Source organism: Eucyclogobius newberryi, unplaced genomic scaffold (genome assembly GCF_026437365.1).
Source record: "Eucyclogobius newberryi isolate DKJ021-1_F unplaced genomic scaffold, fEucNew1.0.hap1 SCAF_5, whole genome shotgun sequence".
NCBI classification, from domain to species: Eukaryota; Metazoa; Chordata; class Actinopteri; order Gobiiformes; family Gobiidae; genus Eucyclogobius; species Eucyclogobius newberryi.
In genome coordinates this window covers 26,788,086-26,860,174 of record NW_027316167.1, presented here as the reverse complement: position 1 = coordinate 26,860,174, position 72,089 = coordinate 26,788,086, and the positions used below count along the sequence as shown (strand labels likewise).

Genomic DNA, 72,089 nt, shown 5'->3' with positions numbered 1-72,089 from the left:
ACACTCCTTTGGTTAGGAATTTTAATATGGAAATTAAATCGTAGTTCCAACTTATACAGAAGCTTGTTTCACAGAATGTTAATTACAATGCCATCTGAATCATGTTGGCAAGGTGGCAGAGTGGGTCGTACTCTCACCTTACAGAGCAAAGGTTTGGGGGCCTCTCTTGTGTTTTTTCCATTAAAAGGTCTGGACCAGGTTGAATGTGATTCTTCTTGTGTTAGGTCAGATATTTCAGTGATTTCTCGGAGAAACTTTGTCATAATTTGGGCACTGGCTTCTGACAATTGTTATGGAATCTATTTGTGGGCATGTCGCTGTGTTTCTGATGGTGCCTTTTTCTGCTTTCAGTGACAATGACAAATGACAGGGGTGTGGTGTCCATGCAACATCCAAATGATCCGTATAAAAGACAAAAAGTGTGGATCAACAACAGAGGGTGTATCAGTGCCATTCCACTACTTTGTCATCAATCTGACAGATGGCATGAGTCGGTCTGAGGCCCTGGCAGTGAGGAGTGCACTGGCTTCAAAGGCCCTCTGTAATCTGCACAAACATCACAGGCAGGGGAAAGTGACTGTCTCTTCAACACCTGTCCTGCTAAGAGGCGCTAATGAAAGACAGATAAAGAGACCAAAAAACATCAGGTACGCCTCTTTTACTTTGCTCTCCATTTGAAATAATCTACAGGTAAATGCAGGTACCTGTTGCTTTGTGTTCCCTAAAAACACCAACACACACACACAGATCTTTTGAAAGCCGCCGTTGCCTGTGCTATATGGTCAGCAGTATGCGTGCAGTCAGTGAAGATGAGGAAAGGATGAAGATTGCACTCTCGCTTCTGTTTTAGGAAGCTTTGATGTGTCCGACAGGCCATCACATGTCACATGTCTGTCCAACGTCATCGTCCCACCTCACCTCTTTCCTTTACTGCTCCTGCCTCACTTTGGCTGATACTTTCTCACAGTGCACAATGTCTCGTCATAGTTCAGGCGACATAAACTAGTTCTCAAGTCCTTTCCAGTGAATAAATCATTTTAAATTAAAGGTACATTGTGTGTTATTTTAAGATTTTACTAAAGATTATGCCATTTTGACAATTTGGATGAAGTTCACAACGTTACTTCCTGGTTGGGCATGTGCCGCAGGGGTGTGTTCTCAGCCCCTCCCTTTAATCCCTATTATCATAGAACTTGCGTCATTGCACTTCTGGTTAGATGCTAAACTGCATTTTGTTGCACTGTTCTTGTACAAATGTAATGACAATACAGATGGCTCTAATCTAATCTATACAAACTTTATTATAAACAAGCGCCAAAACCAGATATGTATTACACAATAGTTAAGCTTTAACAAATAGTATACCTGATAACACCTTTCTTTGTTTAATCATTGTTAAACTATCAGAAAATTGTGTTTGCTGTACTTAACTTGTCTCTGCAGCTCTACTTCCAATACATTTCAATATTTATTTGTAAATCTTGTGTAAAACATGCATTTATTTAATTACAGGTCTCTAATGCTACAAAAATACATTTAAAACATGTATAATTACTGTGAGTAATCTTCACAGAGCTGACCTTTTTAACTTACCTTTGTTGAGTTACCTTCTTGTCTCCATGGCGATAGAGACAATGCCACACTGACGAATATTCCAGGAAAAGCAATAACATCTCAAAGATGACAAGCATCCGGCAGACCATCCACCAGTGATTAACTACGCATTGCACATTTAACTTGATTATTATTTATTTCTGGACTCTGTTGATAACCAGCATTTACTTACAGAATTGAAATGAATAAATCAAAGAGACACAACAGGTGACAGACTGCTAGAAGAGGTTTAGTTATTTGTTATGGAAAAAGATCTTTCCGGACTATAGAATGGGGAGGAGATCGAGGTGGTTGTGGTGGAAAAGGTGTGAAGATGGTTGAAATGGCGAGATGAAGGGACTGAAGGATTAATGCTGGTAATGTAGGCTGATATTCGCAGACGGACACCAAACGTCTACTGCTTCAACGTAATTTGTTACATTCTCGTTGTGCTTTTACAGCCTTTGTTACTCCACGTACAAAATGAGAGAAAGTGGCCTCAACATTAATGACATAAAGTGTAAAAGTCTTCTCTCAAGCTGTTCAAGTCTGACATGTGCGAGCAAATGTGGACAGTCAGTTGGACCCTGTGGAGGTTCTGTGCAGATGCCGTGGACAGGTTCAGTGGAGCTGGCACGGATCAGACACAGTTTATGGACCCTTTACTCTACTGTAGTGCAGGGGGATTTGTTAATGCTGTCGAGGGGAACCAGGCTCGTTTTATTCCAACACATCTTCTGGTTCGTTCCTGACAGCCCAGTGAGCTGTGGAGAGCTGGAAAAGACCCTTATTTTCAGAGTGAGGAACACCAGCCGAGTCTGTCTGAAATGGGAATGTATGAGGAGACATTCAATTATGACTTAAATAGTGTATGTTTTCCTTCATTATCCTTTTATTGCTTTAATCAATAGGTAAAAAATAACCTGTTGATGTCATGAATACACTGTAATGTGACTTCCACACGGCACATTTTGCCATGCTGTGCAGCTCCAGCCTTGATGAGATGTGCTAACACTAAACTGGAGGCCAATCTAAAACCAGACAAACAAAAAGCCCTTTTAATCAAAGGCGCTTGTAAAATGTAAAAGGTCAAATTAAATGCTCAAAAATTCAACATTACTGACGTTATACACAAGGCATCCGTTTTGAAGACGTTTAAGGGAGTAATAAAAGGGAGTCTTGGATTAAATAACAAACAAACCGTAAATCAAATAGTCACATAGCCCTATAAGCTATGATTAAAGTTAATTTCATGCATCTACTTTCAAAAGCAAAGTGATAACATTTGAAGTGAAATTAAAAATGTACCTAATTTTTTTTTGTCAAGAATCCCTCAAGTTATTTACAGCGGTGGGAATGTGAACCACCCAGACTTTAAATGAACGCCACTATAGGGTGGGTGAGTGTCAAAACCCACAGGACAGCTTAAAATAACAACATATTTTAGAAGTTTAACACACATCCTGTTGAAAAAAGGGTGGAATTATGTACCGTAACCTCCAATTGAATCGCTTTAGGAGATCACGACTTTTAACAATGATAAAAACATGATGAGCATCTGTGCCTTGGGCGATCTCATTCTCTGCCTGGGCTTTGATGAAGCTACAATTCTTCAACCGCTTAAGCAGATGTAGCTCTGCTGAAAAACTGAGAGGAACTATTGCTATGGAGACATTCAGTTCCAGTTTGGAGATTTCTTTGATTAACCGTTTCTGCCTGGAGTGTTCAATAAAAGCATAAAACGGAGTGCGCTTTTTAAATTTACTGGTGTCTAAAAGTTATTACTGTAAATAGAATTGGTCTTGTTGAAGGATAATATACTACTCTTCCCTCAGCTACTTTCTAGTTTGACATTATTTCATGAAGCTATTTTACACAATCATATCCAAATGTCTTATCCAAGAGAATGTAGTAAACTGGAAACAGACATAAGAACCTGAAAATACTAAAAAGTTTGGAATGTTTAAAGATGCACAGAACAATATTAGGTGAACAAATTTAACAAACAATTACGACACTACTGGCGTTTTTATTGCTCAAAAATAGTTTTAAACTCAAAACATGGAAATGTATTGACTTTATTTCCTTTAATTAAGTGCAGCGTAGACTTGAACCTTCCCTACGCAGAAGCTGGCATGACCTTGTTTCCTTGGGAGTAAAAGAGAGAGAGAGAAAGCTGGAGGGGCTGAGCATGGACCAGGCGGGTGGAGTGTGGTGGGGGCACAGTATAAGAGGTGGGGTAACTTCAAAACCCACATCAAAAGGAATAAATAATTGTTTCTGCTGGTTTTGTTGTTGTGATACGAATGGGCGAAGCAGCAAGTGGTGTGCAGGAAGCTTTGATTTGAGGTTGCTTCCTGGAGAGGGCTCCTTCTGTCAGCAGGTCCCAGTGATTATGGTCCTGTTCAATTTAATCTCCCTTTAAGGCCCAAGGGACATTCAGTTATGGGCTGTGAAGGGGGCCGTCAACCATTAAAGCATGCAGGACTGTGAGTGATAGTAATTGCCAGGTTTGTCCTAATGTCTAAAATGCATCTAATATAAGTATCCAATTTTCTTGCCTTAAATATGTACTTTGGAAGTTAAGTGAACTGTCCCGGTCTATTTAAGCAATCCATAGTGGGCTGCTAGTTGTCTGGCTTATGCTTTCCGCTCCCAGAATGCTTTAGCGTGGGCTGATTGGACAAGAGAGACTCAATTGAAAGCAACACAGCATTTGAAACTGTTTTACGGCGTTTCATTCAGTGGTGGTGCATTTCATGTTGAAGAGCTAGTGTCTACGGTAGTTTCTAAAATGTGTGTATTAAGCTGTGATGTTTTTTTCTGCAAGTTTTGTTGTAGGAGCTTATCGACATAAACGAGGGAAAGATCAGGAGGCAGGATTTGTCACTGACAGTAAATAGCAGCTCCGTCCACGGCCTCGTCAACGCTACAGACAGCTCTCGTTAGCAGCTGACATCAAAGCCTTATGGAGACGGATGATTTAAATATTGACTCGACTGGCGGCGGCATGCAGACGTAGCAAAACTGCATAGTGCTGACACTGAAACAGATGTATATTTTACCAGCCCTTTTCTAAAAAAAACGTCTAAATGGCCGTGGGCATGAGGCAGAAGAAAGTGGCATTTTTTTATGTGCTGGAGGCTAGTCTACTGTATGTAACACTGACCCCATACACCCTCCACGCAGCCTGATCTGGGCCCACTGCCTTGCCTTTTACATGTGCCTTTGCTCTCAGGCGGATCAGAGAGGATCCCCCCGATTTGAGGCCCCTTTCTAGGCCCCAGGCAGCAAGGACACTAACAAGCTCTAATGATTTCCAGCCAGGCCTGTCTCCCTGCTCTTCCTCTGTTCACTCACACCACAGCATCCTCTCTGAACCCTCAGCTCAGTACAGGACGTCCAGTCTTTTGTCTTTTTAAACTGAATTTGAAATATCTGACATTGCATAATTGAAATGTGCATATGATGCTCATCTTTTAGAAGAAGAATAAAATCACCAACTATGATATCAATAATCATATTTATTTGTGATATTTTTGGACATGCTTACCAAACAATAACAAAACAGTTAAAGAAATGTCATCAAACAAACTGGACAGAAAAGATCAAACTTTAACGATGAAAAACTTTAACCTGACAACAAAAACAGCTCTGAATCTCTATTTCAGGTTCTAAATTATTATTACTATATCACATAAATCCTTTCAACTTCAGCTATAAAACAACTGCAATTATACATTTACATGCCAGGTTATAGCAATATTTTAGTAAGAATTGTTGTATATTTTCATGTTTTGTCTTTGTCTCACAGATGTGAGAGAATACGTTACAGAAAAGTTTGGTTTATGAAGCAGTGCAGTACACAAAGGATGGCATCTGACTGCTTGGTATAAAACACCCACAAAGGTCTTTTATGGGTTCTGGCCTGGTGTTGGTATGTCTGTCCTCCAAAGGCAGACCATATGCGAAGCATTGAAGAGACAGGATAATTGCAAACATATTTTCGCCTGCTTCTTATCTCCACTGATCTGAGCTGAAAAATGTCAGACCAGTAGAATAGAGAACGCTGGTTCTCCACATTACAGAGGCTGAAACACATTGAGCCTTTCAGCTGAACCTTGAACTGTATTAAAGTATTGTCATATTTTCATTTTTGCAACTCCACATAATGACAGTTCAAGTTAAATAATGAACAACCAAAACAACCAATGTTTAAAATCCTCAAAATTGTAATACTAGATGGCCACAGATTACTGCGGCACACTGTTTCTTAATGTAAGTGCTGTTGTGTCTTTCCACTGTGGAATTCAACTTATTTTTATTATTATATTATATTAAATCATATTTGTGAATTAGACGTTCAGCAGTTGGACTGTTTGCTGAAGAGGGACAGGGAGGACTTTCAGGTGGACACATGAATGAAGTCATGTTTTCCTCTGGGGCACTTCTGTGTGATGGAGTAAAGACACTGAGTGATGGTGTAAGAGTGATAAGAGTGACGTCACCATGTCATGTATACAATAACAGATGATAAACTTAAAACAACTTTGGAGCCTTGTAGTATAATCATTTAAAGAAATCATATATCCCTTTTGGGGGTTTTAGTAATAACTATTTCATTCATTGTAAACTGCAATAATGTTCTTAAATGGCTTGATAATAAAAACAGTATGGTGGGCAGTCCACATACTATTCCCAAAGGGCACAATTTAGGGGATCACATAATTTTTAATGTCAAACAAGTGAAAAAGTAGTGCACTGAAAATGTCCCGCAATGCACCTTGTCCAGCAAAGGTCACTAGACTGTTGGTCAATATAGACCACAATGCTTTGCGAAAGTTGTAAAAACAACAGTGGATGTCTTCAAATGTAAAGGGATTGAAAAAACAAAAAACAGTTTATTTTATTTATGTATTTATTTATTTATTAGATCCATCTTGACCAAAATCTGCTTTATCTGGGGCTGGGTCAAAGGTCTTAGCAATTATTCCCCAGCTTTCCTTTCCACACACACTTCCTCGAGCTCATCCGGGGGAATCCAAAGGCCTTCTCAGATCACAGTGAGGCATAAGGCTACTTGAACTAGTTTGCTTTGGAGCGGTTTGGTGATGTGTCTCCACTAACGTGAACTGTACCGTCCCATACAAGAGATCCAAAGCGGAAGTGCTGCCAGCAATGCAAACACAGCTCCTGTGCCAGTGATACTGGGGCCAGAGAGCCCTTGGCAAAGGCACCTCCCAGAAAACACCACGAGGGACACGGTCGAGCGCCTTCTCCACAAAGCACATGGGGACTGGTTGGGCAAACTCTTAAGAACCCGATGAAGAGTATAGAGCTGGTCCAGTGGTCCACGACTGGAGGAAAGCCACACTGCTCCTCCTGAATTGAGCCTGACGAGTGTGTCGGAACACATCCTCGGTTTCCCCCTCTCACACAGAGGGACCACCGACCCGGTCTGCCATTCCAGAGTGACTGTGCCCAACCGCCACACGATGCTGTCAGCCAAGACAGTTCCACAACATCCAGATACTTTAGATCCTCAGGACAGAGCTCATCCATACCCTACCACTGTGACTTCAGCTTGGGTGATGGGTGAAGAACTGTTACCCCCTCCTGAGGTGGATGATTTGCCACAATTTCTTCAAGGTTGACCGAATCAGTTTTTGCCTCTGTGACCACACATGTACTACCAGTACCTGCAGATGCCTCAGGAATAAGAAAGCCCACACCAGTCCGCTGCCTGGCCAGGCCTGAGGACACCATAGAAGGAGACATAACTGTCCATAAGTGTTTGCACACTCTAATGTATAAGTATATGATGAATGGTTCTTAGTCTGACCTGTGACCTAGGACCTGTTTACCATGAGAGACCCTAAAACTGACTCTTCCTATAACTGACTCTGTCCAAAACTATTTCTCCCATTGTTTCTTTAACCTTTTGTTAGTTAAATCAGCAACTCTTCCGAGCACTCAAGCTTCAAATGCAGTAAAATGCAGAATTAACTCAAAATGCTTTGAGTGATGAGGGAACCTAATTTTTTTTACATCATATTATTATTAATATAATTTTTTGTTCAGAATTCCTGTAGCTGTGTTTGTTTGCAGTACTGGTACTTCTAAAAGCTGTGCATAGGGTCCACTTTGAATTAGATCAGTAATAGACCAACTCTCACTCAGACAGGAGCAGATATAAATTTCACATCGGATAGTAGCAGAAATGAATATGAATTTCCACATTTTGATCTTAGCATTGAGTGGGGATAAAAGGCACGTCTGAAGTGAGGAGCTTACTTTTTCTATAATGTTAAACTTAGCTCAGCCTTTGATCTTCTAATCCTGTTCTTATAAGGTTGTGAGATAAGCAGCCATGACTAACATCTCTTTCTAAGAGACAAGGAAGAGCCGAGCACTCATAATCAGTCCTTTTGCCCCTTTTGAAGTCAAATTGGTCTGAAATATAATATTTAATAGCCCCATTTCAATAGAAGTCTGTTTAAAGTGGAGATAGCTAATGTATGGTAGTTAAGTCCTGTCTGCCTGTGTGGTTTTTCTCATGTCTTACAGTTTTCTATTGTTAAACTATTGGGAAAGTGCCACACTCATTTCCATCAGTAGTGCAGAGTGAGTAAGCAATCTATTTATTCATTCTATTACAGAGTCCAGAACAATATCACCACGTGAAGGCAAGACAAGGCAAGATAAGTTTATTCATGGAGCACAATTTGGAAACAAAGTTATTCAAAGTACTTCACAAAACAGAAAATGATGCCTAAAAAACACAATACGAACAAATAAAAACATAAATAATAATGTATATATAATACAATTTACTGTAAAAGAGATGAGTGCAGATAAGATCCTGTCACATGCACTACTAAACAGACCTGTTTTTAGCTTAGATTTGAACATTGTCAGAGCAGAAGCCTGTCTCACATCTTCAGGAAGACTGTTCCAGATTTTAGCTGCATAAAACTGAAACACAGATTCCCCATGTTTAGTCCTGACTCTGGCACCAGCAGGAGGCCGGTCCATGTTTAGTCCTGACTCTGGGCACCAGCAGGAGGCCGGTCCATGTTTAGTCCTGACTCTGGCACCAGCAGGAGGCCGGTCCATGTTTAGTCCTGACTCTGGCACCAGCAGGAGGCCGGTCCATGTTTAGTCCTGACTCTGGCACCAGCAGGAGGCCGGTCCATGTTTAGTCCTGACTCTGGCACCAGCAGGAGGCCGGTCCATGTTTAGTCCTGACTCTGGGCACCAGCAGGAGGCCGGTCCATGTTTAGTCCTGACTCTGGGCACCAGCAGGAGGCCGGTCCATGTTTAGTCCTGACTCTGGCACCAGCAGGAGGCCGGTCCATGTTTAGTCCTGACTCTGGCACCAGCAGGAGGCCGGTCCATGTTTAGTCCTGACTCTGGCACCAGCAGGAGGCCGGTCCATGTTTAGTCCTGACACTGGCACCAGCAGGAGGCCGGTCCATGTTTAGTCCTGACTCTGGCACCAGCAGGAGGCCGGTCCATGTTTAGTCCTGACTCTCGGCACCAGCAGGAGGCCGGTCCATGTTTAGTCCTGACTCTGGCACCAGCAGGAGGCCGGTCCATGTTTAGTCCTGACTCTGGCACCAGCAGGAGGCCGGTCCATGTTTAGTCTTGACTCTGGCACCAGCAGGAGGACGGTCCATGTTTAGTCCTGACACTGGCACCAGCAGGAGGCCGGTCCATGTTTAGTCCTGACTCTGGCACCAGCAGGAGGCCGGTCCATGTTTAGTCCTGACTCTGGCACCAGCAGGAGGCCGGTCCATGTTTAGTCCTGACTCTGGCACCAGCAGGAGGCTGGTCCATGTTTAGTCTTGACTCTGGCACCAGCAGGAGGCCGGTCCATGTTTAGTCCTAACTCTGGGCACCAGCAGGAGGCCGGTCCATGTTTAGTCCTGACTCTGGCACCAGCAGGAGGCCGGTCCATGTTTAGTCCTGACTCTGGAACCAGCAGGAGGCCGGTCCATGTTTAGTCCTGACTCTGGAACCAGCAGGAGGCCGTCCATGTTTAGTCCTGACTCTGGCACCAGCAGGAGGCCGGTCCATGTTTAGTCCTGACTCTGGCACCAGCAGGAGGCCGGTCCATGTTTAGTCCTGACTCTGGGCACCAGCAGGAGGCCGGTCCATGCTTAGTCCTGACTCTGGCACCAGCAGGAGGCCGGTCCATGTTTAGTCCTGACTCTGGGCACCAGCAGGAGGCCGGTCCATGCTTAGTCCTGACTCTGGCACCAGCAGGAGGCCGGTCCATGTTTCTAGTCAGGACCCGAGCAGCAGCGTTCTGGATGAACTGCAGCTGTTTTACAGCTCGTTTGGAGAGGCCAGTGAGCAGGTCGTTACAGTCTAATCTACTGGAGACAAACACATGGATAAGTCTCTCAAAGTCTGGTTTAGACACTAGACTTTTGACACAAATAAAATCTGGCACAGACACCCTTCTTGCCATTTTGAACAAAATAGCCAAAGAGAGCAAGCTGCAAGCATGTTACCATGGCACCCTGACAAATATTGCCATAGGTTTACCTGTGTTTTGGTTAGCAAGCATTTTGAATGGGATGTAAAAATGCACATTGTCATAAACAGTTGGCAAAACAGATTTAGTTTATTTTCCACATCACACTGAAAATAAAAGCCAATGGGGACTCTATCTCAAACTGTGCGGTCGTGAAAATGTTGAATGAAGTACTGTAAAGTCAGTACTGTTTGTCGGGGAGGGGGAATGTTGGCAGTGGGATTAGAGGTGTGTTCTTCGCGGTGGCTCGTACCCCGCGGTCGCATGGGGGGTGAGGGCCTTTATCACCTATAATTAAAAGCTTATTTATTTATTTACTGAGCAATGGTGTGATCCTTTTTCACTTTACTTTATCTTTGTGATGGATAGCCTTAAAATAGCACCTTTACATTTCTTTTAATTAAAAGGTCTTTCTTTAGAGAAATTCTTTACAATTCTAAAACTACCATTGTGCTAGTGTCCAAGCGCAGCCCCATGGCAGGTGTCTGGGGAGAGGGTTATAAAACACCCTGTTTAGATTGTCGTTCGGCACTAAGGCCACTGCAAAGTCCAGGAAGAGCCTGGTGCACCTACCCACTGATCAAGAGCCAGTTTTAACACTAGACGCTTTGGTTGAGTTTTGTCTGGGACAATTAGTTTAGTGAAAGCTAAATCTAGGGAGAGGGCAAACGAGACTGGGTCCGTCGTTAAAGATTCAAAAGCGCAGCACATAAGGTGGAGGCGTTGACGAGAGAGTCGTTGTAAAAGCTACATACGCTCAGCACAGTCGTGTGCAGAGACAGATAGTGTGTTGAAGTCTAGGGACGGTTAAACATGGGAACGAATCAATGTAAAAGCGATGTGCCCATCCCGGAGACACCTGTCTGTCTCGAGTGTCTGCCAGTGTGGTCCAATAGATTTGATTTGTCCATCTGGCAGATCACTAGGCACGGGCAAAATGTATGATTCATATCAGTAAAACTGTTAAATTGAATGAATAGAAACAAAGGTTTTGTGATTTCTGTCATGTCTTTGTGTTTTTATTGTAGTTTTCTCCTGTTGTGTGAAGCACTTTGAATTGCCTTGTGTATGAATTGTGCTCTACAAATAAACTTGCCTTGTCTTGAGTTTAAGCATTGATTCACCTGAAAAAACATTCAGTTTTTCATCCTTTTTCTGTGGCTCAAATACCTGACCTTAAATTTTCATGATTATCTTCATTAAGTTGACTATTTTGTCGAGTTTTATGTAATCGATGAGTACATAGAAAACGCAATTTCAACCACTTTGAACGTGTTAGTTTTTTGTCTTTACAGCAGATGTTTAGCTCTGCCACCATTGCAGCCGCCAACTAAACGTTACTGCACTTACTGCTGATTTAGCAACGGTGGGTGGCAAAAATTTAACAAGACCAATTTGTTTTGGATGTGTTCATTATTTGGTCCTAAATTGAGCCAATTTTAATCCTGACGTGGTGGTTGGTTTTATCCTGATCTAGTCCAGGTTTAGTTTTGGTTTTAGTCCTGTTGTGTTCCAATTTCTGTGTGGTGAATGTGCAAGTGTGAACCTACCATAAGCCTGGCTCAAGTTAGCATTGTCCTCCTGCATAATGTGTTCATCTCCACGAGTCGTTTTGATGCTGGTTAAAGCAAAATGTCAGGCGCACATGGCAAAGCTCACACAGTTTAACACAGCCTTGTCTCTCTTCCAGTCCAGCTTTGTGTGTCTTTATCCATGTGTCTTATGAAAGTGCCATCTGCTCTGGCTCCACATCTGTGGATATCCTGTCAACAAAGCCCTGACAGCAGTGTCGAGTGCAGCCGGTCTCAGGCACCTGTCAGGGCTTAAATCACATTACTTTCTCCAAAAATCCATTAATGCTGTCCACCTCCAAACATTGCTTGTTGTAAAGCGCTTTGCTCGAGAAGCGTTTATAGCCCCAAGCTGAGAAACACATTCTGGAGACTAACAGAGCAGTGAGAGCATTTACAACACTGTCAGAAACACTGATTACACAGTCAAACCATCGCAACACACTGTGTGCAGCAAGTGGAACAAATCTCGCCCATCTGGACATGATTCTCTGAGAAAACAATTATTTTTAGATTTTACAATTATTAATTAGTCTTTACAATTGCCAAGAAACACATCATAAATACAAAATATCACATTTTCCAATCACTTGCCATTTTTAGAGTCTGCATTAGAATATTCTGGAATACAATACTCAAAATACGTATTCTGAATATGTATCTTTGGTTCCTGTATTTAGTTACTTCACTGGGGAATGTTGGAAAAGTAGACACTGCTGTTTTCTATAGGAATAGAAAATACATTTGTCATTTATGCCGTATGCAGCACAATGTACCACCAGATGTCTTTTAGTGAAGCAGAGGTTTGATGGAGCAGAACTGAGATGTTGACAGCCTCCAGAACACTTAGCTGCTGGTCAATCATCCCGAACTGACGAGTGACTTACAGCACCCGAGTACTTGTCAAAACAAAATCACCAAGTGTGTCGAGTACAGCAGAGAAGGTTTTAACTGATTTTCAACTCCTGACTGTTGGATGTGCCGTTACAACATTTGTTGAACATTTTGTCTTGAAGTCCAATTTAATCACTTTTTAATTATATAAAACAAATCTACTTAAACTAATGATGTGAACTTTGACAATCTTAAACATTGGATTACACTTTTCAGTAAAACAAAGGAAATATGATTATATATTTAAGATTTTACCAAACATTTTGCTCCAATTTAGCAATTTTGGTGATGTTTATAATGCTACTTGATGTGAAATGGCCAGCAAACCAGACTTAGGCAGAGGTAATTCCACAACAGTTTTACAACCAGATAGTAAACAAGAACCAAATTCCATGTAAATCATACAATAGTTATGATTTGACAAATAATTACACCTGACAACATGTTTATTTTCTTAAAGGGTTGTTGAAACTGTCAAAAAAGGTGTAAGTTACGTGCAAATTGTCTCTGAATTTTGGATGGAAAGGCACATATTGATGACATCACAGAGGGATTCTGTTGTAGAACTCATCACTACTTATTGTAATTTTCAACTTTTAAGTGTGAAATGTTTTCAAAAGGTGCGACTTGACTGATAAAATCTATGATAATTATTTACCAACATAACATAATTATTAGGAAAAACATGAGAACTCTTTCACTCTCAGCACTATTTTCACAAACCTAAAGAAATGTCCAGGTCTCCACTGACGGCATCGATATAACTCCACTGTGTTCCAGCTGAAGGTCTGGGGTGATTCTACCCATTCCTGAGCTGAGGTGTACTTTATTAACGTTTCAAATACTGGTCCCTAAAGTTCTCATCAAACAGATTGACAATTTTCTGTGATTTAGGTATGGTGACCTTAAAACACAACAACAAATATAAATGTACTGACATAATTAACCTGTCTAATAATACCCAATTGATTTTCCATATATTATAAGACACAGGCTAACTGAACCCAAAAATACTATCAAAATCCCTTAAAATAGGAAATAATACCGGTTTTCTACAAAATGTCCTGGCTCTTAAACAATACACAAAGTTTTACTGCACAAAAGACAACTCAGAAGGCACGCAGATTCAGAACCCTGTGCATCTTCATCTTAAAGCCACGGTGTGGTGAAGATTCTAAGTAGGAGAAGAGATGGTTTGAAAGAGGAGTTAAAAAGGCAATTTTTGTTTAAAAAAATAGAGAATCCCTCTTTAAACAGAAATTCAGGTTTAAGGTTAATTTTACTGATAGCGTATAACAGCAGTTTGAGGCCATGGGGCGGGATCATCAATCACAAAACAGCCTTGCTTTCTTGTAAGTTTTGTACTTTTTTAATGTTTGGAGGCCAACTGTAAGTATTTTATTGAAAACACATTTAAGCCAACGTTTACCCTTTTTAGAATGTAGGTGTTCAGTTGACAAACCGGATTGGCCTATACAAATAAATATAGTGCAATGCTTTGAACGTGGCAGTCCATTAAATTAGTGCTGAAAAAACATTTGTACGCATTTTGGAGCTGCAGAATTTCCATGGACTTGCATCTTCATCAAACGGTCCATTGGGGAGGACCTGTGATCAGAGTGGATTGTGTAATCTTTGATAGTGCTGCTTCCAAAGTTGGTGGGTTCACTAAACCCTTTCATATGTGTCATTATTATCCTCATGAAATGTGAATTGTCAATAGTATTTTGAAGATGAGGCAACGTGCAATTTAAATGAACTGAATTTGAAGCAAGCCTCGTGCTCCACTACAGAGGCAGCAGCTCTTGTGATGTGCAGGCATGAACACAAGCAAGTGATTAAATATTGTTTCATATTATTGTTTACCCGGCTCTTTCTCTGTTAATTCAGAAAGTCTTCCACAGTGGATCACTTTGAGGATCTGAGACACTGAAATCAGATGGTTTTCTCATGGAATGTTATTAGAGAGATTTATTTCAAACACTTGTCAAACTGTTCTAACGCGCTGGAATTTTGAAAATGTTTGATTCTCTCCAGAGCCGTTGTCAAACCAGACTCAAGTCAGACTTTCCACAACATGTGTTCAGTCGCACGCATGTTCATTTCTCCGAATCCATCTGAGCAGCGGACAGATCCCAGCTGTTGCTGTAGTTGCGTGATTGGAACTCTGCACTGAAAAACGGATGTGACCATGATCTTTTTTATATTTTCTACAAATAATCCACAAATTTACAATATTGAGATGTCTGAAGTCTCACTGAGAAACAAGTAATACCAGTGTCCAATCCACATGGTGTCTGCACGGTCCGACAAGCAGAATATTGTCAGAACCTAATTTATTTGCGCTAAAAAAATAAAGTAATTATATACTACTCACCAAAAAGACCTCAGATTTAATCACTGGTTTGATGCCAGTTACTCAGTAAGACACTCTCTATTTCTATTCAGCAATAATCCTCTAGCCAGCCAAAGTAATTAACAAATAACATTGTACAAAACCGTCAGTAGCTCAGTAGCTTTGAGCTGGATCACCACAGCTAAGGAAAGAGTGACAGAGGACTGCAAGATAAAAAACAACAACAAACTTTTTGGATTACTTCAACTTGATTTGGCTGAGAGTGAATCAAAGTGAGCGAACAATCTTTCCTTTCATGTGCCCTGCCAGTCCAGTGAACTTGTGCTGCTTAAGACTATAAAGGCCACGCATTTTCACGGTTGTCCTTTGAGAGTATTTTTTTCCTGTCTTCAACCTTTTGATCTAAATCGTCTTAACGTTAAATGAAGTACAGCAGTCCCTTGAAAATTCAGTGCTTTCATGTCACAGTTTGTCTTGCTATGTAAATCCGCTTCAGATGTGGGGACTGGGACATGCTGACCTAATACTCTGGATAGAGCTTTAACTTGGATCAACTTATTTTGTCAGCTTTTGGTAAACATAAATGATTAAATGATACATTGACAACACAATCTGTAATGTAAAGTCATATTGGTTCAATTATTCTGAGATTGAATCTGTAGTTTTAGGTGAATGTGTATTTTAAAATGTATAAAAATGATAACATTATAAAAATAACAGAGAGAGAGAGAGCAGAGGACAACAATTAAAACAAGCAGTGAAAAAAGTTCTTTCTGAAAACAATGTTAGAAGTTGGTCTGGAGGGCAATGGCTCTATACACTTATTTAGTCTGTCTCTGCTTGGCCCAAGTGTTTTCCACTTCTAAAGTGAAGTTGTTCTAAGACGATACACATGCAGCTAAATGACATTAAATGAAAGCATGGTAGACACGAGGCAGAGTGTGAATATGCTGAGTGTGGCTTGATCACATACAGGTGATCTCTGACGCTTTGCTCCAGCACATGGCTGACATTCCTGTGTCCACGGCCTGCTCTATTGCTCCTGTCTCTGGAGCCCGTGGAGTCCCTGGTCCTGTGTGCTTAGTGCTGCTAAACAGCCTTTTGTATGTGCTGTACACAATGGTGCATGGCTGGCACTGTGGACAGCGCGAGGACCCTGCTGCCAGGGCAGCTCCTCGCTGTTGTCCTTTTATCTGAGTTAAGCCACTTGGCTCACAGCAGAGTGGACATGGAGAAGAATGGCTGTGAGTGAGGCTTGTGGGAGATGGCAGGAGTTCTTCTCAATACCCTCTGGGACACTATTCCCCTGCACTTTATCCTTGCACTCTTGGTCTGATTCACCGTGAATTCTTTGGAACACTTTGGTACCGCTTAATTTCCATGTATGCCAACAGGCTTTTAATGTATTTAAAACTTGGATGATGTTCAAAGGAGGCTATAATTCCTCTGAAATGGGCCTTTTGAAGGCTTTATCTTCTGTTCTTTCTCTTCTGGCTAATCTTGAAGCCCCTCAGTATGCCAGAGCAATTTTTGTAATGCCAATTAAGCCTGACATTAGCATAAAAAGCCCTTTAACATTTTTGAAGAAAGCAAGATGTTGAAGGAAGACTTGTTTACACTTCTGCCATCTGTTTTCAACTCAAATAACTAATAAAGGACAATACTTATTGTCTTTGCAGATGGGAATATTAAAACGTATTTTTCTTTACAAAACAGAATTTAACAAAGCAAATATATCACATGTGTTCTATGGGTTCAAATGAGGCTATTGTTTAATTAGCCGGCATGCTGACTAATTGCCTTAGAGTGCTAGGAAACAATGAATTACCATTTGGACTCTGTTCCAGTGCACAGACCAACATAGAGATTGCAAATGTTTTTTCATTAGCTGCAAATGTGAAAATATGGCCCAGAGGAGATACATTCTTTGCAGATTTCTTGAATTTTTGAGTGCGAGTTAAAAGGCCTTTGCTCCACATGGACGGCTGGAATACATTCCTCCCTCAGCCTGGGAAAGTTAAGATCCCATGCGGAGCTTGGTGACAGAGCTGCTGTCCTTGGGGCTGCGGTTTGTGAAAGCTCTGGGTAAACATGCCCCATCTTATAATGATTTCAAAACATTTATCTTTACTTGAATAAACTCAACTTAAAAGAATTCCTCATGGCACTTGTTTGGTTGTCCATTTGAAAAAACATTTAAGAAAGTTCCTAAAATAATAGAAAGCACTGCAACAACCCACAATCCAATACACTGTTTGGCCTGATGTGTATCATGTATGAAGAGTGTTTTCAGTTCTTTTATAAGGAGAATGTGGCTGTAAAGGTTTAGTCTCTCTCAAGCACAAATAGTGTGTGATTTTCTCGAACCTTGACAAAGTGCTGTTAACACACTTCCAGAAAAGTTGGCGTTGTCTTGACAGTGAACAGATCTGTGCGTAAAAGGCTTTGAGCTGACATCACAGTGCAGCTCTCTGGTGTTTCTGTCTCGTTATCGCCTTCTTTAATCACATCTGTGTTCCTTTGTGTTTGGCGGCTGTCACCTCACAGCTATTCTGTGTGGTACTGTTCCCAGTCTCACTGCCAAGCAACAATCACAGAATCATTCAGACTTTAAAAGGCGAGACGCACAAAAAGTACTGTCACTTTGTCCAATCAAAAGCCAGAAGAATACCACAGCATACAAGATTATTTGTAGACTTCCTGAATATTTTTCTTGAACAACAGCATAAAAAGAAACTGCACTATTTCAAAACTATATTCTATGCCATCTTATTCAAAAAGAGTCAAGCCATTACCGAATCGTTTGCACTGATCAGCGGCATTTGACAGCGCTTTCAACATACACATTGTCAGCAGAGTGGAGAATTGGTATCTTGGTCAGCAATGGCAGAATCAGAGCAAACGACAGAATGGGTGAAAATAGGAATATCTTCGGGATCAAAGTGGTCTAAGTGGGTCAGAATTACCTTGATGATCAGAGTATCATCGCATTCGGATTATGAGCTTCAAGGTAGATCAGAAAAAAGTCTAAAAAGATTCATTGTTACCCGCCCAAATCCGGTATACTGTAACTTGAGATAGACGTATCAGTAATACACATTAATGTAACTCAACTCCATGTGCTATGTGCCCACTTCTGAGAAAATAGCCTGTGAGCAGACCTAGAAATTAGTAGCATTGAAATAAATATTATAAAATATGTTGTGCATGTTCAGTTTTGTGTTTTTTTCATAGTGTTCTATACACCAAAGTATGAAAACCAGAATAAATACAGTGAAACATTTTTGGGGAACCAGCTACAACGAGGTGTGACAGTTATTCAATGGAAGCTCTGTGTGAACAAATGGGCAAGAGGAGAGGAGCCATAACCGATTAGAATCTGCTCTAAACCTGTATTGACGGATCACCCAGCATGTTGTTTAATCTCTGCCTCGGCCAAACAGTCCTGTCTGCTCTTCTCACAACATGCTTTCCATTTGTGTTATGAACTCAGACAATCGTATCCACATAAAGCTCAAGTCTAGCGCTATACACACAGTTGGGGATCGGGGACACATTTTTCTGTGTTCTTGTTTAAAATCTATTATAAAGAATATAATAATTGAATTACTATCGATCCTTTCAAGATACCCAAAGTGCTTCACATGATCTTATTCATTCCATATTTGGTGGTGACAAACTTTTATTGTTTTCTTTGTTGTTTTTTTATATTGATCCATTCTGTGCTTTATATTTCAGTTGATGAATTTGCATGGACATTGAGAATATTCACATCATTAGCAGCAGTGATTTTTGTTTCAGCCCGATCCATGCTAATTCCAGCTTGGCCTTTAGTGCATGTAAAGCAGTCCTTTAAAGACGACCTCTTTTGAAGCCTGCTGGTCGAGCCGTTCAAAGCTGCAGCTGTTTTTGGTGCCGTTTGACAGCTTTAATTGATGTTTATTTTGGCATCAAGTTTCATTCCTTTCATGCAAATGTCCTGCACGCAGAGAAATGGGTCAGGGTAAATTGCGTGTTTGATTGTCATGATCTTGCTACAATCTAGAAGCCAGTGCAGAGGATTAGGCTATAAAAATGAAACTTTTTCTCCAACAATAAAATTAGTAAGTCAAAATGTGCTTTATGTGGTATGGATTGACAGAAGATTCCTAATTGTATGTATAGAATTTAGAAGTAATGCCACATGCTTCTCGGCACAAATGAAAAATGGTCTGTAAAATATATAAAAAGGTAGGCTATTAACTTTTACTAATAGTATGTTGAATTTTATAAGAGGAAAAAGGATCTCCAAAGCTGCATTTGCATTGCCAAATGTTCACACTCTAATATGTTTTCTCCACACCTTAATGTTTTGTGTAATGGCGGTTGTGCCATTCCTAATGCAGTATATGTTTATATCAACGACCATAATTAGAAATGAATCACTAACGTTTCGCTACAATCGATATGATATTTATTCATTGTATTGTATTGGAATCCTTTGGACCACCTGTACCTCTCTCATTCATCCCACTGTATACAGGCCCTCTCGACCTGCCATGCTGCTTGCTCTGTCAGGCTGACATCACTTTGGAGGCATGCAGGGGCCTCCTCATCTGCTCCCAATTATGGCCTCAGAAACTGCAGAAAAAAAACATCAAACTGCTTTGGCCCACGGAGGAACAATCTGAGCTTCCAAAAGCAAACTCATGGTGGGACATAAAGGGACAGGACAAGAACATGTGTCCAAAAGCATTTTTCCGAGTCTTGGATCATTGTGAATTTTACCTGTGTCCTGATCCAAGAGGTGTGAAATCTCTGAAATGCTTTTCGTTGATGTTGCTTTTGATTCAGTGTCAACAGCATTTCACTGTGCTTCATCCAGATTGGCTTTTCAGCATTTTAAAAGCATTTCTACTTTGATAGATAAGATGAGATGATATTTGTACAGACTACAGTTTGAAGGTCATGGATTGAATATCAGCCATATGTCAAAGCTTCTGAAACAGCACAGTGGAGACAACCCAGAAAATGTAGACATAAACATAGGACACAGGGCCAGAAAGCTTCAACTTTTACACAAAGGGCCAGAAACGTAGTTTTAATTTTTTTATTTTATTTTTTTTACTTCAGCCACACGACCACAGGTCACATTCCCTTCTTCTGACATGTGGTTTATGTACACATGTAAGTGCATGAGTGGTTTGGATCAGACAATTACAGGTATAATTGGACCACATTTTTAAATGAATTTATGAATTTAACAAGAATTTATGTTTTAAAAAAGTGGGGTTCAGATATATATTTGGTGTGCATCTTATGCAAAGAAAAAAGGATTACAAAGTACGTAGTAATTATAAAATTATGAAAAAGTGGTGCCATTCTCTGTGTGGAGAGGGCTCCGGTTTCTCACCAACTATAACCCCAGAGTCCCCCATGCTGCAACGACCGAAAACTGTCTGAGGGAGTCAACACCTTCTACTCCAGGTTCAAGGCTGGAGGCGCACGATTCTCTGATCAAGTTTGCAGACGACACCACCCTCATCGGGCTTATCTCGGATGGGGTTGAGTCTATCTACAAGAGGGAGGTGGACCGGCTGGTGTCCTAGTGCAGCGGTAACAACCTGGAGTTCAACGCCCTGAAGACAGTGGAAATGATCGTGGACTTCAGGAAAGTCACAGCCCCCCAGCCCCGCCTCACTATGACAGACTCCCCCATCACCACCGTAGACTCCTTCCGCTTTCTCAGCACCACCATCACCCAGAACTTCAAGTGGGAGCTCACCATCAGCTCCCTCATCAAGAAGGCCCAGCAGAGGATGTACTTCCTGTGACTGCTGAGGAAAGCCAAGCTGCCAGCGCAGATGATGGTGCAGTTCTACACGGCCATCGTTGAGTCCATCCTCACCTCCTCCATCACCATGTGGTACGCTGGAGCCACAGCCAGGGACAAACAGAGACTACAGCGCATTGTGTGCTCTGCTGAGAAGGTGATCGGCTTCAGACTTCCATCTCTGCAGGACCTGTACGTCTCCAGGGCTCTGGGACGTGCAGGTCGGATCACAGCCGACCCTTCTCACCCTGGACACGGACTATTTGAGCCACTCCCCTCAAGCAGGAGGCCACTCCCCTCAGGAGGCTACGGTCCATCAGGACCAGAATCTCCCACCACAAGACCAGTTTCTTTCCCTCTGCTGTTGGACTCATGAACACTTCTTAACACCTGCGACTTCACTACAATTTAATCAACAACTCCTCATTGCACTGTTCACTCTGCACTACTTTTACTACTGTAAATTTAACTGTACATTTATGTACATACTAAGTCTATTTTTTATCTTATTAGTAAATTTAAATGTTTTTTCTTTAATGCGGGCCTGATTTGATACATTTTGCCTCATTATTGTTCCTTGTTGTATGTCGCAACCATGGATCTATTATGGTTGCAACAAATCACCAAAGCAAGTTCCTAATCTGTGAATTTTGTTCATTGAAGATGGCAATAAACCTTTTCTAATTCTGATTCTCAATAACTTAAACAAATTGATATTAATATGTAATGAGTACACAAAATAATATGAATTGGATTTGTCTGAAAACACTGACAATAGGACTGTGACACTCCCATTGTTCTCCTTTATTGAACAATGCCCACATCCTCCACTCTGATGACATCACCTCACCTCACACAGCACAGCCCCCACCCCCTTGTGCCTCCCCCTTCTCCTGAGCCTGTCGCCAGCCATCTGAGCGCTCAGCCTTTCTCTTCCTGAGAACACCACTTCATTATGTAGATGAATTGTCTTATTGTAAGGGCCAAACTGGCTCTTACTGCAGGAGCAGGCAGGGCCTCCCTGGACATTGGGGCTTAGCACCATGACCTGGCTAGGGGTCACTTCACTCACTGTTTGAATAGCATCTCATGTAACAGCTCAGTGGACCACTGCCCCTCTGCCCTTTCCAGAGTTTGACCGGGCACGATTGGCCACAAAATACTTTTTCAGTTGGATACAGAAACACACAAACCACTTAAAGGAAGGGGTTATCATTTAAGGTCTTAAAGGTGCCATTTCAGTTCTGCAACAATTGCCAATGTATATTTCTAATTGTAAACGTATTATCATTGTAAAGGTGCACGGCTATTTTATCAGATTATTTTACAGTTATCAAGCTTGACTTACTGGCAGAGCGTGGCGGTGGTGGCTATGAGTCTGAGAGGCTTTGCTGTTATGAAAATTGTATTTTAAGTAGTTGCTTTACAACGCTGCTTGAGGCATGCCTGATTCTGCTGACAGCACGCCTAAGCTTTAGTCTGTCTTACAAAGCTTTCAAAAGTCACATAAGTCACACTAAAAGAACAATGTCAAAACACTGAAATGTTCGGTGGAGAAAAATTATGTTGCATGTAATATTTTTTTTTAAATTTTACTTTACCTTTGAAGAAACAGAAGTGCTCTATACAATGAACTTGGCTTGTTCTACATTAAATGTAGAATGTTTGTGTCTCTAGAGTGACGTGATCTGCAGCTATTAAAGAAATACATACATTTTTTCTGACATTCGGATTACAGTTGATTTGCAGTTGATAAATTGTCTGCAAAGTCTTTTTTTCCATAAAGAAATAAATATCTGGGAAATATGCCTTGCTTTGCCATTATTCTGATATTAACTGAATATTGTTGTTGTATCGATGTAGACCCCAAATTCTAAATGACGCAAAACTATGGGGACTTACAAAGGAGTAGAGAGTGCAGTTTCAAAGCCATTCAAAACACTGACAACAGCTCAATGTAATGAATTCCATGGCAGAACAAACCTGTATGAGTGGGAGACTGTAAGCTTAGCTAAATAAACCCTGTCTGGCTGACTTGACTGGCCCCTCTGGTGCACCCAAACCGACCCTGAGCTCAACAGTCAGCCATTGGGAGTGTCCAGCATGTTACATCTCTGCTCTGCAACCCAGGCTCCATGCAGCACACATGACAAACTTATTCCCTTCACCGGACTTGTTCTGGTCCAGGCTGATAGCACATATCCCCTCTGTTGCCTGTGGTGGCAGTGACAGCGTCTGATTTTTGATCCTTCTATCCTTATTAGCTATTCATGTTTTCACCTTATGTGCAGATCAGCATTGCCACTCGACATGAGTCCAACAGTTCAAAGGAAGTGTTGCTTGGAAGTATGCACACCTCCCTGGGAGTGGCCGGGCACGGGACACCTACCGCGCGCTGGGTGCTGTGAGCGCAGCCGTGTTTGGATCAGGGACTGAATTTTCCTCTGAAGATGGGAAAAGGTTTATGGCACACTCCCATGAGAATGGCTCCTGCTCTTTGAAGCTGCTGTCTTGGTAGCTGCTCTTATCTCAAGAAAGGATTATTTTATCTCCATCTTTTCCATTCTTTCTTCTGGTCTCTCTTCTCGTCTTGCTCTGGTTTGCACACACTGATATCTTACCGTTTCTCTTTAAGTTAAGTTTAAGTTAGTCATGTTCATTTCTAATTTTCCCCTTAAGAGTGCCCCGAGTGCCCCCAACTTTATACCACTGCGTATTCAATGCTCTCATTTTCTTTGCCTCCAACATATGAGACACTGTGTGATTAATGAGTATCATAAACCTCTCTTTCTATTAGCTACCCATTAGTAAACCTGGCCAGCCTGTCATTTTGGACAAAAACACACAGCTCCTTCATTTGATCCCCAGATCAAAGGAGGAACCCCACTGTTTTGGGCTGAATACACTAATTGTGGATAGGTCTACCCCCACTCTGCTTCAAAAAAGCCTGTGCTGACAGAAGATAGTAAAAAGAAGTACAGAAGCAGAAAGTATTGATTATATGCATTTGGATAGTGTCTGATGTGAAGTTATGTAGCATTCAAGTGTTTTAGCATGTGAATAATTCCCACTCAGTAACACACTCAGGAGACGTCATAAACTTGTTAGTGCTTGCCATTTTGTTGGTCTTATTGCTAATATTTGTTGTTTACCAGGTTCAATTACACTATATTTTCATCGTAAAACACAGGCATACAACATATTTTAAAAGATGTATAGTATCTCTGGACCTCTGGATAAAGGCTGCATCACAAAACATCTTGCTGTGATTGGTCAGGCCAGAATGCATCTCAGGAAATCAAACCACTACAATACAGACAAATACAATATACAATACAATAGCAAATAATTCAATACAATACAATTCCAAATCAATTTTGTGTGCCTACCCCATAGTGTGAGTGCCCTCCACACTGACCTGTGGTTTGACACATTGCATGCTGGGTCACCACAATGGACTGAACCGCTAATGCGGCAGGAATCAACGACACTGTACTTCACTCATGATTGTCTTTAGTCTTTACAGCTTTCCCAGGCCTTTGTTCTTTAAGATAAAGGAAACAGTCACATAAAGCTCTGAGCGCCTGGCAGCTGCTCCTCTCTGTCATATGTGCTCCACATCCCCCTCTCCTCCTCCATGACTACAACCTCTGGAGGGATCTCCTGGCATTATCCCCAAACAATATTACAAGGACATAAACATAGAACTAGTGCAGTGGGTTTGGTAGCTATTGCTTTCCTTGCTTTTCCTTATTTATTTATATTTTTTGTAAGTTAGTCAAGTTTAGGTTTTCCACCAAAGGGTATCCAGTGAAAGCAGCACTTTGTGACAAAAAAATGTGACTGCTGTGCGCTGTTTGCATCTAATAATAAAAACATAATAAGAACTGAAAGCAGAGCTCTGACTGAATAAGAAAAGTTATAGAACATTCACAAGGGCACAATAAAATGAATACAAATAATAGTAAAGTATAGCCTATGCTAAATAAGATAAAAAACAAGAGCACGCTAAATAAAATATGCGTGTGGATATGAGGAATAGGTATATTATATACATGAATGATAATTTTTTTCAAAAGCCCGTAGGCTTCACTAGACAGGACAGCTAGCCCAAAATAGGGAGGAGAGAGGGAAGGACATTGTAGCAAATTGTCAAGAGTCTGATTCAACTCATGATGCTGGCACTTGCTCACATGGAGTGCACGTGGGTGTGCCATCGACTCGACCACGGAGCGGCACTATTTACATCAATTATTAAATTAACAAGTCACCAAGTGACAAAGAGAAAGTAAAGCTGAGCACGAGCCCGAAAATGAATGCTTGTGAATATGATTTTGAATTGAATTTGAAGTGTCAAAGAGTTTGTGAAAGCCAAGGACAGATTACACAGATAAAAAAAAAAAAAAACTGCTTATGTTGTGTGAAATTCGGGTGCCCCAGCTTTGAGGTGACACAATCATTCATTATTGTGACTGCTTTGATTTTCAAATCTGAAGCTACGTAATATAACAAACAGGCAATACTACAACTTTGATTAAATTATTTGTTGGGGTGTTTACCTATTCACATGGGACGTATATGTGTTGGGAGTTTGTGTCCATGAGAGGGTCAGACTTTAAACCCTCCAACCTTCACAGGCTTCAAAGGCAGGGATGGGAAATAAGGCCTGCAAAGCCATCTCTCTGTTGGCCTCTTCAAAGGACAGGAAGTGTGTCACAGGGACAGTCCCTCTTTCCCAGCAAATTCTTGTGAGTTGCTATAATAACAAGCTCATCAGTGTGTCTGTGGCAAACTAGTTCAAAGGGACCCTGATTCCTCTATAATATGTGATGAGAGAGTCAGGATGCACAAACTGCTGTTTAGGATAAATGCCTTTTAATGCTGCAAAAGGCATGCATTAAAGGCATATGTCCAATCGATATCAGGACACCACCAACATCATCTTCATCAATATTTTGGGAATATTTGTAAAGATAACATTAGTATATACATTTTGGGAACCATTGCTCATAGCAGTCATTCCCAACTTTGAGGTCGGGACCCAAATTTGAGTCCCCAAAGACTCTCAGGGGGTCCCCAAGGGTTTTTAGAAAAAAGGTTCAAACTAGGTGTGAATTAAAATGTTATAATCAATACAGCTTTGTTACATATTTATCAACCGAAATTTTAATATACAAGACAGTAGCATCTCAGGTTAGAGAAGGATGTTGGGTTGTCAGAATCAGAATCAGAAAAAGCTTATTGCCAATTTCATTGAACACATTGAACTTATTGCTGTTGAGGTGCAACATAAAACAATTAATAATAAAAAAATAATATTAGCAATGTCTATCAAATCAAATATGGCAAGCATAAATCAAGAATGTACTAATAAAATAAGGTAGAACTATGTGTAAAATAAATCTCTTATCCAAAAACGTATCTATATAAATGCAAATGTACATAGACCTATATCAAAAATAATAATAATTGTGTTCATTGGATCGTTTTCCACATCATTCTTACATTAACCACATTAGCTTTTATTTTTAGTCTCCAAATGTTTTACTTTGAAAGACGTACTCGGAAGTCGCTCCCGTGCTGCGCCTCGTGAGCAGCGGTGCTCCAGGCTCCGCTCTGGATCAAAGCGTGGAGCGGCCACAGCGCGGTGCTGCGCGCAGTCTGCTCTTGTCTCCACGGACGCGCCGCTGTCTGGATACCTCGGCTACTCGCTTTACTTGGACTTATATTTTACTCTGATGCTTTTACACTTCACCTCGATGCAGAGAAATGGGTAAACTGCATTCGAAACATGGTAAGGCTTTTTCTTAGGAAATCGCCGCTTTTTGTTGTTCTGTTAGTGTCGCGCTACTTTCTAGTAACTGTCTTATTGTCTCTCTGTCAAGCTGCTATTTGTAAACCTCGGGAGAGTCCAGAAGGTAAGCACACCTTTCCTACTCACTTACCACTATTTCAGCACAATTTCCCAGCCTATTAGTCTATTGGAATATGAGTTTTAAAGTAACCGCTGAAGCGAACACCACTGAGGATAATAAAAGCAGCATCTTCAGAGCGGCCACTCGCTTCAGATGTTCGCGTCTTTGTTTCAGGCGACAGTTTCGTAGTTAATGCCTGTTTGGCAAAGAAGGGAATTGACGACTGGCTGGCAAAGCAGAAGTATTACCAGCAGCAGGACTATCCACACAAGAACAACTGCGCTCTGGCCGCACGGGTGAGTACGCTCCATGCGCACCGCACTCGCACTAAAAGTCCTAAACGTTTTGGAGAGTTACTCACCAACTATTGTTATGCAATGGTTGTTTGTATGAAAATGGACAATTCTTTGATATTCAAAATGCATATCATTTTTATTTTGTGCAAAAATGATTCCCACATACCGTGGCATGCAAAGGCGCACAGGGTAAACTGCTGCCACATGTGATTTTAAAGGTAACATTGATGGAGTGGAACGTAAATGAGGTCTTTCTTAAAGGGTTTTATTGGCTTTGTCACAAATACCACATCATTGTTGTCAGTTGGAAATCCCTCGATGACTTCACAGTTGCTTTAATCTCAGTTTGGTGAGCTAAAGCCTATCAAAGTATAAGGGAGAGCAGTCTGTGACCCACAAAACGCAATGCAATAAATTTATAGAATCAGTGTTGCTTGCATGTCTGTTCAAAAAAGAACTCTTCCTGAATATGTTGTAAGTGTTTTCATTCAGATAGATGAATTGTACCTAAGGAAGTGTTTTCATGGTTTTGTACTGGATGTGTCTGATGTGGCAGTAGAAGTCCACATTTTAAAAGCAAACAGAATCAGAAAAGGTTTAATTGCCATTGCCAGTGAACAAAATTCACAAACATAGGAACTTTTATCGGCATTTACAACAATAAATAATAGTAATAATAGCAAAGTATATAAATAAAAAAAAGGCATGCATAAATTGAGAATGTACTTAAATAAAGATAAACTTGGTCTGAGTTTGTACACAACATTTACAGATGGTCGGAAATAGTGCAAAAAGTGAACAGTGCAATGAATAGTTATTTGTTTGAATAGTTCTTAAAGTGGCAGGTGTTGAGATCACTAGCATCTGTGAATACTGCAGACTTCAAAAATCCCAAATTAATAATCAAGCATTACTGTACATCCCTGCGTGTTATCTCAGTATATTCTCAGGAAGGATCAGCTTGAGATGAAACTGAGCTGCACAGTATGGATGTTTACCGCTTTTGGAGAAAACAAATCAAACCCATTTATTTTTTTCCCCTGGAGCGTTCTTAAATACGTATAAATACATTTCCTGTTGTGTGAAGCACTTTGAATTGCCTTGTGTAGGAATTATGCTCTACAAATAAACTTGCCTTGCCTGTAACGCCCGACACATCTGAAAATGGCTGCAGATCGGCTGATATGTAGCCATAGCATCAACTATTGTATAGTTAAAACTTTATGTTGTTACTTCTTAATACACCTCCAGATGTTAAGGATCTAGACTACAAGAGAGTTTGGGTCCAGTGGACAAAGCTGTCTCCTTAAGAACCTGTTCCTTAGATATCTGGCTTGTGTCTTTACAAACTTGAGCAGAGGAGGACAGACGTGTGACACTAGTGGATCATAGGCCAAATGACAAAGCCAAGCAGCGTGCATCCATTCATGGGCATTTCAGTTGCACATGGCATGTGGCTTGGAGATTTATTTCTCTCAGACATTGAATTGTGTGTGCAGGATGTGTCTTTACTATTCATTTATTTGGTCGGGACATTGCATGTTAAGGAACATACACGATGCACATGTTTTAAACATGACAAATTGTAGCCATGGGCGAATTTCCGTCCAGCATTCAGTAACACACTTTTGTTCATACACCAGCACACATGGACACTGAAGAAAAGGTGGGTGAAGTGTTGCCCAAAGACACAACAACAGTATGCACTACCGCCCCCCTGACCAATTCCAGTGGTCTTAATAGTATTAGTATTAACAAGGCCCATCCCTGCTTACCTTCTGAGATCCAATGAGATCCAACAAGATCGGGCTTTGAAAGTCATGTGAGCCTTGGCCATAGTGACTGCACCTAACCCTAACCTTGATATGTTTCTCTAACCCCAGAATGATGTCACTGACACATCCATGGGATGGATTATTTTGACTGGTTTAGTCTAGTATGCACCAATCTGATCTCCACCTATCAAGGATGCAAAACACTGTCTTACAAATACTGCAACTGCAGAGGTGAATATCAAAAATATTTCAACTTGTTTTTTTATTTCACCATAGCTTAAAATTAAATAAAAAATATTTATAACTACTAAAACCCTTTTGTCAAACAAATCAAAACTATAAAGGGATGAATGGAGACGAGATCCAAGCTATCTTTATTCCCTTCTATAAAAGTTCCCCATACCATAAGTGTGTGGCAGGACAGACAATACCATCTGTGGAACAAGCCTTTGTGCATTCAGGACCATGGCAGCCCAATACAGGCCCATTTATTTAGGTTCAAATCAAATTCAGTAATAATAAGTCATAGTATAATTAGTCATAATATAACTAAAAAACTAAAAATATAAAAATAGAATAAACGCTGGTATATGTTTGCCACCCTCCCCCTCCAGAAGCTCTACTTCCCTCCCAAACCCCTTCTATGTCTCGTACGTAGCCCATGGTCCTGTGCTGCTATTGGCTGAGCATTTGAAGTGGGCTACACAGGGAGGTGTTTGTGTGACATTTATGGCTCCTCCCCCTGCACTGTGTCTGTGTCCCGCCTTGTTTGGAGCAACCCCCCCACCACACATACGACTCCCACTCCCCACCATTCTCCTGATCTGTCACTTGGTTCCCAGGTATTTGAATATTTTAAGTACAATAATGTTTTGTTTGAATTTGCCCTGAAGCGTTCAAAGCATTTCCTCAGCCTATTCTCCAATAAAGGACACGTTGGTATTCACTCTCTTTATTTTGCTTTTTCTTCTCACCTTTTATTTTGTACCGACTGGCCTTTTTTTCGCATTTGTTGTGACGTATGGCATTCCCATTCTGGGTTCTCTGCTCAAAGGGGCTCTTTGAAGAGAAAAGTTGAGATCCAGATTCAAAAGAAAAGAAAAGACCGTAGCCTTTGGGAAAGAGGGCGAGCACCTGCCCATAGAGGGGCCCTGCACGTTTTACTTTCAATTTTCCCACGAGAATACAGTATGGAGGGCTTATGTTGAAGTCTGCAAGTAGCTGCAGGACAGGGAGGTGTGCAAGTAGGTTTTTGTCATCTCATGTCTCATTACTAAACAGTGTGACAACGTTAACAAAACATTCAGGATAACTGTCCTTTTTGTGAATGTCGGGCCTCCTGGCGAACAATGGGAAGCATGAAGAGGGCGAAGTGCCACTGGCATGTTGACATTTGAGAGATCACATGTGTAGCCGCTTTTAAGTGTCGTGGTCGGAAGCAGTTCACCACCATCCCATTTAGGAAGATTACAATTATATTATTATTCTCTACATTTTCAGGAAGTGGATGGTAGTGTCAAGCACTTAATGAACTAACAACGCATTTGCATCAACAAATCTTTACAATACAGTCATTGTTAACATGCTACGGCTCTGACCCGAGTGCGGCAGGTGTACAGATGCACTTCACAGATCAAAAGCTGCAGGCGGAATGTGCCCTGGATCTCAGGGGATTAGCAATTGAGATGGTGCTTTGTTTCTTCAAATACAACTTCAGTTTGGTGTTGATCAAAGAATATTTTGCCCCCTTCTCACTATCTTGCACACTGAGGGCTATGTTGCAAAAAATCCATAAATTGTATCTTAAAATCAATTTAAAATATTGCGACATAATTGGGTCTATTACATTTAAGGAATTTAAATTTAAGGAATTGTGTAAAACTGGAATACTCTCTAATGAAGACTTGAATACACTCACCAAAGACTAACTTCATGAAACAATACACTTTTACCAAGACTGATTAATGTGTAATAGTCATTGTTTACATGCTGCAGCTGACGGTTCAGTTGTGGAGAGCCTCCAGGGGTCGGGATGTGCCCGTTGCATTTATGGAACTTGGCTATAACTGCTGTGAGAGTGTGAGTAAGTACTTAAAGTGGTCCTTAAATAGGAAACGATCAACATCCCTTTAAAACTGTTTGTAAATTCTGCTGGAGCTAGTGCACTTGTATCTGTTGACTTGACTATCTGGATCTGCTCATCAGTGAACCCACTGGAGACTCCCTGTGCTTGTTTTTCTTTTATACGCTTACAGGGTATGGAGGAAGTGGGTTTGGGTAAACAGTGGGAGAGGCATTGTGCCTCATGTGGACAGTGGATCCAGGACTCCTCTGCTCTTCCTGTGACTCGGAGCTGGAGGTGGTCTGGATTGTGTGTAAGGGGATGTATCGAAGGGAAGCCAAACAGAAGAATAACCCTGCTGAAAGGAAGGCTGTCCCTCCCTGCTGTGTTTATGCTCCACAGGAGGACCTCAGCAGAGGACACTAACTCTTAGCTCACTAGGGTTACGCTTTCTTTTTTGAGATTCAAATTCAATCTCTGGATTTGAAGCTGAAGTCACTATTCTATAAGGAACATCAAAATTAATGCAAAGTTGCATTTTGCACTGGTCGATATTGTTTGTATAGATTGATACAATATTTTAGCACAATTCTACTGCTTAGTTTATATTTCTTATTTATTACAATTACAGGTCCATTCTTGTGTTCATCACAGCCAGTTCTGACAAAACCCTTAATACTAACTGCTGTAAAAGTTTTACAGGTAGTCCAAAGAACATAGATGAAAAGGCAGTAGACAGTCCTGATGCATCAAGCAGAAGTAGCTTGAATACAGTTGAATACTATTTGTACAGTTTAACCCGATAAACATTAGTTAAGGGTGATTTCTCTGACACAGGCTAAGAATAGCAGCACGCCTTTTCCCCATTGCACTTGTGTATAGTTGCTCAAGTGTCTATTTCTGCTTCTATGTTTACTTGCTTAGTTGAAATACTCTGTAATTACAGTAATGAATGGTTCATAGTTAAAAGGTCGGATGTGAGCGATGTTTAGAGGAGGTGGCTTGTGGCTGCTGGTGTCTGCTGCGCTCTGTGCATGTCGGTGACTCTATGAGTGAAGTGAACACATGGACAGAGTGATGCTGGTGACGTCTGGTACTATGCACGTGTCAAAGCTTTTGGAAACTGCCCCCCACTGCCAATGCACCGAGAACAGTTTAGGAAGTTACAGGAGTGACTGTTTTGAATAGATACTGTAGAACAAGAAGTCATATGTGATCAGGCATTATGTTTATCCAACTTATTGCATAGTTCTGATGGCTTTAACACAAAATGACTAACATTTAATACACAAGTTGAATCCAAATGAAATTTTAGTCGTCATTCATAAAAAAATGCAACATAATTGGCGCATCAAACAAATAGGACTCCAGAACCATTCTTTTGGTAGTCATGCAACAAATATGTAATTCTTGTGCCAAGTCATCTTCATTCCAAATTGTGCTTACCGTACATAAATTCTTACATACCAGAAGTTTTATCCAAATCCCTGCAGTTTAAAAGGGGTGAAACTGTTCTTTCTCAGAATTGCATATCCACTGTCCTCAGTCCAAGACAAATTAGCTTTTTCAGACCGTGCAGCCTTTTGAAATGTTACAACACCAGCGAGCGTACAGAAATATGACGGATCAAGTGACTCACTATAAAAGCACACTGCACTCGTTTCTGAGGTGTTTCCTGTGCACTCAAGAGCTGTGGCACACGTTTAAAAGACCTGTCAACTTTCTGCTGCCCCTGAGGTAGACTGTCTGACTAAAGCCTATTTCTGCCCTGGATTAGCTCTTGAGTGTGGCGTCTGAAGGCACACAGACGCCTTAAGGGCTGTCTCTCCTCAAAAGAAAGTCTCGACTAATTACTAAGGCCCCCGAGACACAGCGGAGCTAACTTTACCAGAGTAGACACTTGAACCACCAAGACAGGCATTTTGTCAACAATTACCATTCTTGGTCTATCTCCATTTGATTGACACATATCACATCATTACAAAAGGAAGGAAAACACTGTGGGGTGAAATCATGTCAAAAGAAATTCCTTTTGTCAAACCACATGGCAGCAAAGGTGTGCAGTTTGTGCAGATTTTCACATGTTCATGGTGGAGCCTGTAGCTCTACTGAAAACTTACTGCTGTGACTTGTTGCTCTTGGCGCTATAGACCACCTGTAAATCAAAGTAAAGTGAACAGCTGTCTGTATTCTCCTCTAAAGCTGAACCTCCTCGTAGGATTGCAGAGCTCCCAACTTCTTTTTATTGCTTAGGAGAATGGGTTTTAAGGATAACCCGCCAGCTTCAATTCCCTGTCAACTTCCAAACTCCCAGAGAAACATAAGAACGAAAACAGAGAAGCAGCTGCTGTCTTGACAAAGCCGTTAACTTCTACCACACACATAGCACCTTTTTATTAACATATTTTCATGAGAACATGTTGTAGTTCCACAGAGTAAACCAGAAGCACGCGGTGAGCACAACGCTGTCCAACGACGACGAATAAGCAGCGACTGAGCTCATTTTAGGTATCAGACTGGCTGGTTTTTGAACAGCGCTTTGAAACTTTGGGGCCATAAATCCAATCTCGAATTAAAAAAAACGACCATTGTTGTTGTTGAAAAAGAACTTTTGCTTTCTCCACTTGTGTAAACTGGATTAATGATTATGTTTTTAGACCAGCTCTTTTCGTCCCCGTCTCTGGTAAGATAAAGGTTTGATAAACAGCGTGATAAATGTTAATTGCCTCTGCAGTTAAACATTTTCTGTTTGGTTCTGTGAGTAATGACTGAAGTTTAGCTCCTGCAGGGTTCACCGGGCCATAAAGGTTTATCTTTGCAGGTGTAAAAGTTTGGTAAATGGGTAATTAAAGTGTTGGCTAACTTCATGCAGAAAACACATAAAAAGAGAGGGGCGGCGATAACTCCCTATCAGCATGTTTCTGAAGCTCCAAGCAGGGCTGTAAATCTCTGCTAATATTCCACTGAGCCTTTGAGGAGGATGCCTTTGATGTGGGTGAGGTAATGTGACCATCATTGTTTGCAATGTTAATCTGACATGTGGAAATGTCTGGCGCAGCACTGGCAGCATCCTGAACCTATAGTCAGGCCTGTCTCTACAACGACTATATCCACTTACCGTCCAACATATGAAAGATGAGCAATACATGCATGTAAACACACCAGATTGTAGCAGCAATGGGTTCATTTCCATCAGCTGCCCAGCACCATTACAGTGACACAGTGTCTTTCCCAAATGTATTGAGCGGGCTTCGAACTGCCAGCCTTTGGTTCGGTGGATGAGCCTCTAATCACTCAAAAACTAAATCAAATCTGATGTCAACATTTCAAACTTTGTGTCTAAATTCAACGTGAACAAGTGCGTTTCTGAACATGTGCAAAGGCATCTCATGATTCCACAATTTGGTGCTGCCACTGTAAATGTTTCCGGCTGCACACTCAAGAGGAGCCAAACATTTATCGGAGTATTTTCATTTTCTCTTTAGTTACTTAGTCCTTACTGCTTTGTTATAACAAGAGTGCTGATAAGTCACAGTATTATGGTAGGTTAGGTTAGGTTAGGTTAGGTAGGTTATAGTCATGTCGTTATAATGTCACGGACAGCCCTATTATTGTTTTATCAAAATAGTTCTTGCATCAGACTATCTCTGTTCGAAACAGGCCTATCCATAGTTACCTTTTCTTGAGCTGAACTGCACTTGTAACAGCATGTCCTCTGTTGTATTCTGTCTGCAGCCTCACTGTCGCTGACCATGCTCGCTTTAATCTTAGAGCCGCTTCCTTCAAATCTGCCTGGTGATGGATCCCATCTCCGTGACTATAATTTACTTCCTGGGGTGCAGCAGGAAGCGCAGTGGCTGTGAATGTGGGTTGAGAATGAGGGGCGTCAGGCGCGGGGCCACTGAGTCTGCCCGCAAAGAAGGTGTGTGCCTTTGATGTGCCACTGAAATGTCATCTTACACTTAAGCCATCTTGTATGACCGGTGCCCAGTCGGTTCAGTCACTCTGAATTATGTGGATGTTGTTTAGAGCATGCTGCAACCACTCTGCGTAAAAGAGCAAGTGCTAGTCACCATTTTGACAAATCATTCATGATACAAATGTTTCAATTAAAATGTGCTGATTAACTAGTACCATCTCCATATTCTAATCATAATTTAAACAATATAATGTCCTCTTTGATACATAATAGTCACATTAAGTTGAATATGTGCTCTTATTACTTCAGTTCATTGTATTGGCGCCTGCTCAAATGAGTCTTTATTTGAGATTTAATTCTAGTTTAATTCTAGTGAAGATGTAAAGTTTCACATCAAAGACGCTTGTGACCCCTTGAAGAGTACGTTGGGTTATTATCAAAGTTGTAAAATTCTTTTATAATACCCAGCAGATATAATTTGCTTTTGCTACTCTTGACAGCTTTTAAGTTTGGTAAAGTGCATTTTTTATTGTCTTTGATATTGTCAATAAGAAACAGGTTAAGATGGAAGAATTACATCACACGGACAGAATGCGCCAACGCTTGGTGCAGGCACATTTACCTTGTTTGGCTGTAATGAACGACACGTTTCATTGGCCTTGGCTTTGTGTTTACAGGCGCTGTTGGCAAATTGGCCAACTATCTCTGTGCCTGCCGTAAATGGGACTGCTTCCAGTCAGCTTTGTTATGCATTATGATTATCTGCGATCTTTATTTCAAGTGTGAAAGCCGATCCCGTTTGAAGTCACACTTTTGGGAGCGCTCTGCTTCACTACCTCACATCAACAGCAACCTTCCCCTTGAATCCAGGTCGGCCTGTTACATTTGACTGCTGCATGTTGCAAGTACTGGAAAGCAAACCTCAATAGGCTGGTTATTTCAAACCTTACAAAAAAATAATTATGTTGTTATGGTAAAAGCTTGTTAACTGTCATGGAGGTTAAGGTTATTTGGTAGATTGATAATCGTGATTAAGATATAAAACATAATTGCAAGAACTAAACAAAAAATAATTATGAGAATCGTCTGAAGCAAATATAAGTAATCTAATTTTTATGTATGCACCAAAAAAGTACATGCAAAGTGCTTTTTAGCCAGCGATTTATGTCATAAGATCATTTCTTTTTCATTAAGAAAGTTTGATTTGTTAAGGCTAGTAACGTAATTGAGGAATCATTGAGGAATTCATTTGAAGATGTGAATGAAAGAGAATCAAGGATTTCATTGTTTAAGAATTGTGACATTTTTATATTTCCTCACACAATAATTGTAACACTAACATTTAATATTTTGACATTCCTGGAACTGACAAAACCCAAACTAATTTGTTTGTAAAATGGCTGTAGGTTTAAAATCATTCCTGCTTCAAATATATACTCCCCTTACACTTATGCTGGTTTAATCTGTCCAGTTTGGAAGCTCAACCTTTATAATAAAATCCATGGGAAATACAAGCGTCCCTGGCATTGTCTGGCTCTGCGTGCGGTTCTATTAACGTGCTTCCATATTCACCTTGGAGGATGGGTCATGCTCCAGATTTGTGTTTTGTGTTTTGCTTGGCCTTTTGAAACTGCCTCCTGTGTATCTCAGTTTACTCTTTGGGGTGGTTGAGGGGAAGGGTATTTCCTCTCCAGGGACATTCTGCCAGTAACATTACACCTCTAAGCTAATTTGCAGCTCTCCAACTTTGAGAAGATTTTCTTGCTCTGCTTATTGGGTCTAAGCTTATGTTTTGTGCGTTTGGTGCTCGACATATTTCATGCAGCGTGAAAGGGAGTGATTAGCCAAGTTAAAAAAGAAAAAATAGAATTGGGTATTTTGAACAAAGCAGTATACTGTAATATTATGTATCCAGTTTCCTTTTTGTTCATAGGAATCCAAAACCTTTTTTATGTTTTAATTGTATGGAAACAATAGGAGTCAGCTATATTCACTAAAACAATTTGGACAATTTTATGTTAATTTATATAAAATTTGCAAAAACGTGCCATTAAATGTCTTGATTCAGGTTCAAATATTGCACAAAATGTATGTACTATAAATTCAACCACTAAAGTGCACTTGTTTTTAATTTAATCATTAATTCGATTAGTTTATACTCAATATTCTGAACCCATTTTTCAAGGTACCTTTAGAAACTACATTTTAAGTTCAAGCCATAGCACATATTTCTCTACAACATGTTTTTGGACCAACCTAGGCCCTATTTTCATTTCCCTCCTTTCCTCTCTGCTGCCAGTCTGCTCGGCTCACCCACTTGACTAAATGGGCCTTTATGTGCCCAGCTCCTCATTCATGTCAGCGCCACTGTTCCTCTGGATGTCACCATGCTTTGGGTGTTTTCTCGCACCAGGGCAACAGACTGAACAGGAGGCATCCAGCCACAGTCGTAATTAGATTTTTCCCTTGGTTTTGATGAAGTGCCAGTGGTGCTGCTATTGCCCCGGAGGCTGGCCCCACCCTGGCACGCAATGAAGGGGAGCTGTCGTCGGCTGCATAAATTGTCAGCTTGCACGGTGGGTCATAATGTCACAACCTCTTTCAAATCCTCCTCCAAAGAGTCCTTGTAGAACTCCTCCTGTCACACTTTGTCCTGGCCTGCTGCATGTGGTCAGAGAATGTCCCCAAGAGGTGTCTTCTGTTATATTTGGACTGTCTGAGGTGGTCTGTCCAAAAGCAGGGGCCCCGCACATGCTTGTCTCCGTGGAGATGTTATTGCTTTGCCTAGAATGATCCACTGCATGGCATAAAATCTATCAATCTTCAGACAAGCAAGTGACACCACCAGGGGCCTCATATTTAAAGCCTCTGTATGAGCAAAACCAGACCTGAAATGTACATACGCAACTTTCTGCGCCAAATTTGGTATTTATAAAAAACAAACTGAGCGTGAAACATTGTGCACCTCCCTGCAAACTCTAGGGCCCAAAAGCAAGGAGAGGAAGAATTTGCACAGAGGAAGAGAGAGGAAGTAATGCTTGATGACATTTGAAACTGTTAATAACTATTTAATTTAGTAATTAAATAATTCAACTGTGTTTAGTCACCAGCGTGTGTGAAACATACGCAAATTATCGTTGTATCATGCGCGGTGTGTTTGAAATGATGTGCTCTCTCATGGATGTTGAAGTCTAATGATTCCACTGTCACTGTGTCCCTTTATGAAATGATCACTGGACACAAGTCTGACCCACTGCACCTGATCCACGGAGGACCCACGCATCCAAAAAAGAATCAAAGTTGCGCTGCAGTTCACACGCACGAGCTTGTGGCTCCACTTTGCCTCATCCTCACAAATCCACAGGCCGCCAAACTAAACACACTGATTTAGTCCACATGGGACTAGTCCACAGACCCACGGACCACAACGCTGACACGTCCTGCACTCAAACCTCTGCGCGTACGTCTAGGGTGAACAAAGCTATATGTGACTTATCCCACTTCCCTGTATAGTTTGCTCCAAACATCCGACATTTCAAAAGACCCGTATTTTTAAATATTTAAATGGCAGGACAAGGCAGTGTGTGATAATGTTGTGTCAGTGTTGCCTGGTGGTCAAGCGGTTAAGGCACAGCACACATATGCCAGGCTCCATGTGCAGCCGGCCGCAGTGTCGGGAGATCGACTCTTGACTCCAACATTTACTTCATGTCCTCCCCTCTTTCTCATCCCCCTTTTCACACTTTCCTCTCCTGTCTAATAAAGCCTACGGGCCAAAAAAAAGGAAAATGTTGTGTCAGAGAAGCAACTTTTCCCTAAAGTTCCCTGAGCCTGTGTCCTCTGCAGTGTCAATGGGTCAAACTCGCTCATTATCACCTCATTTAGGTAAATCTCATTCATAACTCACTTTGCATTGTCCTTTTATGGTGAAAAGGAAGTGTAGAGAGGGCATGGCCTGAGGGGGGCTCATGCGCACAGATTTCTACTGCAGAATGCAACTTTGAAGCGGAAAGTGCGTTTAGAAGTGCATTTATACATCTAAAAGTAGAATTTGGTGGACTCTTTTATAAATGTGGCCCCTTATCTTTGAAGAGTCGAGAGTCACATTAAGAATATGTTCTTTTTAGGGTATTTATAAGCAATGAAAACTCCTATAGTTGCATAAATACAAGCTGAACACGTTTCAAGCCATACTGTGGGACATTCCATTAACATTCCATTTAAATCAACAACTTCTCCATGGAGACAAGAAGACCTCCCACCAGAAAAGAAGGTTATATTTTGTCAAAACTCTCCTCACCCCTGACACTTCCTCACTCACCCAAAAGACAAAACCTTAGCTTAAGCTGGCCCTTCTCCAATAAAGCCACCAACTATAAAATGGTTCTTATCCATCTATTATCCATCTATGCTTTCATGTTGAACCAAACCTCATTGAACTGACCACAACAATTCCAAAATAAGAAGAAATGTGCACATTCTTCTGTCCTCTTTATCATGTATTGGATGGATCCTTTCATATTTCATTATTTTTGAAATGGGAGATGTTCCTTGTATTGGGTTTCTGGGCATAAGGAACTGGAAGATTCTGCAATGATTTTAACGCAGAGCAATTTTGTTTCTTTTGGTTAGAGGCCAAAGTCCTTCTGTGGCTGAAGAGTTGTAGCTGATATTGCAATACAACTATTTAATACTACAGATGGATTGAGACTTGCGTGGGAACAATTTTAAAAGCCTATAAACTTGCTTGTTCATTTATTTGATTCTTTAATCATATCCAGCTGGGCCAAACTGCTTTAAAACAAGGCCAGACCATAATACTACGTGTGTGTTGACCTGCTCATACCATCAACAAACACAGGCTAATCCAGAGGCCTGGCTCTAGAGGTATCAGCCTCATGATCTGACAGCCAGTCAGCACCCTGCCTGCTCCATTCTCTGGATCAGACCACCCACTGGGGGCAAAGCAAAACTGATTAATCACCTATTTTCCATGTCGAGAGTATCTCTTTTATCACTGGAGAACAGTGAAGTTTGAACAATTATTTGCTCTGCAATCCATAAGCAATATAAGATGCTTTAAGAGATTGTGATTTATACAATTAGAATAAGTTGTGTGGCTATTGATTGTTAGCCTACTTTACAGGTTTACTATAAACACAGCACTTCTTCTTCAATGACCGCAAATATAATTATGCAATCAAATGGAACTAAATTTACTAGGTCTTTCCATTTGCCTGGCAGGAGAATATTCTAAATAATGGAACTCGGAAACCCCATGTATTTCCGTTTGTCAGCCCATAAGTCATGTTTTTGGGGCAGATGATTGTAATGCCACTTGGACACCTGATCAGACTTTTCCATGGCCAAGCTGAGGATCACATGTCCTTCCAGTCACTGTGGAATGCACTCACATACAGAGCTGCCGGCAGGCCCGAGTGAAAATGACCCAGGATAAAAACAAGCGTATCTCTGCCACAACGATCGGCCTCCACAGAAATAGCCCAACAGCCCAAACCTCTTTCTCAGAATTTACTGTAGCTCAGACAGCCGTGATTTTGCTTCTCTCATAGTTTCAATTCTTTCTGCCAGTTGGTCCCAGTCCTGCAATTATCGTCAATTTAAATGTCTACTTCTGTAGAAGCCCGGTGCACAGTTGTCAAACTTTGGCCATATAAAGAGTTGGGAACGCTATATCTGTGCGTCGATTTCTGTGGGAAGGCCACATGGGATTTGTGTCATTAAACTTGTTTGTTTTATGTGAAAACACTCTATATAATTCGATATAATTCTTTTCTGTTTTTTAGGACTCCGGTGATGTCTGTGCAGAAGGAATTGATAATGAACACTATCGTTTAGAAGGTAAGAACTCTATACCCATGTTCTTAATGACAACATGTGTTTGAGCAAAACAAATTCATTTATCATTACTGAATCACTGTGCCCCTTTTCAAAGTCCCAACAATGTGCTGAGGCTGTCTATTTACCTCTCCTACCCTCCCCCTATGGGCTGTGCAAAATGCCTCCTTCCCCCATGTTTTATCCCTGATGTGATGTGATCCTGGATTAAGAGCTCCACAAGAGAAAGCCTTTGCCTTGCATCTAAAGTCAACATTAGGTTTTAGGAGGGGGTGAAAGTTGCTAGAAAATATTTTTAAAAATACTTGCTCCGTACCATGCCCCGTTTAGTTCTTATGGGACTGGGAAATTAAATCACTTGTAATAAGTGTCTGTATAAATATTTGTCATTAAGGGCTCTCCCTAAATCAGTTGGACCTCATTAAAATAGGAATGCTCTGTTTATTCTGTATGATTCATGTCTTAACTACACAGCGTTATATATGGTATTTTCATTATACTAACGTGAAGTATAGTTGTGATTTTGGCTGTAGTGTCACCACAGGGATTCAGACATTTTATTATCGAGTGAAAAATCTATGTTCACATAATGATAAGTTTGAAAGTGTGTAGAGAAATTGAAAGGCATGGGTTTCGTAGGAACTTTCAAAAACATTTCTGGGAATTAAAAAAAACAATGGTCTATGATGAAAGGATCCTCATAGGATATATTAAATTGCAAGCAAGCCAAAAAGAAGAAGAAAAAAGGCTTACACTCGCTGTTATTCACACTTCTTGTGTTCAGTAGTCTTCTAGGGCTACATACAGAAGCACGTCGTTGTTGCCAGTGCTTTGTGAGAAATGTAGTCCAGCTCCATTTGAAATGACCTGTTCTCTGGAGCCAGAGCTAGATCTGAGGCAGATCATGTTGGTGTAATACAGTACTCGGTAGTGCTAAGCTGGCTCAGTGTGGCAGACCTCACCGACTATCTGCTGTGTTCAAGTGGCTGCACGTGTGTGGAGTAGTGCCGCTGGAACGGGACAGTGGTGGCTGTGCCAGCCCACACTGCCCTCATGTTGCCCCTCAGATCCCCTAGCCAATCCTCTGAGGGCTGTTTCTCTCATAGAGAGAGGCTTATGAGTGTGTTGGGGTGAGAGAGGGAGGCGGATGATAGCAGATTATTGTTACTCCTCCTGGCATTTCATTAGCTCCAGATTAGCATCTTCCATCATACTGAGTCTACGATGGAAAAGATTTGCCCTCATACACAACGTTTCCTTTGCACACCTCAGATGATCAAACAGCAGGGCCCAGAATGCTGCTCCTATCCAAAAAGTTGGTAAAAACTCCCTGGGATGATGCCTTTCATTTCTGGCATTTCCCCTGCCCAGGGATGAGACAGGTCTGCTTTGATCTGGTTTGGATCAGGAGGAGAGAAATGGGGCTGTTGTGTCTGCTCTGTTGGCGAGCAAACAAACAGTGTTTCAGATTTGACTTGGTTTAATTAATTAGTGATTCTGTTTTACAGCAGTTCTGATCTTCTTCCAAACTGTTTGAAAGCGAAACTTCAAAGTGTGGCGGATGGAGGGGGTGGGAGGGGTGTGGTCTGTGTATGGAAGATTCTGATTGGATGTGGCACTTTAGCCTGATGCCTATGCTTAGCTAAATGACCAGAGGTGTAATCCAGTGAGGCTTTCAAAGGGTTGTATTGCCTCTAAATCTCAGTTACACGTTGTGTGTGATTTGTGAATCAAACACATGCATGAGAATGCTTTTCCTACAGAACAACTTGTTCCTAAACTCTGACAACTGTCTGTGCAATAAATAAGAAAGTAATTCATATTTCAGTCCAATATTCCTTCAAATGTTTTATACTTACTAAAAAATAACATAACCTTTCATATTGTTTTAAATTATATTTTAGTTACTGAGACAGCTTTCTATTTAAACTGATCTTGAACTAATAGATCTAATTGAACTAATTGATCCTAATCCTGACCAAACAAACTATTTTTACAATAGGCAATGCTGTTTATTCTCTTTATGTTTATTCTTCTTTATTTTTCACATCATTTAAAGCTCAGTAGATTTTTGTTGAAATGTCTTCAACTGCCCCTGGCCCTGTCATTCAGTGTGTGGTGGTGAACATACATATGTGTATCAAAAGTGCACATGACATTAAACGTCCCCTATAGGCTGTGTTCTGTGTCTGTGTGAATACATGTTAAATGTCACGCCATAACATCGAGAGCTCTGTTGCACTGAGCCTGGACCCAGGGGCCTCCTATAGGCCTTTTGATGTCCACATTCTGTCCTTCCACTCATTTATATTCAAATACCACAGAAGGCCCTCATGTTTGAGACATGTTATCCCTTTTAGTTTCATGTCTGACATTTTTCCTCGGTGTGCTCCCAGTGGGACTGTCTACTCTTAAGCGGCTAGACATACAGGAGTGTACAAAAGTCTACAGAAGTCCAAAAACATCAGGCTTCAAGCTCAGTTTAAGAAAATTTTAATTATGATGAAAATCAATTTCTTACTCTTCTACTCTGCAGCATGCATAATGAAATGATAAATATTATGTCACTTCTTTTTCAGTTACTATATCATAACAAAAAGCGCATGATTGCTACAGACTTTTTTTCGAGCTGAAGAACATAAATCTGTACTGCGTTTTAAAAGCGGTATGGACGATTTTTCGGCGATTTGAGAACGCAGGCGCAGGACTGATACAACACACACGTGCGTTTGTTTATTAGCGCAACGGAGCACATCGCATCGCTCGTCTCCCGTAGATTTCTGTCCACTTCTGCGTCAGCTCGAACTGTCTTTCTCCGTCTTCATTTTGCCCCGTACACTGAGGGAACTATATTATGATAGATCCATGCGCTTAGGCACGTGGGGACGAGCCTGACGCGGCTGCAGGTGAGCGATAGGTGCGTTTCATGATTGATACGTGGCAGGACAAATGATTTATCCACGCCACGAGGAAATATGATTAAAAAAAATTGCTGAAAATAATCGTCCATACCACCTTTAATTGTGATTGTCAAACTTGGAAGTGATGCGTTAGAGGGAACACATGAAGGCAGCTGCATATCCTCAGGTTAAGACTGCACCCCGGGTTTCCATCCTCAGGCTCTAGTTTTAATCTGTGTGTTTCTCTACAGTGGCTTTACCCCCGGAGAAGAAACGAAGCTGCTGTGTGGAGGAGAAGATGCTGGAGAGGGACAGCCAGTCTCCCACAGGGCCGAAGAAACAGCTCCAGTTTGAAGTGAGTGTCAGCCCTGAGCAGTGTTTACGGTCTCCCCTCTGGAAGAAACTAGGGCATAAGAAGGGCAACATATAGTGTAATCACACTGTTCATTTGATGAATGAATGTGGCTTTTCTAGGAGCTGGAGTGTGCCGTGTCTGTGGAGGAAGATAACAGACAGGAGTGGACTTTCACCCTCTATGACTTTGACAACAGTGGGAAAGTTACCAGAGAGGTACTTATATTTGACTATGAGCAGTAAACAAATCCCACAGAGCAGGGAGAGTGTCAAATCAACACACACTGTGGAACAATGTTTTAGAACAACTTGATTGGAGTGCCTTTATCTTCCGTGGATGTGTAACTCCATCCCCAAGGCTCTGCATGATATAATTGATTTGATAACTCTATTTATAGTGTATAGTGTATAGTGTGTTTATAGTGTAGACATGTTATTCAGATTTTCATTTAAAAGGGAAATATTTTCATAAGCATAAAAAAGATATATATATATATATATATATATATTCTTACAGACTAGATGTATGTTGCATTGCTGGTATTAGACCTGACGCCTCAGTCTTGTTCCTCTGCTTCTGCCTTGACGTTTCTTTCATAAATGTATAATTCGGCATCATAGAAGTGTCTGATCACTTCAGCAACTGACAAGAGTGTCTTCCTGTTCTCTGTAGTGTGTCAGGACTTGAAAAACACATGACAAACTTCTGTATGCTATAGTTTCAAAAAAAAGTTTTCTCATACATCTGTCCAGCATAACTATATTTTGTCTTGTAGGATATCACCAGTTTGCTTCACACCATCTACGAAGTGGTGGATGCATCGGTCAACCATTCCCCCAGCAGTAGTAAGACACTCCGGGTCAAGCTCTCTGTTGCCCCAGATTCCAGCCAACGGTGGAAAAGCTGTCCGCAAGGTTTGCGCATTTTAACTTGTGCTTGGACTGCTGATGGAGGCAGAGGGGCAGACAGGGCATTCCTGATTCCCCGTCCTCCTGTGCTGGCGGCTCGCCCTGTGACGGGCATGTTTGTCACGTAGAAACTGCTTCAGGCCTGTCACAGCTTTGTTCCCCATAGCCTCTGCATCGTTCCATCTCTTCCACTCAATGGGGTTCATTTTTAATGATGGGGGGAGTGACAGAGCCAAGAGAGCTCCCCCTCCCCCCACCTCAGTGCCGTCAAATACTCTGAAAGAAACCTTAAGAGTTGTGCTGAATCCTTTTGATAACCGCAGTCATTTTTATCAAATGTTCTTATTTTCAACCCCCCTCCTCTGAGCTGCCGGGAAAATATAGCTATGTTCAAGTTAACTTTTCTCACTGCTGATGACTTGGTAAACAAGAGTCTGTGAGAAATAGCTGAAAGAAATATATATATCCCTTCTGTGTTTGCATCCTATTGTTTTAGCTAAAAATATCTGAGCGAAAGAGACAGAACCAGCTTTGAATCTTTGTGGTGTTCCTTCTTTCTAATTTCAAGCTGCCTCAGAAGTGGCATCCTTAATAATCTCTTTCTGAGGCCAACTTGATTCACTCCATGCTTTACAGAGCAGGGCCTGGAAATAGAATAAATGAAGCATTGTTTTTCCTTCTCTATAGATCTTCAAAGTAAAATCCTAAAACAAAGGTGGCTTTCTTCATGGCTTGTGTGACTGTTGTCATGGTATGTGTGTGGTTGACTGTCTTGTGTGAAGCTCTCTTTGATAATAGCCTCATGTCTTTCGCTCATAAACAGACACGTCCCACTCCAGAGAGAAAAATGACAAGTGCACAGAAGACCCCAAGAGTGCAGACAAAAAGACTCGAGCTCTCATAAGGTAAACCAACATCCTTTTAAGGCTGGTGTTAAATCCATGTTTGAGTTACTTTGGGGCTATTTTTACCTTCATCCTTTTGCTGTGTAAAGGAGGCGCAACCTCTCATTGCTTGTGCTGAGGTTTAAACCTGTGATTTTCCAGTTATAATTTTACTTCCCCAGCCATTATTCTGCAGCTGCTTAGTCATAAAGAACACTTATTTAACTTTCACCAAGCACATTATTCTGAACCTGAAGTGCCCAATGGCGCCTAATGAGAGGTGACGGCTATGTTCACAGGCGCCACCACAGTGACCACCACACCCAGCCAGGCTGCCAGCGCCACTGTGTGGACGAGAACCTGGAGCGTAGGAACCACTACTTGGATCTGGCTGGCATTGAGAACTACACGTCTCGCTTTGGAACTGGTGAGTGAGTGAGGACAAGAGGTTGTTGCAATGAACAGTCCAAAAATGAACACCAGTCGTCATCACTATTCAGAAGTCCTCATTATTGTTACTCAGACTTCACAGTATTGTAGTTTTCTAGAGGGAAATATGCCTTGCCCCATCATCAGTAAGTAGCAGTTGTCTTGCTGCTTATAGCTGAGCTTACACTGTGTAATTTCTGGCAGATTTTGAAACAAATTTATGTCACAACCTCATTTTGACTCCTCCATGCTCCTGTGTAGTGCGGTGCACAGGGAGTTACAAGCTGGGACTTTAGACATGTGAGATGCTGAACTTGGGTGAAAAGCTGTGTATATACAGTAAAATAAAGCTGCAGGAGGCAGTAAACACAGCTCTGATGGGCATGAAGGTGACCTGGAAGCTAGAAAAGTTTCGGACAAAAGCCTCTGACTTTATATAAAGCTAATATTCATGGAATACTAAAATTAGCATCTTGAGTTTGGAGTATAAATGTGCTGTTTGAAAAGATACTGAAACATCAAACGTGCCCAAAACACTCCACATAAGCCTCCTCTGGCTCATACAGTGTAAAATGTGAGCTGATCATTGTGCTCATATGCGTTTCAGTCACAGTGTAAGTTTGGGAATAATTTTGAACATCTTAAAATCGTTCAAAATTGTACATTGTACCACTAAATCAGAATTCAAAATATTAACTTAAGCTTTGAAATTCAATCATTGCTTTAGTGTTTACAATTAATGCCAGTGTAGACAGCATGAAAACAACCGTGCAACAAAAAATAGTTATAGAATTAAGTGCAATATAGGAATGGAATCTATGAAGGGAAACTGACTACATGGCTCATTAAATAATATGAATCCTTATTTCTTGCTCCTGCTAAAATATGTTCCATTACAGTGCCAGCAACAGAGACAACAAAGGCAGAGCCCCAGACGCGACCATCCAACCAAACACGCTCCCGCTCTCAAGAACCTGAAAACGGGCACTCTCACTCCCACCATCGCCGCTTGCAGGCTGTAGTGGACACCCCTGACGGCCTTCACGCAGTCCGGTTACGAGTGCACGAATCAGGCAAACATGGCGTCCGATCTCCTAAGACCCACAGCCGGATGCCTCCTGCACAAAACAGCAGCAGAGCAATAAGGAACAGAGGAAACTCCTCTGCCCCCACTTTGCCCAGCCAAACTCCCCCTCACCAATCTACTGCACCTTATCGCAAGCTCAAGCAACGGTCCAAGGACAGCCATGGCTATCGAGCTTTGGGACATGTGTCTACAACAGGGACGGTGGTGGAGAAAGAGCAGGTGCGGGACATGCCCAGTGTGGTGCTCTATGATGGCGCGCTTGCACAAATGGTCCAGCGGCACGAGCATCACCATCACCACGAACACCATCACCACTACCACCACTTTTACCAGTCCTGAACAACACTTCAAGCCCAAAAGCTGAACCGCAGTGAACTTCTGCCTCAGATAGCCTCCTTCCACATTCTGACTGGGGTTTAGTGGAATAGAGGACAGTCACTGGGAAAGCACAACAAAGACTATTGTAAGGAAATGATTCAGACATAACAGAGTTTGGTAAAACAACAGGGACACGATCCAAGGCCACAATATGGCAATGAGAATCACAGCTGCTGCTTCTCAAAGCTCACAATGAACAGACACGTAACTGTAACAAAACGCACCACATTTGTAAACCACTAAGCCACCAGGGCTACGGGAATGGGGAATTGTAAGAGACTGTGATGTAAAACTGAACATAAATGAAGGATATTTGATGATCGGAGAGCAGAGCATATCGCGTGTGGCTGTGTGAGAAAGATTGTTCTGTTGTCATGTGTTTTCCTGTGGGTGTCACGACACTGGCGTTTGTGGAAATACCACTTGAATGAATGGTATTTAAAGCTGGATGTTTGGCCAATTATTGCAAAAACAAAACAAAACGAAGATTCTTGTTAGTACATGGAATATCCCCAGTGGTAAAAATATGAAGGAACCTGCTGAGAAGTAAAGTGAACCGAGATCCCAAATCTGCTGCTACCTCTAATATAATCCTAATGGTTGTTAAAACGATTTTAGCTAAGCCTTTATTGGCCATTTTAAAATATGTACACGGAGAGTACGTGTGTTGAAGTTGTAAAGAACACTCTTTTATTAACATTTACTTGTACATATGTGTATATTGTTAGCAATTTTATAAGCTTTATTGATAATGTGACATCTTTGTAGTCACTAAAACCGTTATGCTTGTCCTTTATGACCACTTGACCTAACTGTAAAAAATCCTGTCCACTTTTTTGATACAGCTCTCTCTATTAGCGCTCCGTAGAAATAGAAATAGAAATACACAGCATATTGTCCAAATCCCCAATCTAATATTGACTGAGTTTTAACACATTGTTGTACTTTTGCCATGGGTGTTAGCCAGCGTTTTCATATTTCTGCCCTTTGTTGTATATGCAGCCGTCTAAATTCGCCTGCCTTGTCCCCACTACTTGCCAACAAGAATGGGCATGCGGAGCGGTCTGGGCAGGCCTTCATTCAGCTGTCTCATTCCTACGCTGGATGCCTCGCCGGCTGCCATGTCGTCTCTACTATCTCTGCACGGGGCGCCTCACTGCTCATGCTGTGCCGATGATAGTACTTTTGAGGGACTACTGTAACTATAACCTTTACATGACATCTGAGTTAGTTTAATGAGAAGTGCCTTGGTGTTAACACAATGTAAAACAGCACAACAGTTCACTGCCCCGTAGTTTGTAGGATTCGACGCAGGGTCAGATGAGCAGGATTCTCGAGCGTGCAACAGTCGTCTTCCGCAGCTGTTGTGATGCTAGGTTAGCCTCATAACACTCATTGGTTAATCATTGAAATGGTGTTGCCAGGCTATGCGGCGTGTAATGTGGAAATGGCATCTGAGCTGGACTATTCTTCCAGTGGTGCAAGGCATACATCTAAAATGGACGGTCACAACAACAACAAAGTGAGTTCTGTCACTATTTCTACCCAAAAAGATACTTCACTTGATTGGTTGCTAAAAAGTCTTTCTTAAATGTACAATATTATGCATTCAGTGTCTCCTTTTGAACTTCTGGACAACATGTTTAGAATTTAGGGTTTATTTATGAATCTGTTAAGTTCACCACACTCATCAGCCAACAACGTTTCTTGCAGTGGAACAACTCTTCATCGCTGCAATAAAATACAAAGTAGATGGGTTATTGATTACTTGCTTTATTTATTAAATTGCAAATCTGTGCCAAGGGAAATGCCATTTTACAATATTAAAGATAACCCTGTTTTAAACATGTTGAGTTGTTATTCTTCTTTTACTTTCTTCAGGTTTTAAATGTACAACACAAAACAAAAACACAATGACCAGAGAACAACTAGAACAGAAGATAGAAAAACAAAACAGACATCCAAAGAAAATTAAGGCACATAGAGTCCAAAGTAAAGGTCCCATTCGGTCCAAAGTCTGTCAAATTTATTGGAGCACATATGGTTCAATCTTTAACCTCACACACTTGTTCATCAGAAGTAGTGGATCTCTCTATTATCCTTATTACTGATTATTGATGTCTTACCATCTATGTATGCTAATAGCTCATTTGGACAACAATTAAGATCTATTTCTTTTTCATAGTTGATCATTTTAGATAAAACTTAATAATCCTCGGGATATCTCTTCTGTGTAGTTTGTAAAAGAAGGCAAAGTAACATTGTCACCTGCTGAGATCTGCCTGAGCCAAAGCTGCCATGGGCACAGAGCGTGTTATGTGTCAACCCTGCCCTCTAAATGTGCTCCCAGACACGTGCATGACATGTAAGACATAGCACGAGGAAGAGCAGGCCCAAGATAGCCCGCTGAACTATGAATATGTGTGATGTTGATATGTGGGTGAGAACAGTGGGTCATTGTTTATTCTCTGAGTCCCTCCTAAGCCTTGTCTCACACCCTCAGGACCAACGTGGCACTTCCGGACATTCATAAATTGCTTATGACAGGTTCTCATGTTTTTCTAATGACTTACTTTGGTGTGATAGTTCCTGTGGTAATTATTTATCACCGTTTTACATCAGTCAAGTGGAAGTTTGTGAAGAAAAGATGAAATATAAAAGTTAAAATTTACAAGTAGTAGCGTTGAGTTCTAAAACGGAATATCTATGTCATCAGTAAGTGACAGTTTAAACAAAATAAGGCTGTCATCAGTTATTCATATTTGTCAAATCATTACTATTGTGGAATTTATGGATTAATTTTTGTAATAAATGTCACCAAAAATTGTCTAATGGGGAAGATAGGCAGCATTTTTTCATGTTCACAAATTCTAAAATCTATCTAAAACTATTCCAAGTACTCTGTGCCAAGTGCTCGCATACCCCTGGTTGGGAAACAGTGAGTTATAACACGTACATGTACTGTGTTTAAACATTATAGTTAATGGTATACACATAATGACGCAATGATCTTCTCAAGTAAGTTTGATTCAAGAGAACTGATCTGTGTATGACATTTCCCTTTTGACACCTCACTGAGAGTCCTGTCCGTGCATCTTCTTTCTGGTGTCAGAGACAGTCTCCAAATGTGGCGGCTCACAGCTGCTCCTCGTGCCGTGCCCTCAACATGCACACTCACTTTCATGTGGGGCTTAGCAGCTTTTCTCTGGGCCGCGCAAACCATCAGGGTCTGCCATTTGGTAACATAATATGCCTTCTTCTGAACTAATGTCATCATTGCAATGCCTTGTTGTGCCCAACACAGCTTACAAGGGCTTAGACGCCACCGCGTCACACGTTAAAGCCATTTGCAGAATCACCTCTCAGCTAAAGGGAGATAAACACATGAAACTGCACATCCGGGCTTACAATCAACCAATCGATCAACATTTATTTCTATGGCAGATTTAAAACAGCCAAAGCTTACTAAAGTGCTGCAAAACAAAAATCAAAGCAACAAAAGAAGCATTTAGAATAGAATAAAACATACTAAAACAAAATGTCAAAGTTTCTCTCTCTACCTGGGATCAAATGCCAATGCGAAAAGGAGCAATTACAAAATAACTTTGAACGCTTTCCAGAATAATAATAATGATGTTTGGTTACACCTACAATATCAGATGTCATATATTTATTAACTCACGTGTGTGAAATTGTATGACAAACATTTTAACTGCTTATGCGCCAATGCACACGGCCCACGGTACACCATACAATTTCTCAAAACAAACTAGTATTTATTACATTATTTATTTGTAAAATAAAAACTGCAAGATGCTAAAACATGCTGTATAAAAATTCGACCTCACTGTACCTCATGGTACTTTGCTCTAAAGGAGAAACCTAAACCTTCAAGTTCTCTTTGGAAAACTCTGCACCTCACACAAGCCACAACTGAATGGGCTGCTTTTTGCTTTGGACATTTTTTCCAGCGACTTTGATCTACAGTCCTTTCAACTGCTCACATACAGTATATTGGTAATAGCCTTGGTGTTCATGGAGATTTTCCTCAGCTGTGCAAAGAAACGCTTGGGTAATGCATTCACGCCTTTGAAACGACACCACGGGAGACACTGTCCTTCTCAACTCAGCGACCTGGGACTTATATAGTTAAGTATTCAGGTGAGTGCTCCAAGTCCACCAATCCCCACTGTTCAAAGTTCACCATAAAAGTTTAGAGTGCACCTGCTCACTACATGTCATTGTATGTATTCCCAACAACCACTGAGGTCACTCTAAATACACAATGGCTGCACCACACATTTTAGGTCTGCAATTCAACTAGCTCCACTGCTAAAAGGAAACTAACACACCATCACCGTACTGCGGTTTCACATGTACGATTAGAAAGAAAAGCAGCAAATACAACAAGAGATGAAGAATCTAAAGAGGTTTCATCAGTAGGAACTGCAGAAGACTAAAGAAGAAACTGCCCTGGTTTCTCTGATGGAGATGTCGGAGAAACTTGAGTTTCAAATTAGACTAAATGATGAGAAAGAGCATACTTTAAAGCAGTTGCTCATATGACATTTGAAAAAAAGCCTTAATGCTTTTAGAGGGGGGTCGAGGAATCCAGGAGGAGAAGAAGTGACTAGTGAGAAGGGCACAAGAAGCTCAGAAGTCCAATGCTCAGGAGGAGGAGATGAGAGGAGAACACTCGACTGACGATGAACGCTCACCATAGACAGTGTTGGGAAGTTACTAAATACATCCACCGAAAATACAGTTACTATTATATATTACTATTTCTAAAATCAAAGGACTTGTAGTATATCACACAATTTTGTCTTTAAACGGCGTTAGCAGGTGGTGTTAGAAAACACTGATAATCACTGATAAACCAATGCATAACACACAGTTTTTAATCCTATGCCATGTTTGTACTGTAAAAAATATTATAACTAGTATTCAGAATAGAATACTCAGTGCTTGCTGGTGGTTCAGTGGTATAAGACGTGGCACATGGTTGAGACCACTGTGGTGTTGTGGGTTTGATTCCCAGCCTTTGCTGTTTTTCTCTCTCTCTCCATGTCATGCTTCAACTGTTCTGTTCACGAAAGCATTTGGGACAGCAAATCTTAAAAAATAGGATATAATACTCTGATTGGATGATAAACTAGAATGTTGCTAAATAAATGTTATAGATCGCCAATTCAATCATACAATAATTGGTATTAAAGCATTTGATGATTATAACTGATCCCTGTAAAATATTCCCAGTAAAATAATGAAAATACACAGTATTTTTCAATGTGGAAAGATGAAAGAAACATTTTATGTTGTTAAATAAATGTGCATAGACATGTGTTGCCACCAGCCTGACTGCAGTGATATTGTCTTCAATTTGTGGAAATGAGAGGCTGCCATGATATGTTGGGTGTGCTTTGTTTCCAGCAGATACACGGCAGCTTTGAAGTGAGGACAGGCCCAGCAGGGTGCGAGACGCTGTAAAAGCAAGATGCTAAATGCTATGGATGAGAAGGACATGAGGAAGACTTTTACCAACACTGGAGCCGAGCGGGAAAGAGCCAAATCCAATGATAATGTACATCTGTTCCACTGAATTTATGAGCTTTGAACATTTTTTCATGTGGGATAAGTGGATCCTTTTTCTTACAGGATCTCAGAACTTCAAAGCAGATTGGCTTTGGATAATGCAAATGATCCGAATATGACGGTTTGTGCCTGCTCGAGAGCATGAAAAGAAAAAAGGGAATTAAAGCTAATTGGCATGGCGGCCTTTTATGTGGGATAAGAAGGGCAAAATAAAACAGCTCAATTATTGTCAAGTTCACTCGATTAGAAAACACCACTGGAGTGCAATTTGTGAGCGGCCAGCGGACATCCACTGAAAAGGTCATCTTACTGCTGGAATCTGGCCCTGCCTTTACTCATTTCTCATGCTTATCAGTGGAATAAACATATATTTAATCAATTAACAGGATTTGGTGAGCATGGCTAGGGATGTAACTGCTATGTGTCTGTACTGGTAAATGCTAAGGTGGTTTGCAAAAAAAAGTCCATGCAATTGGGAATTAGTATTTTTATTTATTTATCATTTATTTACAGTGAAATCCCTATAAGAAAAGCTCTTTTTATGGGTACCCGGTCAAAAACAAAATACACATTAAAAATAAACACAGGAAATCCAAATAAAATGCCAATAAAACAATACTACATAAAATTAACAAATACATGAAAACACACATACACATATACTGCGAGGTAAAATCATGTAAAACACGAGCATTATGGCTATAGCCTTCAACCATTGCTTTAAAATAATTAAAATGCATGCAATAATTGACTTTAAATAGTCTCTGTGTTTTGTTCCGCAGTCAGGGAGCAAAATGACCTGTTTTCCTGACTCAGTTTGATTGTAAAATAAAATTGTTTTGAGATTTCAAGAAGTGAATACTTAATCTGATGTTCAAAATACTTGTTAAATAATCATGCAAAAGGCCGACATTAGCCTTATAAACAAACATTAGGCAGCGCCATCCTACTTTAGAATATAAGTGACAGTGGTGAGTTCTGTGTCCTTCTCCTTTAGAGAACCTTAGACCTGAACCTTAGAGCTGAACCTCAGAGCTGAACCATGGAGCTGAACCATAGAGCTGAACCTTAGAGCTGAACCATAGAGCTGAACCTTAGAGCTGAACCTTAGAGCTGAACCTTAGAGCTGAACCTTAGAGCAGAACCTCAGAGCTGAACCATGGAGCTGAACCATAGAGCTGAACCTTAGAGCTGAACCATAGAGCTGAACTTTAGAGCTGAACCTTAGAGCTGAACCATGGAGCTGAACCATAGAGCTGAACCTTAGAGCTGAACCATAGAGCTGAACCTTAGAGCTGAACCTTAGAGCTGAACCTTAGAGCAGAACCTCAGAGCTGAACCATGGAGCTGAACCATAGAGCTGAACCTTAGAGCTGAACCATAGAGCTGAACCTTAGAGCTGAACCTTAGAGCTGAACCTTAGAGCTGAACCTTAGAGCAGAACCTCAGAGCTGAACCATGGAGCTGAACCATGGAGCTGAACCTTAGAGCTGAACCATAGAGCTGAACCTTAGAGCTGAACCTTAGAGCTGAACCTTAGAGCAGAACCTCAGAGCTGAACCATGGAGCTGAACCATGGAGCTGAACCATAGAGCTGAACCTTAGAGCTGAACCTTAGAGCTGAACCTTAGAGCTGAACCATAGAGCTGAACCTTAGAGCTGAACCATAGAGCTGAACCTTAGAGCTGAATCTTAGAGCTGAACCATAGAGCTGAACCTTAGAGCTGAACCTTAGAGCTGAACCTTAGAGCTGAACCTTAGAGCAGAACCTCAGAGCTGAACCATGGAGCTGAACCATAGAGCTGAACCTTAGAGCTGAACCATAGAGCTGAACCTTAGAGCTGAACCATAGAGCTGAACCTTAGAGCTGAACCTTAGAGCTGAACCTTAGAGCTGAACCTTAGAGCTGAACATTAGAGCTGAACCATAGAGCTGAACCTTAGAGCAGAACCTTAGAGCAGAACCTCAGAGCTGAACATTAGAGCTGAACCATAGAGCTGAACCTTAGAGTTGAACCTTAGAGCTGAACATTAGAGCTTAACCTTAGAGTTGAACCATAGAGCTGAACCTTAGAGCTGAACCTTAGAGCTGAACCATAGAGCTGAACCTTAGAGCTGAACCATAGAGCTGAACCATAGAGCTGAACCAAAGAGCTGAACCTCAGAGCTGAACATTAGAGCTTAACCTTAAAGCTGAACCTTAGAGCTGAACATTAGAGCTGAACCTTAGAGCTGAACATTAGAGCTTAACCTTAAAGCTGAACCTTAGAGCTGAACATTAGAGCTGAACCTTAGAGCTGAACATTAGAGCTTAACCTTGGAGTTGAACCTTAGAGCTGAACCTCAGAGCTGAACCTTAGAGCTGAACCTCAGAGCAGAACCTCAGAGCAGAACCTTAGAGCAGAATCTTAGAGCTGAACCATAGAGCTGAACCATAGAGCTGAACCTTAGAGCTGAACCTTGGAGCTGAACCTTAGAGCAGAACCTTAGAGTTACACATACATATATACATACATGTATAATATCACCATGATCCAGAACTGAAGAAATGTCGCCTGGACTAACGGTTTTCTACAAATAAGAGGAATAAACTTTGTATTTCTAAGGAAGAATGACAATCTGACTTTAAGATTATTTTTCGTTAATCATCAGTCCAGATGCCTAAGATGCCTAAGTACTTGTTCAATTACCGAGTGTAGAATATTTTTTGTGTTTAATCATTTAATTTGACTTCATTAACAATTTAAAGTTTTTTTTTGCCAGTTGAGTTTATATAGAGTAAATTGTCACTAAAAGTGGTCCAAGAACCCTTGGGGAACACCTTTGTTAAGAAGGGAAATCTATCAGCCGGAAACGCTTGAGTTATATATGAAGATAAGTTTGTTATCTTAAGTTCGGGAGCAGGACCACACCCCTTTCACGCCCCTTCATGTGGCTACACTATTTAAGCATCCAGATCACATGACACCATCGTGCCCCGCCCTGATTATAATGTATCTCCTAGATGGGGGTATGGAGGCCCTGGAGCCAACAGCCCCAAAACGGCATCCATTTCTGTCCATATGTGTCGCTCATTTGTTGCATTACAATAAACACGTTGCACCGTAGCTGGGATCGTGGTCCTTGCTTGTGAATTATGAGGTAATCTGAAAACTACTTTTAAAAATGTGTATGAAACCAAATAACATCCAGACGATCCAAAAGAATGAAATGATCCACGGAATCAAAGGCTTTTGACAAATCAACAAAAACAGCAGCACTCATTATCTAGGCAGAATAATGTTTACATTGGATGGGAATTATTATTATTCTTTTTTTTGTCCTCTTTTATGCAAAGGGAGAACAAAAGCAGTTTTCCATCCATCCATTTTCTACCGCTTGTTCCCTTTCGGGGTCGCGGGTGACTGGAGCCTATCCCAGTGACTTTGGGCCTTAGGCGGGGTACATCCTGGACAGTGGCCAACTTGTCGCAGGACAGTTTTCCATATTAATGGGATATTTCCAGTTTGAATTGTGGGATAAATAGAATTAGTTAAAGAATTTACTATAAGTGGGGCTGATAACGAAAACAACCAGGTTCAAGGGCGTCAGCTCCAGTGGACTTTTTTTGGATTTATAAAGAGCAACATATTTAATATTTCATACTGTAAAAGGGTCTAAGCGAAAATACTTGATTATGAGCTCTATCCTCGTGTATTCGAGTAACTGCAGTAGCAAAGTGCTAGTTAAATGCATCACGAATATATTGTTTCACGAATATATTGTTTCTATGTCAGACTAGTTGAATCTTTAAAAATAACCTCTAAAGTGGGAGCAGAATTTTGCTAAATTTAACCGTTTGAAAAAATGTTGCCGAATTACCCTGTGATTCAGTGAAAGTATTGACGTAGTAAGATGCTTTGGCTTTACAAACAGAAGAAATATATATATATTTATTCATTGATCCTCTGACTAAACTGCTGCCAATCTGCTGCTGATTTGGTTGCCGTGGCTTCTGCCCAGACTTTGTCAGGTTATCGTGATAATGATGCAGCGATGTCTGGACAAAACCAGGGACTATTCTTATTTTTGACCCTGACTCTTTTAGAAAGGACGTGTTTATCACTAATATATTAAATGTTTTAATGAAAAAGTAAAGTTCTGTGTTGGGTTCTGGAACACTCGTGGTAAAACCAATGTCACTATAGAACAGATCAAACAGAAATGCTTGTTCATTAAAGGTTTATAGGACCTTTTAACAGTTACACTTGATTTGGAATTAATACATTTTGTGTCCTGCACACACTGTAGTGTGTAGTGTGTAGTGTGTGGTGTGTGGTGTGTAGTGTGTGGTGTGTAGTGTGTAGTGTGTAGTGTGTGGTGTGTAGTGTGTAGTGTGTGGTGTGTAGTGTGTGGTGTGTAGTGTGTAGTGTGTAGTGTGTAGTGTGTAGTGTGTGGTGTGTGGTGTGTGGTGTGTGGTGTGTGGTGTGTGGTGTGCGGTGTGCAGTGTGTATTGTGTATTGTGTAGTGTGTAGTGTGTAGTGTGTATTGTGTATTGTGTATTGTGTGGTGTGTGGTGTGTGGTGTGTAGTGTGTGGTGTGCAGTGTGCAGTGTGTAGTGTGTATTGTGTGGTGTGCAGTGTGTATTGTGTATTGTGTAGTGTGTAGTGTGTAGTGTGTATTGTGTATTGTGTATTGTGTGGTGTGCAGTGTGCAGTGTGTATTGTGTGGTGTGCAGTGTGCAGTGTGCAGTGTGCAGTGTGCAGTGTGCAGTGTGTAGTGTGTAGTGTGTAGTGTGTGTGTAGTGTGTAGTGTGTAGTGTGTAGTGTGTAGTGTGCAGTGTGCAGTGTGCAGTGTGTAGTGTGCAGTGTGCAGTGTGTAGTGTGTATTGTGTGGTGTGCAGTGTGCAGTGTGCAGTGTGCAGTGTGTAGTGTGTAGTGTGCAGTGTGCAGTGTGCAGTGTGCAGTGTGTAGTGTGTAGTGTGCAGTGTGCAGTGTGTAGTGTGTAGTGTGTAGTGTGTAGTGTGTATTGTGTGTGTAGTGTGTAGTGTGTAGTGTGTAGTGTGCAGTGTGTAGTGTGTATTGTGTATTGTGTGTGTAGTGTGTAGTGTGCAGTGTGTAGTGTGTAGTGTGTAGTGTGTATTGTGTGTGTAGTGTGTAGTGTGCAGTGTGCAGTGTGTAGTGTGTAGTGTGTAGTGTGCAGTGTGTAGTGTGTATTGTGTATTGTGTGTGTAGTGTGTAGTGTGCAGTGTGTAGTGTGTAGTGTGTAGTGTGTAGTGTGTATTGTGTGTGTAGTGTGTAGTGTGCAGTGTGTAGTGTGTAGTGTGTAGTGTGCAGTGTGTAGTGTGTATTGTGTATTGTGTGTGTAGTGTGTAGTGTGTAGTGTGTAGTGTGTATTGTGTGTGTAGTGTGTAGTGTGCAGTGTGTAGTGTGTAGTGTGTATTGTGTGTGTAGTGTGTAGTGTGCAGTGTGTAGTGTGTAGTGTGTAGTGTGCAGTGTGTAGTGTGTAGTGTGTAGTGTGTAGTGTGTATTGTGTATTGTGTGTGTAGTGTGTAGTGTGTAGTGTGTAGTGTGCAGTGTGTAGTGTGTAGTGTGTAGTGTGTATTGTGTGTGTAGTGTGTAGTGTGCAGTGTGTGTGTAGTGTGTAGTGTGCAGTGTGTAGTGTGTAGTGTGTATTGTGTGTGTAGTGTGTAGTGTGCAGTGTGTAGTGTGTAGTGTGTAGTGTGCAGTGTGTAGTGTGTAGTGTGTAGTGTGTATTGTGTATTGTGTGTGTAGTGTGTAGTGTGTAGTGTGTAGTGTGTAGTGTGCAGTGTGTAGTGTGTAGTGTGTAGTGTGTATTGTGTGTGTAGTGTGTAGTGTGCAGTGTGTAGTGTGTAGTGTGTAGTGTGCAGTGTGTAGTGTGTAGTGTGCAGTGTGTAGTGTGTAGTGTGTAGTGTGTATTGTGTATTGTGTGTGTAGTGTGTAGTGTGTAGTGTGCAGTGTGTAGTGTGTAGTGTGTATTGTGTGTGTAGTGTGTAGTGTGCAGTGTGTAGTGTGTAGTGTGTAGTGTGCAGTGTGTAGTGTGTAGTGTGTAGTGTGTATTGTGTATTGTGTGTGTAGTGTGTAGTGTGCAGTGTGGACAGTGGTCACTGAAATCGAGAGGAAAGACACCACTGCATTGGTAATTCTGAGGCTTGTTGCTTAATGTCCAGTGGGTCCAGTTGCTTTAAGTGGGTCTTTAGGGTCCGGTCGGGTGGAGCAGTAATAAGTTGTTTAATTCATTACAATAGTTTTTTAGACTGTCAGACGTTTTGGACCAATCTATGTTCATGTCAAAGTGGAGAGGAAGGTAAAGAAATCCTCTAGCTCACCGACAGGTGCAGACAAAGCACGATAAAAAACTACTATTATTATTTTTCCAGTATTATTTTTAGCCAAACCCTCCTCAGGGGTTATAAATTCAAAACTTTTTGACTTGCTGCAATATCATTATCCAAGATTTTGGAGGTTAGCCATGTTTCAGAGAATCTATCAGGATTGGATAGTTTTTAGTCTATTTTTAATTGAACATTTTGCATATTTATGTGAACCATGCAAAGACATGTTTTAATTAAATGTTGATATATTTAAACCTGTGTTATAACATCATCTAGTGTATGGTTTGTTATTATGGCGCCTGCTTTGACTCAATGCCTATGATTCACTACACATTTGTGCGGCTTGTAATCATCAGCTGATTCGTGTCTCTTCTGTGTTGAACAGGTTGAGGCCCTGACACTATTATTCTCCCAGTGATCCAGACTGAGAGCTTAAAAGGATCATGGGCATTTGAAGTCAGCATAACTGATTGTCACACATGGACTGCTGCAGACGGAAGAGTGAGAAAAAAAGAGAGAGACGAAAGATTCATACATACTTGAATGAAGGCGATCACGTATGTATTTGCATTATGTATTTATTTAATTCACAATCAGAATAAAAGCAAACACAGAAGCAGAGCTCGTACCATTACAACCCTCCTGACCACCATGATGGAGCATACAGTGAAGACATTTGGAGTCAAAGTCACTTGAGATGAGCCAAGGGGGTCCTCAAAAAAGAAAATAAGTCTGAAAAATCAATAACTCTAACATGCCATGATCGAATTTAACCAATTCAAGACCGTAAAACAAAACCACTCTCAAATAAACCTTCCCAGAAACGGTGTGGCCAATCCGTCAGCGGGCACCGAGTATGTAAAACGCCTGATGTATCTTTTTACCTTTATTCCTCATGGGCCAGAGGATTAATGACAGGCAGGCGCCAGAAGCCCCATTTATGTCTGGAGGACGTGCTTTATTTCAGTCCCACCCAACATCAGCATTCATCTTTGCCTCAGGATAAGACAAAGGCAGCGGGTAATAACTACATTTGTCATAAACTACTTGACAATTTGAATGGTATTTTCTGGAAGAGGACAGATATATTAGTCGTCTCTCTCAGTTGAACAAAAAGCCCCAGACTAAATCCTTGTTTATTGTTCGTAGAGCAGAAGCTGAGATGCCCATGCATCTAAGGGCCCCCTGGGAGGCTCTGGACACGTGTGACCCAGTGTGGTGTGGGATGACTGATGGTTTCATTAGACACATCTTTCACTAAGATGAACCGCACTGAAACCCCCTGACACACTTAGGCACCCCCAGCTTCAATAATGCAACACTTTGTACTGTACCTAAAGGTTGTTCCAAGTTATTTACAAGAAACACACAAAATAGAGATAAAATAAAAGCAAGTAAAAGCAAAAATGCAAGATAAGAGACTAAATTCAAGAACTGGAAATAGATGGTTTCCTGCTATCTTTGATTATAATAGAACCAAGACAAAAACTCATCAAAACTTAACTTCCTGAGGAGTACGCACAGCTTAAAGGTGCACCGAGTAACGACTCCAGTGGGTTCACAGGTCCTAGAATGTTCCACAATATAGCATTTAACTTGTTTTTGTATAATTATCTTGTATTTATTCATTTACAGGTGTTTTATTGCTCAAAAATACCTTGAAAAACATGCATGGTTATTGTGAGCGGGGTCACCTCTACAAAGATCTGACTAGTAACTTGGCCTGGTAGTGTAACCTGCTTGTCTCAATGGAGATACCATACTGTGGAACATTTCATGGAGACAGGTTGGTGTCATCACCTGCCAGAAAAGTTACATAAGGACACTTTTGAACCACTGGATTAAATAAACAAGACAAAAAGTTAATGCAAGGTCATCAACCACATGATTTTGGCCACAAGATCAAATAAATTGTCCTCCTACAGGACCCAAACATGCACTTATTGAGCACTCTACATTAGGTAAAACACTTAAACCCAGAATGGAGGCCTCTGAACGTCCTGACATGCATAAAAGTCTAATCGAAGAGGCCCATTTTCTACAATGACTTTAATTCAAAGCAAGTGTCACTTCACTTAATTGAGCAGTTCATTTCAGCTCCTACAAATGTGCTTGGACTTTTCCAGAGCTCTCACAAACTTCTAGAGTGCGTAGATGAATAAAACAAGGCTCCAGAAAGTTGCATTGGTTTTTAGTAGATCATTGGAGCTCTTTCTTTTTGTAGCATCAAAGGCTGTGCACCGCTTTGATGTGGCAGCATGCTGTTTAAGGTACAGAGTGAATGGAGAGATGTCAAGCTGCAAGGTGCCTCTGTAGTTTACCATGAGTGCTGCACAGAGCTTCAGATGAAAGGCGCAAATAGGGTTGGGTAATGAATGTCCAACAAGTAGGACCCATCTCAGACAGCGGGTGCACTGCAGGGGGCCCGGGCTAACCTTGAGAGCGGCACCCATACCCCAGGCACACCGCAGAGGCCAGGCCCTGTAACGATGAGAACAGAAAACAGGAGATTCTTGTGCAAGTGTAACTCTACGACTTTAATACTCATGGTCAGGGTTATCGAAATCTAAGTTTGATGAGGAGATCGGTCCTATGAAGATGAAACTGTTAAATAACTGGTAGATTCCACACCAAAGGAAGCACACAACAATAAGATTTTTAACGTTAACTTTTAATTAGTATTTGTTTTTCAAAGTTGTCTCTCTTTTTTGGAAAACACATTTAATGAACTTAAGACTAAAAACAAAACTGTTCAGTCCAAAATGAAGGTTGGATTTCCCCTGAGTGCCCTCAAAACTAAAATTGTCCCACAGCCCGTTTAAAACAGCGTTCACACTAATTGCGTCCCATGGAACCAGCGCTGTCAGAGGTGGACCGAGGAACTAGGAACCAGGAACCAAGGCAACAAGGATGCAGAGTCAGCGGAATCAGGTCCAGAAAGACCGCTTTAAAAACTGTCGAGATAACCACGCTAGAAACGTTCCATTGAGGTTCAAACATTCACAGGAGCTCTCGTTTTCCTGCTTGTGCTCCTGTTGTTCTCAGCAGATGGATGATGCCGGAAGAGAGAGAGACAGAGCGAAGAAGAGCTTTCCAGAGTGCTTTAGTGCACTACCACTTAGCGACGGAAATGTGAACTGCACCTAGAATCTTTTTAGATAGTGTTTACATTAGATTACAAATTCAGAGTTTATTGGGACATAATCTTAATATTAAGTAAACTCTGAATGAACTCTAACTTTTACAGCTTCACTTAACTCTGTCTGGCATTGAAAACTGCATCACTTTAGGCAAATGTATAACGTGTCTTGAAAATGCAATGTCTAAGATAGAAACATATACATAAAAAACAATATGATTTTCAAAATGGTGTCTAATAAAGAAACAAGAACAATGCCAGCTCAGTCTTGCCATACATCATTAGATATTATTATAATACAGAACAACTGAATCATGACGTGGATTTGAAAAAGCAACAATGTGTTGAGCGTTCAGGTCTCCAGGTCCTGCACTGATGGTAAATAAACATCTACAGCTTTAAACATCAAGTCTCATACCTGTCTTTACAACTCTTGGGCTACTTCCATTTATTCTACAACATGTGCATTGTGGACAGGTGCAACAAAGGTTGACCTGTGAGACAATGTGCTTCAGTCTTTTGTCCATAAAGTTCTAAATCTGTCAACTCAAAACACAGCAAAAATAGTTAGTGATTTTCTTGAGGCAGGCCTGTGCATTTGCAAACGAATACTCTTTGTGTCGTTTAATGGCCCCCTCTTGGGATAAATAAGTCAGAATTAAATTGAAAAGCTAGTCGGGACACTGTTACAATTTTGGGGAAAAGGCATTTCTTTTTTAAGCCAGTATAAAAGTATAGATTTTGGTTACACATGACCCTCTTTATGACTCAATCTATGGCACGAGGTCACAAGTCAAACTGTGGTCTCCTGGAGTTGTATGTTGTTAATAACTCCTACAGGGGAAAATACATATTTCTTCATCCAAAATATGCAGCAGGGTCATGAAAAGCTGAGAAACATCTCCCCATAGAAGAAACAAACTTACTTGTAAAGAAATGAAGCCTGCGTAAATTCAGCCTGGAAGACCTGACTCCACCCATCTACGTCAAGGCCTCCATGGAAGGACCCCTCTCCCCAGCGCCATCATCGCACTCAAGCGGGCGCCCGCCTGTCCGTCTGTGAGAGTCAGATCCCTCCTTCACCATGGACTCTCCCAGGTTTCTGTGCTTATCCCAAAGAGGTTATGCAGTTTTTCCTGGCCAAAGAAGTAGGGTGAAAGGTCAGGGGGCGTCTGTACCATGGCCCTCGCACCTGCTCCTCATCCCCAATCAACGCTCTCAAGTGACTCCTCCCCGCTCCCAATCAGCGCCCAGGCGGTCGCATTTAAGCCCTCAGGCAGATGGCTCGGCCGCTCAAACCGTACTGCGACCCACTACCTCCCCTGCTCCTCCTCTGCATTCCCCTCATCCTCTACCTTCTCTTAACATCTACCACCACCAGTCTCCAGGCTCCGGGGGGAGACATCTAATACAAATAGATCATGGAGTGCCCATGATTGCAACGTCTTCCGCCGGGGTCTGAGCGCCAAATAACTCTCGAATAAAGCTTGCTCAACAGTCCATTCTCGTGGTCTCTTTGTCTCTCCAGGGTGAAATGTCTTTGGTGTGTTTTTGTATTAACAATATATTTAACTTCTTCACCACATTCAAACTTGGAGCACCCTGCTGTGCACAACATCTGTACAGCTGTAAATGTGTGTACATATTAAGCCTATTTTTTATTTGTATTCTTATTTTTTATCTGATAGCTTATTGTTATTCTTATCCCATAGTAGATTTAAATTGTTCCTCTTTTGACTTATTGAGCTCTACATTAGTTCTTCATTCCTGAATACTGTATATATAACAATAAAATAATAAAGATGTCTCGTCAACCAGTATCAATACAAACACAATTAAATAGCAGCCCAAATAACAATTAAAACAGGTATGAAATGACTGTAGAAGTCACTGGTTATTGCCAAGCATCAGTTCACTTGCCCAATGGTTCTATCTTGTGGCTGGTTACTATTATTACAGGCTTGAACTTTAATCACTTTTTTGTCTTTCTTTAGTAATACATAGCAAATAATTAACGACTTCAGTACCAAAATCATATACATTAACTTAAGCTGCATGTTTTGCATTGGATAGGTGGATTATTTACGTAGTGCGGGGAAATTCAGATGTGGAGAGGGCAACGACACTAAGCAAATTGACCTGGACAAAGTCAGTCACGTCTGTCTGAGGGGCCCCTGGACTGGAATTAAGCACTTAAAAGCTGTCGGGGCACGTTGATGTCGGAGCTCACTCTATATTTTAGACGTGACTATGTCCTTTTCAGCTTCCGTAAAGCAGTTTTGGTTTCACCAAAACTGCTTTCACAAGTTAATAATGGAATGAGGAAGCACATGAAGGAAAGAACAGCCCACAGTAACACGGGCACGGCGCACACACACACTGCATCTGAAAATCACGGTAAGTTTCCATTCATATCAGTCATTAAACAGTTACTAGCGTTATTCATTAATTTGTGGCCCTTGTGCTTTGATGAATAGCCATCCACAGTGAAACCTTTGGATGATCCACGGTTTATGGAGTGCGCACTGTTGGAGGAGTGCACCGATGGGGCCATAACAGATCCATGGATGGGACCATAACAGATCCATGGATGGGACCATAACAGATCCATGGATGGGGCCATAACAGATCCATGGATGGGACCATAACAGATCCAAGGATGGGGCCATAACAGATCCATGGATGGGGCCATAACAGATCCATGGATGGGACCATAACAGATCCAAGGATGGGGCCATAACAGATCCATGGATGGGACCATAACAGATCCAAGGATGGGACCATAACAGATCCATGGATGGGACCATAACAGATCCAAGGATGGGACCATAACAGATCCAAGGATGGGACCATAACAGATCCATGGATGGGACCATAACAGATCCATGGATGGGACCATAACAGATACATGGATGGGACCATAACAGATCCAAGGATGGGACCATAACAGATCCATGGATGGGACGAGGTCGGCGCAGGAGCTCGTGTCGAGGCGGAGGGCGGATATTGTGCACGCGCTCTGCCGCAGCGGGTCAGGGGAATATTTGGAAAGCGTCTTAGATATTCTGCTGTCGGAGGAGCAGCTCACGTGGGAGGATTACCAAAATGTACTCGTGCCCGGGCGGCCGCTCCACTCCAACGCCCGGCACCTGCTGGATCTGGTCTCTCAGAAGGGCGCGGAGCCGTGCGTGACGTTGATGAGCGCGCTCGAACAGGTTCTGCCTGAATCCACATGTGCTGAAAGTATTCTGAGCGTTGATGGAGAGAGGGATGGTGCGAGCGCTCGCGCCCTGGTGACGCAAAGGGCTCACCTGGTGCGAGAGCTGAAAGACTCGGTGGATGGGGTGTTGGATGCTCTGGCCGCTTCAGGGCATTTTGCGTCCGTGGAATGTGACGCGGTCAAACTCCCCGTGAAGACCCCGTCCCAGCAGGTAACTTTTGAGTGCCTCTTGTGGGTGTCCCGTCCCGCGCAGACGTGTTGGTAACTGTTCCATTTATTCAGAGAATGTCGCACCCTTTCACTCTAGTGTCACACAAACGCAATAAAAAGTTAGTTACTTTTTTTCCCTTCCACACAAAAACGTTACTTTTTTCCCTTCCACACAAAAACGTTACTGTTTTCCCTTCCACACAAAAACGTTACTTTTTCCCGTTCCACACAAAAACGTTACTTTTTTCCCTTCCACACAATTACGTTACTTTTTGTGGGATTCAGAGTGGTATAATCTTGGCACCTATTGCTATTCTAATCCCTCTCTGTGTAGATTAAAACAAAAAGGTATATTGTAGTAATTATTTATTTATTGAGAAGGTCAACCTATAATCCTTTCTTACTAGTCGTTTTTACCCATTGATATCTATGTCATTTGCATTTTCGTCAGGTGAGGACTTTGCTTGACCACGTCCAGGCCAAAGGAGAGTCAGCAGCAGAAGTTGTTTTACATTATGTTAAGCAACAGCAAACGTGCAGCTCACTTCTAAATGAAAGTCAACTGAGTTTCCCCAAAGGTATAAATAGAACTATTTATTCTTTTTAAAGAGATTTGGGGAAGATCTGACAAGCCACATACTGTACTTTGCATATTGCATTTTTACATATTTTAGGTAAACCATTTTTTATAGAACACCATGATTTTGCTGACGTTGTGTGAAAAATACATGTAATGATAATGTTATGAGAACAATATGCATTTAAACCACATATGATTTGTTGTAATCTAAATAATAATAATCTAAATAATAATAATAATAATGTTAAGATATATATATTATTGTAGTGAAGCTGATACAAATATATATTGGAAATAGTGACATGATACCGTTAAATAACATAATACAATTAAAAATAATCAGACAAATCTATCCCAGTTGAGATAAAAATCGTCCTGACAACAGTATTAATTGTAATTAATAAATGCTTGTCTCCTTATTCCCAGAGTTGGATAGATACAAGAAAAAGCTGAGCAGTTCAGTGTTGGCCCAGTCGTCATTTGTCGGTACTTATGGGGGAGGCAGCGTCATGTGTTTGGATGACGTATACACGGAGGGCCAGTTGGAGCTGCCACAGGACTTTCAAGGGGCCAGTAGTGTGTGTCTCACCTTGGAGGACATTGTTGGTGTGGTGGGCACAGTGAACACTGAGGCGGACACTGTGCTAGTGTCTGGAGATGCAGGCTGTGGGAAAAGCACACTACTCCAAAGGATGCACCAGCTTTGGGCTCGAGGGGAAGCATTACAAGACTTTCTTCTGCTGTTCCCATTCAGTTGCCGGATGTTAAATTCAGAGCAAAAGGAGCTGTCTGTTTTAGACTTACTGTTTCATCACTGCTGCTGGCCGGACCGGGACAAAGATGAGATTTTTCAGTTTATTATAGACCATCCCCATCTCATCATCTTTACCTTTGATGGCCTGGATGAACTCAAGGATACTTTTTCAGATGAACAGAGACTTTGCTGCCCAACCCGGTGTGCACCAGTTCCCATAGTTTTGTTTAATTTACTTCAGGGATGCTTAATGAAAGGAGTGCGCAAAATAGTGAGCAGTCGACCACAAGCAGTTAGTCCTGGTTTGAAGAAGCACCTTCGCAAAGAGGTTATTCTAAAAGGATTTTCCCCCAGTGGCATTGACTCCTTCGTTAGAAAATACCACAATGATACAACAGTGGCAGTAAAGGTTTTACAGTCCCTAAAAACAAACAGAGCTTTACTCGGACTGTGCCACAGTCCGGTGCTGTGCTGTATCGTCGCTCAGTGTCACAAGGAGCTACTGGACGGCGGTGAGGAAAGTCCAAAGACGATTACGTATGTTTATCTAATGACTATGCAGCATTTCTTCCAGCGTCAAAGCTCAGCTAACAGAACGAATGGATTAAGTTGGTTGCTGCAGCACCACACAACAGTCTTACATTTGGGACAACTAGCCTTTGATGGAATAAACGGTTCTATTTATGTCTTCTCTCAGGCAGAGCTGAATAAGTGTGGCATCACAGAGATGGATGTTGGAAGTGGTTTTCTCATACAAAGTAAAGGCATGTCCTCAAACCACATCAAAACATTTGAGTTTATGCATGTCACTATACAGTGTTTTTTTGCTGCTACCTTTATTATTTTATCAACTAACATTGACCACTGCACCATACCTAGTCTCTTTAAAGCCCATGACACAAATATGGAGCCCCTTGGCAGCACATGTTTCCATGCTTGTCTGTCCAGCTCTGTTCAACAGCAGCAACTTCTAAACGACAAAGACAACATAGAAGCAAAACACCAAAATATCCAAATAACAGCTATGTTTCTATGTGGATTACTGTCCCAAAGACACCAGTGTTTCTGGCTCCAATGCTGTTCCAGTGGCACTATAGAGAAGAGAGCCAAACAGGTGGCCAAATGTGCGTCCAAAGCTTTACAAAAGCACTTCAAATCCATTCCTCAACCAGTTCAAGGAGAAAAGAAAAGCATGCATGCAATGCCAGGCTTTGTGTGGCTCACCAAATGCATCTATGAGATGCAAGAGATCACAGTAGCTAAAGACGCCATAAGCAAGATGGATGTCCAACACATCAAACTCACATACTGCAACATTGGTCCAGTGGAGTGCACTGCTCTGGCCTTTGTCCTGCAGCATTTGAAAAACCCTGTGGGCCTTCAGCTTGATAATAACTCTGTTGGGGATGTTGGTGTCGAGCAACTTCTCCCCTGTCTGCACATCTGTCAGTCACTGTAGTAAGTATTCATTTGTTATAAAAGCTTATAAAAACACTGTACAGTGTAGACAGAATTGAGCTGATGCTTTCACACTTTTCTTGTCATTTCCGCAGCCTTAGAAACAATAACATATCAGATGAGGGCATTTGCAAAGTCATCACAAAAGGTATCAAGTGTGAGAATTTCCAAAAAATTGCGTAAGTATTATAAAGCAACATTTCCATTTGTGTTAATGATCTGTGTATAATAATATTAAATGTATTTCAGGCTTTTTAACAACAAACTTACTGATAACTGCATGAAAAACTTTGCTGAGCTACTGATGACCAAGCAAAATTTTCTTGCTCTAAGGTTAGCTCCCAACAATAAACAATGCTTTTTTAATATTGCATGTACAAAACATTTTTATTTTCACAGACTTGGGAACAATAATATAAGTGCTGAGGGAGCTAAACAACTGGCAGAAGGCTTGAAACGGAATCATTCACTGCAGTTTTTAGGGTACCACAGTGCACTACTCTTACTATTCAAACAGTACAAAAAAAGAAAAATAAATAATCACATAAATTGTGAGAAAGGCCTGTAATATTTTTATGATCACCAGGCTTTGGGGAAATAAAATAGGCGACACAGGAGCAGGAGCTCTTGCTCGTGCGTTAGAAAACAGCAAATCTCTGGTGTGGCTCAGGTAACTTAAAGGAACAACTGCATATTGTCTTTTTTGCCAAAAGATAATCACTTCTGTTTTGTAATGTTAGTTTGGTAGGCAATGGTGTTGGGAGTGCTGGGGCATTTGCTCTTGCCAATGTCATCAGGAATTGCACTTCGCTGGAAGAGCTTTGGTAAGTTTGCCTGTATTTAATTTGCCAATTAGGAACAAAATAAATCATTTTGTTAACCTGGTTTTACATCATTATGCTGACTAAACTGTGTCTTGCCAAAGGCTGACAGACAACTGCATAACCCGCCCTGGTGTGGAGAGCCTTACTGAAGCATTACGACACAATGACAGAGTCAAATCTGTATGGTATGAGCTGTATTTGGATGCATTCAAACCTGTTCTCCTTGTTTAAACCTACTGGATTGTGAACTCTTTGTGATTAATCTACTCATTTTCTGTGATGATAGGTTAATAAACAATCGTCTCAACGAGAAAGAAGAAGAGGAGTTGGCTCAACAGGAGCACCGACTGATCTTCTAAAAGCCTCGCACTGACTGTACATTTATAATTTACTATTATATAATATTTTATAAATGTTCCATTTTACATTAAAATGGTGTATAAAATGTTAAATTATTTTAAAACACACTATGCCATTAATTACTTATTCACCCTGATCATTTTTTTTCCCAGCTTTTCAAAATGCTGGAGAACTCTCATCTAATTCCAACACAAATGTTTAGAAGTGCGTTTAGTATAGGGGTTGAGTTGGCTTCAGCTGTAACTTAGTTCAGTGGTTGCCAAAGTGGGGGTCGGGACCCTCAGAGGGTGATGATTTAATAATATAATTTAAAAAATATTATTTTAACTTTCAAACGGTCAAATAACTTAATACATTACTAAAATAAATACAGATAATTTAAAAAGATTCACAACATGAAATTATTACAGCCTAGTCGGTTGTCCTGGCCTGAAAAGTTTGGGAACCCTTGACTTAGGTGGCCTGAGAGCATAATTGAGTGACTGCATATTACATTATGCAGTCATTATTAGTTCTAGTAAGATCTAGAGAGATCCGTTTAATAATAATAATTATTATTATTATTGTTACTATAGAAACACGTTTTTTTTTAATCGTTTCACGCCTCACATTTCTTGTCCGATTTTCCTCATTCCAGGTTATGTTTGTAGATATATTTTTCGTGTGATTCCTGCAATTTCTTCAATCTTTTAGAGTGGCGGAATAGTAGTAATAGTTAGTTCTAGAACTACTTAACTACTACTTTAGAACTACTCTGTAGTAGTTCCAGAGTATTTACAACTACTTTGTTGTTGTTGTTTTTGTTGTGTTGCTCTTAATGGCAGTTGGCAGCCGACTGAAAAAGTGCATTTACCGCCACCTACTGTAGTTGTATGTCTTCTGTAGTTAAAAAAAAGAAAGAAAGAAAGAAAGTTGCTTGTGCAACCTAACTCAGTGCTGCTGTCAATGGGAAAACCCCACAGTGTGGGCCTAACTCACGGACTCCATTTCTACCCAATCAGCGAGTCTTCCAGAGGAATTTGACCAATGAGCGGCTAGAATGCCGATGACATCATATTTTGAGCAGTCTCCTGTAAATAATACATGTCAATACCTAAAGCAGCACATTGTACTACTGCCTGCGCTTTCGGACGAGAATGCTCCTGTCTCCAGACTGACATGATGGTGACTGTGGTGGCACTGCTCTACCATCGTGCGGACAGTGTACAGAGGCCTGAGCACACTCCAGCGTGATCATGTTTACCTTATTCAAAGCCTCTGCTGCACAGCGCTAGCACCAGCTAGCCCGTTAGCTAATCAGAAGATACAACATTACAGCCTTCTTACAAAAGCTTACATCCGCATAGAATGGACTCTTGAGATGGCAGTCAGCTGTGTAGTCTAACGAAACACTCCAACGTCTGAGGTAAGGCGTACTCGTGATTATTTCCGAAAGTACATGCTTATTACGTGGATATTAGCTTGCGGAGCTGTAGCCACTTTGCCTCCTCCCAGCGCAGTGACAGCTCCGACAGCTTTTATTCTCATCATGTTGTTATCAGTAGAACACACATTTTGTTATATTTGTCTCTGACGCGAATCATAAGTTTAAATGGGCTAGATTTGTGTAAGTGAGTCATTTTTAGCTGTAATGAGGGTTTTCTCACGTTGACTCCGGCACCGCCTCAGATTGACTGTTGGACACAGATCTGTGGAGAATGTAGTGTGTGCATGTGATCGCTGAGGTGTCAGGGGAAGTCCTTTAGGCTGGTATCTTGGCCTACTTTTCGGGTTTTCTGTATTTAAATACATGTCACAAACTGTTACACAATACAGCATTATCATGACAATAAATCATTTTAGAACTGTAAAATGCAATTGAGGCAAAAGTGAAACCACCACATAACATAATGTTTACTGATAATAGATCTAAATGCTAAAGTTTTTTTATAAAATGTTTTCTACAATAAGCAAAAAGATACCGTTTTGAATTTCCAGTGTACATTTCCATTAGCTAATGGCTCTGATATTACATATATAGCTGAGTGGTCATAAAATCACTGATTGTTCTCCTTTTGTGCTATTTCCTGGCTAAATCCACT

General features: G+C 41.1%; 3 protein-coding genes across 5 annotated transcripts in view; all 3 read left to right on the top strand.

Annotated features, from left to right (window-relative positions):
• Window positions 1-26,404: 26,404 nt before the first annotated feature.
• Window positions 26,405-49,380, top strand: nkd1 (NKD inhibitor of WNT signaling pathway 1). Its single transcript, XM_072465199.1, has 10 exons — window positions 26,405-26,562; window positions 26,654-26,686; window positions 26,858-26,979; window positions 40,543-40,597; window positions 43,746-43,849; window positions 43,969-44,064; window positions 44,625-44,763; window positions 45,581-45,662; window positions 45,941-46,068; window positions 46,970-49,380. The coding sequence occupies exons 1-10, from the start codon at window positions 26,538-26,540 to the stop codon at window positions 47,494-47,496; spliced, it is 1,311 nt and encodes a 436-aa protein (XP_072321300.1). The 5' UTR covers window positions 26,405-26,537; the 3' UTR covers window positions 47,497-49,380.
• A 16,126-nt stretch (window positions 49,381-65,506) lies between these two features.
• Window positions 65,507-70,111, top strand: nod2 (nucleotide-binding oligomerization domain containing 2). Of its 2 annotated transcripts, XM_072465397.1 has the most exons (10): window positions 65,510-66,033; window positions 66,484-66,610; window positions 67,039-68,824; window positions 68,920-69,003; window positions 69,074-69,157; window positions 69,224-69,307; window positions 69,411-69,494; window positions 69,565-69,648; window positions 69,750-69,833; window positions 69,935-70,111. In XM_072465397.1, the coding sequence occupies exons 1-10, from the start codon at window positions 65,557-65,559 to the stop codon at window positions 70,005-70,007; spliced, it is 2,967 nt and encodes a 988-aa protein (XP_072321498.1). In that variant the 5' UTR covers window positions 65,510-65,556; the 3' UTR covers window positions 70,008-70,111. The 2 variants fall into 2 exon arrangements, with proteins under 2 accessions (XP_072321499.1, XP_072321498.1); XM_072465398.1 differs by lacking the exon at window positions 69,074-69,157 and having other exon boundaries at window positions 65,507-66,033.
• Window positions 70,112-71,000: 889 nt separating this feature from the next.
• Window positions 71,001-72,089, top strand: part of cyld (cylindromatosis (turban tumor syndrome)) — an 11,575-nt gene continuing 10,486 nt past the window's right edge. The window contains exon 1 of one of the 2 annotated variants that reach the window (XM_072465753.1): window positions 71,001-71,413. The gene's annotated coding sequence lies outside the window, so the exon portion shown is untranslated. The remainder of the gene's footprint in view (window positions 71,414-72,089) is intronic. The other variant, XM_072465754.1, reaches the window with a different exon arrangement.

Coding starts and splice junctions, on each gene's coding strand:
- nod2 (XM_072465397.1), top strand. CDS start 65,557: ATGGATGGGACGAGGTCGGCGCAGGAGCTCGTGTCGAGGCGGAGGGCG. Junction 69,495..69,564: donor AAATCTCTGGTGTGGCTCAG/GTAACTTAAAGG, acceptor TTGTAATGTTAG/TTTGGTAGGCAATGGTGTTG. Junction 69,649..69,749: donor ACTTCGCTGGAAGAGCTTTG/GTAAGTTTGCCT, acceptor GTCTTGCCAAAG/GCTGACAGACAACTGCATAA.
- nkd1 (XM_072465199.1), top strand. CDS start 26,538: ATGGGTAAACTGCATTCGAAACATG. Junction 26,980..40,542: donor ACTGCGCTCTGGCCGCACGG/GTGAGTACGCTC, acceptor TCTGTTTTTTAG/GACTCCGGTGATGTCTGTGC. Junction 40,598..43,745: donor TGAACACTATCGTTTAGAAG/GTAAGAACTCTA, acceptor GTTTCTCTACAG/TGGCTTTACCCCCGGAGAAG.